At 49.0% G+C, this 71,360-nt stretch overlaps 1 protein-coding gene across 1 annotated transcript; it reads left to right on the forward strand.

Annotated features, from left to right (window-relative positions):
- Nucleotides 1-22,816: 22,816 nt before the first annotated feature.
- On the forward strand, nucleotides 22,817-34,598 carry Cops8 (COP9 signalosome subunit 8). Its single transcript, XM_047546497.1, has 8 exons — nucleotides 22,817-22,974; nucleotides 23,948-24,018; nucleotides 25,230-25,278; nucleotides 26,316-26,448; nucleotides 30,796-30,903; nucleotides 31,978-32,040; nucleotides 32,941-32,988; nucleotides 33,638-34,598. Exons 1-8 carry the CDS (start codon nucleotides 22,897-22,899, stop codon nucleotides 33,715-33,717), a joined length of 630 nt encoding a protein of 209 aa, XP_047402453.1. The 5' UTR covers nucleotides 22,817-22,896; the 3' UTR covers nucleotides 33,718-34,598.
- The last annotated feature ends 36,762 nt before the right edge of the window (nucleotides 34,599-71,360 follow it).

Genomic DNA, 71,360 nt, shown 5'->3' on the forward strand with positions numbered 1-71,360 from the left:
AATGCCCAGAAGAGGGGCAGGGGGGCAAAGGAGCCCTCCCCCAGCGCTGGCCTTCCCCCAGCTGAAGACACAAATGAGCCCACTACCGGGATGTTAGCCTGCCCCTCTGAGAGTGCAGGTGCCAGCCTGAGGGTCTGTGACCCTCTGAAGCACAGACCACGAGTGCCTATGTAAAACCGATAATCACCTGGAATCCCACCATGCAGACGAGGACTGGTAACTTTGTTTTACAAAACATGTTATAAAACAGGTATTCACTGTGTTCACTATTTTCATTTCAGAACAAGCCACCTCACTGGGCATTTCCCGATGGTGTCTTTTCCATTGATGCATAAGGCCCTTTTTCATATGCCCGTGACGTCATCTCTCCAATGTTTGGGTTTGCAGCATATTTCTTCCTGGACGTTAATTTGCCCCACATAGCAGAGTTTCTCCCTAGAATTCCTTTTACACTGTCCGTGTTTCTCCTCCCCGCCTTGCACGGGCCTTCCAGATCCAGCACATGGTTACATAGTATGACCATGTATTTCCTAAGCTCCGGCTTATTGCCCATTAAACAGCTTCTGGAGCTGGGTTTCCCTCAGGCCACTTCCAGCCCATGACCAAGCCAGGCAGGGCCCTGGGAGAGAGGACGGCCCCATCCCCTAACTCGCCCCCGCCCCCCGAGGATGCCCCAGGGCTTGCACGACCTTCCCTAGGTGCCTGGTGGCCTAGGCTCTTCCACCCAGCCTTCCTCCCTCTCCCCTTCACTGGGGCCAGACAGCCCGATGGCTCCCCCAGTCCTGCCCATCCCTCCCCATCTTCTCTCAGGGACATTTTCTCTAATGAAATTCTTGCATTCCCACCTCTAGGGGACCCCAGGTAAAGTCGCCGCAGACTCTGGTTCACCTCTGCTCTCAGGCCAGCGTCTCTGCTACCAGGGTTTCAGGTGCCTGTGCTGTAATTGCATTGAGCACATCATGATTCCAAGGTGGCGACTGCCAGGTGTCAAAGCTGAACGAAGAGGAGACCGATCTCCAAACAGAAAGGTGTCGTTTGGGAGTGACACAGAAGCGTCTGACTTGCCATCCACACACATCTGGAGACCAGGGCGACCTCCTGTGCATCCAGAGAACAAAGGAAAGGCTGGGGGTTATTCGGACAGAAGTCCACGCAGCTACTATGAGAGAAAGGCCCGGGCAGTCCGTGCGTGTGGGTGGTGTGGCCCCCAGGTCAGGAGGGTCCACAAGGCCGTGGTTGGCAGTTCTGATGTCAGTCGCTGAGAAGAGAATGGTTCTTCGAGATGAGGCGGCTGCTGGGCTGGCTGGCTGGGCTGGCCGGCTGGTTCCTCCACAGCCTGCCCGTTTCCTCCCCATGACCTGGAGGCTCCTTTTACCTGGGGTGGTGGAATGTCTCCATGGGCCTGCTTGACTCTGGAGGGACCCTCCCTCCCTCCTCACGGCCACTCCAGAGGAGGCCCTTTCCTGGGACACCCTCGCTGCCCGCCTTCCTGCCTCAGACCGGGCATCTTGACCAAGGCATGGAGGAAGGAGAGGTGTGGGCTGAGAGCTGCCACAGGAGAGCCGTGAAGCCCCGAGCCCGGAGGTGGAGGCCGCGTCCTCCTGCAGCAGGCACTGGGGGCTCAGCAGAGGGACAGGTGCACAATGAAGAAGGTCAAAAAACCACACTGGCACAGGGGTCTGAGGCTGTAAAGCGGGAGGCCCCGAGGGCCACACTGAGCAGATGTCCTGTGCGGGTCCACCTGGCCTCCCCCCGCGCCCCTGCTGCCCGGAACGCACCTGGGCTCACCTGGCCTGTCGTTTCCCCTTTGTGGCTTCAGGAGCTTCAGGGGGCATGGGGGGGTCCTGCACTGGCAGCTTTTCCAGGGGACATTGGAGCCAGCTGCAGTGGGCAATGCAATCCCTGAGTGACTCCTGGCTCTGTCCAGTGGTTAATATTTTGAAATGTCCCCTGAGGATCCACTGGCACGAAGGCCAGCTCAGTCCTGGGGAAGAGTGTCACAGGGCCACTCGGCACGGCATTCCCGATCCTTCCTGGAGAGGGACTTCGCCAGGCTGTGCCAGACTGGCAGGCTTCGGCGGGCAGCTGCCCCTTCCCCTTGCACGCTGTGCCCACAGAAAACACAAAGCTCATAATGACACAGAGAGTTCTGGGTTTCTCTTCATGCTCTGGAGTTCCGTGGGGCATGGGGCAGGAAGCCACATTTTGAGGCCAGCTCTGAGCCGAATTTGGAAGAAGATGGTCCTGAAACTTGGCGCAGCAGAGCCCAGCAGGCAGCGTGGGTCCGAGCGGTGACAGCCGCAGAAACGACCTGCAGCGCCCGTGGCCACCCACCGTCTCTGAGCTGTGAGACCTGGCCTGGGGCCAGTGGAGCCTCTGAGGTCCACCAGCCTCTGTTCCCACCAAGCCACCACGGCAGCACCAGAGACCCGCAGGAGCCACTGAGCGTGGTTTTCCCAGCCCTGCTGGTGAAGAAGGGAGAGGAAGGCGAACTCTCAGGCCACACCTCTGGTTGGCGTGTTCCATGTGCACACGCTGAGAGGAGCAAGCCGCGTGACCACAGAACGTGGGTCCAGGTCTTCAGAGCGAGTCCTTCCCACGTTCTGATGAAGCTCCAAGTGACCTCGAACCCAGGAGGCCAGACAGAGGTTGTGGCTGTGACAGAGGTGCTCGACTGGACAGCTCTGGAAGGCGCTCCCAGCAGCAGGGCAGGGCGGGCTGCCTGATCCTCCCAGGAAGTGCCAGGCAGGGCCCGGACCAGCCTGGCTGGGAGGCGGCACTTGACATTAGTGCTTGATTGATCCCTGTGCTCAGGCACCCGTGTGAGACGCCCAGCAAAGAATAGAGGGAAATGCTGAGATGATTCGCTGTTGGCACGGGTTTCCACAGGGAAACCGAACACGTTTGCGTCAAGATCAGGAGGTCTGGATTCCTTCCTTCTTTGTGACCAAGCCTCTTGTCACTCCTGGGTCCTGCCTCAGTCCTCATGCCGTGCCCTGGCCCCTGAGTCCCACGCTACTCCCGGCAGCAGAAGGGAGCTCGTCTAGGAGGGGCCCTGAGTGCTGGTCAAAGTGCAGGTGACTGTGCCCAGGAAGGTGGGGCCCCGGGAGGGGCCATGCAGGGTGTCCAGGGGGTAATTCTGCCTAAACCCAACCTCCGCCAGGTCCCTGAAATTTCAGGACTGCGACACAATCCTGGGTCACCTACTGGAGCTGCTGGCCTGACCCTCGGGCTTCATCCTCCTTCAGCTCCCTGGGGAGCTGGTGGCCATGCGGCAGTGTGTGTGAGGCCTGTGTGCGGTCACTCTGAGGACCGTATCAGCCACGTTCAGGAGCTGGACTGCATGAGCGCCTGGGACAAGGTTCACCAACCAAACAGGAATTCTAGTAGGGAGGGAAGGAGAGCGAGCCGGGAAGGCCCGACGTCTTTGTGTGCACTGTCCTCCTTGAGCCAGGTTGGGGAGAGATGGCATCCAGGGCCAGGGCCCGGGGATTCTCTGGTGCTGAGCGCCACCTCGTGGCGTCTCTGGGACTTCGCAAGAGTACAGAGCAACCTGTGCCGCTGGGTAAGGCTGGCTGTGGGAATCCTGGCGCCCTCTCCTCACCTGCCCTGACACCTGCAGGAGCACGCACCTCCCACCCGACCGCACCCTTCCCAGCCCAGAGCTGCGGCCAGGTTGGACCTGCCAGTGGGCACGCCCCACTTTCTGAATTAAGATGGAACCTTAAGGCACTGTCCTGAGCCCAAGGCCAGGTGTCTGCTTAGACTACTGTGTTGCCACCCGGACTCTCTGGGTCACCACACCGAGACGCTGCCCTACACGGCACCCACCCACTCTCCTCACTGCCCGTTCTGCCTCAGAACTCCTCCTCCCCACTCCTACATCCCTGTTGGTCCTTGGGTGGGCTGGTGGGGGTTTGGGTGTTGTTTCGTTTGTGTCTGTCGCTCCCCAGAGGCTGTCTTCCTGGCAGCCTGCTTCCCCTTGGACTCCAGTCAGCGTCTACACCCACGGACACTTAGAACAAAGGACCCATCGCCCGCCAGACACTCCCAGCCCTCCACGCTCAGACGTCCTGCACCTGGGCAGCCCAGGCCAGGGCCAGCTGACGCTGTGGCGGAGCGGTACGGTGCACATGCCGAAGCTTCATGAGGGTCTCTGGGTAAGTGGGCTTGAGCAGAGCCGCAGGGTCTTCTCAGAAGACAGCAGTCGGGACCTGCGGGAGGAGCGGGGAGGGAGGGACGGGCTGCGTGGCCAGGCAGGGTGGCTCCCTCCACTCCTCCAAGCCATCCCCCCAGAACCTTCTGGCTTCCATCTAAAGATGCCGATGCTGAGGCTGCAGGTTACACACACTTGCGGGTCTTCAGTTCCCCGGCTGTGGGAGGAATTCACTTTGCCACGGATAAATCAAATCCTACTGGCTTACAACTCAGTAGAGACCAGCAGCTGCTGCACCCCCAGCACCCCTCAGCCTTGTCTGCATCTCTGGGGTCCCCACCTGAGCTGTCCTCACTGCACCTGTGCAGATGGTGCCGTGCTGACCAGCCTCTTCCAACACTGCCCAGAAGTGCTCAGAGAGAGCGTCCAGGACAGAGGCTGACTTCTCTGTGGTCCTCACTGGAGGACCAGGCGAAAGGTCCTGGTGCCACTGGGCATTGCACCTGGTGAGCAGGTCACACTAGAACCCACTCCCTCGCGCTCCTCCTGCAGCCCGGTCCCCCCAGGATGTGCGCCCTGGCCACAGACCCACTTCACCCTTGACCCGTGCACTCCACCACTGGCTGCTATGGCCAATCACCACACTCCCGGTGTCCAGGCAGCGCCAACTCATGTCTGTCCTTCTGCAGGTCCGCAGCTTGGCTCAGAGCTCACAGGACTGAAGCCTCGGTCGCAGGCGGCCTTCCTTCCTGCTCATTCGGGTGGTTGGCAGGATTCCGGTCGTTGGTTGTGGGACTGCGGTCCCCTGGCTCAGTGGCTGTCTCTGAAGACCGTCCCAACCTCTGCACAACCTCTTTCTTGGCTCCTGGCCCCTCCCCTCCCTCTTCAAGGCAGACAGCTGAGGTCACATCCTTGCCCTGTGGCATCTCCCTGCAGCCCTCTTCGCCTCCTCGTCCACTTCTAAGGCGACTCAGAAAGCCCAGGGTAACTCTTCCTAAAGGCCTCCCCCGCTGCCTCACTCCCTTCTCATGAAAGGCAGCAGGACTGCAGGTTCTGAACAGTGGACATGCGCCTCTGGGGCCACAGTGCTGCCCACCACCCCCTGCCTCTGCCCCAGTCCCCGGGATAAAGTCCTCTCCTGCCTTCAGACACCTGCACCAGGTCAGGCCCAGCCCGGCAGCTCCGCACTGCATCAGGTCAGGCTGGAGTCCCCCAGAGTGTCCCCCAGAGGCCTCCTCAGGGAAGAGCGAGCGGGAGAGCGAGCGGGAGAGGCACGTGTCCTCCCGAGGACTGCGGCCCCGAGGCTGGGCACAGGGCCATCTCTGGTTCCTGGTCCTCTGTGAGTGTCCGGCAGTCCCCATGGTTCAGGAGGGCTTCTCCCACTCGGAAGGGGCTGCTGGAAGGTGCCCCTGTAAAAAGGGCAAGTCTGCTGGCAGCCAGGCGATGGTCAGGTCCCGATTACAGGGTGGGCAGGAGGGCCTCTGGCACGATGGAAGTCAGGGCGGGGTGGGGACGCTTGAGGAGTGGAGAGGCCCACGTCAGGTAGCCAGGGGACACAGAGCTGGGGAGTCAAGAGGGGGGCCAGCAGCAGGCGGGCCCTGGGTTCCCTGGGACAAGGGCCGCAGTCCACAGCAGGTGTCCCCAGGGCAGGAGGGAGGTGGTGCCGCCCAGTACCTCTTCCCGTGGGACTGGGAGGGGAGACATGTTTCCCACAGTGCACAGCGCACGTCTGGTCACCTCTCAGAGTCCCCGGTGACTGTGGTGCTCCCAGGAGGACTGTGTCCTGGACACGTCCTTGTGGGCTGTCCAGACACGAGGCAGATTCGCACCCGAACTGCTGGGAGAAAAAAACCCAAATCAGAGAAATGTCACAAAAGCATCATAGAAATGACCGGGTGGCCAAACGGGGCATGATTTTCACGGGATCCCTGGTACGGGGAAGGCTACGGTAGCAGTGAGGCAGGCAGACCCCGGTGGAGATCTGAGAGGGCTTCGTGCCGAGTGGGCATGTGCCAGGAGAAGGTGTGGCAGAGCCATGGGTGACTGGCACCACTAACCCTGGAGGGCACCGCTGGGCCAGGGCGTGTGGGCTGGCCGCTCCGCAGGGGCGTGGCAGCCTCCAGGCAAGAGCTAGCCTCAGGATGCCGCTGCTGCAGTGAAGGGCCCACCCCGGGTCCAGTACTTGAACTTAATCCAACAGATACTCTCACCCTGCAGAGTTAGAACCCCCAAACTGGGCACGTGAATCACTCGTTGTCACTGAGACATTGCAATGGGCAGTAGCCTCCTGTGAGCATCCTGCTCACATCTGACCAGTTGTCTGAGCTGGACAGAGGAGGACAGGGACTTGGCTGGTCATTGCTCAATGCACTGGTTTTGAAGGAATCCCCAGGACACGACCTACTGGACTCAACTCCCAGAGTGTCACCAGGATGTCTCTGAAATGCCAGGTGAAAATGGCAGGGCATCTGCTGACCCTCCCGAGCCCACAGTAGCCGGTTCCTTCGGTTTCTGTTTAGATGACGCCAGGGCTTGGTTTCGGTTTGTTCCCCAGGATTCATGCCAGAGACTTGATCCCCAGTGTCACGGTATTGACAGGTGGCGGACCTTTAAGGAGTGGGGTTTCATGGCAGATGATCAGGGTAATGGGACACTACCCCAAGAAGAGATCGATGTCATATCCTGCCTGAGCTCCGCCTTTTCAGCCTCTAAAACTGTGAGCCAAAATAAATCTCTTTTCCCAATAAAGTTTCTAGCCTTAGGTATTTTGTTTTAGCAACACAAAACAAGCCAAGATAGATGGGGGCAAGTTCATGCCCTTGCTGCTGGTTCCCTCTGGAAGCTGACGGGCCATGGCAGAGGACGGAAGAAACTGGCTGCTCATCACTGTCTTCACACACACTTAAGCCCAGTGTCCCGGGCCATCCACAAGCAAGAGCAGAGAGGGAGACTTCACAGAATTGCCCAGCATCCTCCAGATTGGCGTCATGGAAAACCACTGATGTTAAGCACCCAGCAAAGGGGTAAGCACCCAACTTGAGCTGGAGACACCGTACTTCCCCTTCGCTCTGTCTCCAGCGGAGGAGCACCTTCCTGCCTCGTCCACTCCATTCGTTTCCCTCGGGTCCTGCTGGCCTCCTCCTGAGAGCAGCCTTTTGTGATCTGCCCTGGATCACAGGCCTGTGACTCCAGGCACAAGACCACAGAAGAGAAAGACGTGATAAATAGTTAAAGCACCGCAGAGCCGGGTCTTCCCGTCTAAAGCTGCCTCTGCGGGGCCTGCTAAGTGTCGTTATTCTTCTGTTCATAAATCCTTATCATAACAACTTTACATGGGAATCGATCCAAGTTCCTGGTACTCCCCGAACGGCCCTTTCTCCACATGGTTCCTCCCACCTGAAGGGTAGTTCTGGAAGCTACATTAACTCTGTGGCTGATGAAAAGGCCGCTGATGCTTATGTTTCAGAATTACATCTCAAAAGTGTTAATGCAGCTTAACGGGGCTTCCGAATGAAAACCGGGTACCTTGGCTACTGAGAGAATCTGAGTGGACCCTTCTGGGATGCTTTAAGTCCACTTCTGCCTAGCCTCCTGCCCTTGGCTCTTGGCCACACGTAGGGAACAGGCATCCCTCTTGAAGCAGCGCTGTAGAGAGGGTGAGCACTAAACTCAGAGTCAAAGTAGCCTGGTTCGTGTCTCCACTGCATCTCTCGCGGGCCATGTGATCTCTGGCAAGTCACATGACCTCTCTGAGCCTTGTCTCCTCATTTGTCAAATGGAAAAACTACCATTTCGTGGTGCTGTTGCAGCTGAGCACCATCTTGGCAGGTGCGGGGCAGGTGCTGGCAGTGGCTGTTCTCAGTACTAATTGAAACTCCGCCCTCTGAGGTTCAACGTCATACTGCCATTTCAGGAAGTGACCACTCAGCAGGCGTGGGTCGTTTAGTGCTGATTTGATACCTAGCATCCTTCGCCTACTTCTGGTAACTCTAACTTTAGTTGGCAAGGGCTGTGGGCAGTGTTGGTCATGTGACCAGGTCTAAGCCAATCAGAGCTTCTTGCGGCACTGCCGGGTGATTAGCTCGTGGTTCACACGCGACTCCGTCAGATCTCTAGGAAGGAGAGCATCGCTCCTTCCTGCTGGACAAAGCTGGAAGGGCAGAGGCCGAGTGAGAGGACGAGGCCACCACCCATCCACGGAACTCGGGTCCTGCCCTCCTCTCCCCAGAGGCCAGGGGCATCCTGAGACTCAAAGCTCAACTCTCTCCCACCGTGGCCAATCCTTCTGCATGACCAGCTGGGTCATCTCATCAGCAGCGAATGTCCAGGACTCCTGTGAGTTGCCTCATTTGCATGAACCCAGGTGTGGCCCAAGGGGCCCACAGGCTCACAAAGCCTGTCCTACGCTCGGAGAACCCCAAAGACATAGGTCCCCCCAGGAACCAGGATGAACGCCAACTGGAGTCCCGCAGCACAGGCCACATGACCGGGTAGGGCTGCTTGCCTTTAAACTCTGCATCCAGATGGGGATTTAACCAAATGGCAAATCATCCCAACCCAGAATGGTGTGCAGGGGCCACATCCGCCTGCCCATGTCCGCCTGCCCTCCTGCTGTGGATAACGCCTTCCCCCATCCCATGGTCAGTGTCTGTGTCACGGTCCACTGAAGCCCGTCATTTCACTGGGGCCATGGCATAGGCACTTCTGGAATTCCAGACTTCACCCCAGTTTGTCCCCGGGGTCAGGGAAGTGGAGACTCTGCCAGTGGTCCTCACGGCGGGCACACACCAAGCCACGGGAAAGTCACCGACTGCAAGGGCTTCTGGGGACTTTAACATGAACCAAGGCAGCTCTCGCTCTGAAGGAGGTGATGTTTGTAGAAGTATGAACACTTTCCTCTTCTGATATGTGACGGTCAGGGCAACGTTTTGCTGTCCACCCCAGTGTCACCAGTGAGTGAAATCTACAAGAATCCGGATGGCATGGAATGTCCCCAGGCCTCCTGGAAGGCCGAGGGTGGTCTGAATGTTGGAGGCTGGAGGTGGCACATGGCGGGGCCAGAGGCCAGCAGAGGGGGCAGCTCAAGGCCAGGTCACAGCCATGTGGGGCATCTTTGCTAGAGCCCAGAATGACCAGACCAGGGCAGCAACATCCCCTAACCAAAGCCCCCAGAAAGCTGAAGTGTCTTCTAAAACACTAACTTTAAAAGTACAGCATCAAAACGTCCACTCCCGGAGGGGCCGCACCCTCCACCCGTCCACTCTGCCTGAGGGCGGCTCCGAGAGCCACATTTCACCACAAGGTCACCCTTGGAGGTAGAGTGGGAACACAGGCCTTAGTGACGCTCAAAGCCCCCACCACATCCTTGAGCCCCAGCCCAGAAAAGCAGGGTCTCGGTGTCTTCCCAGGGCTACACTTGATAGGGGACCCTGGTTCCAGCGTCCTCGCCATGACACCGACATTACCTATGCACTCACCGCACTGCTTGTCTGCCCTGACGGTTGCGTGCAGGAGAGGAGCTCCAAGTCCCCAGCCATCTTGGGGCCTGGCTCTCTCCAAGAACTGGACTTCACTGCTGCGTGGAGCAGAGCCAGGCCTGAGGCCAGCCCAGCCGCTGCCACCAACTCCACCGTCAGCCTCTAGAATGCTCCTCGTTCCGAGAGCTGGCGGACCCCACTGAGACCCCGGGCCGTTCACTCAGCTGCTCTTCCCGGCCCAGCACTCCGACCGCCTGGGCCTCGCCCGAGGGTCCTGAGCAAGGCTGCAGCGTTACCTTTCCACAAGAGGCCGTCGTCAAGGATAACTGGGTGCATCTGTTTTCTGAATTTTGGGCTTCAAAATAACAAATGGTTCTCCCACAGTCCTAGAAGCTGAAATTCCAAAACCCAGTGCCAGCAGTGTCCTGCTCTCTGGAGAGGCTCTGGAGAGGACGCCCTCCGTGGTCCCCATGGCTGGCAGGGGCTTCCCCCAGTATCTGCTTGCTGGCATGAAGCCCCTCCTGCGACTCTGCTTCCTCTTCTTAGGGGACACCAATTGTAATGGATTTGGGGTCCAGTCTATTGTCCCCTAGATTACATCTGCAGAGACTCTGCTTCCCAAGGAGGTCCCATTCACAACTCCAGGCGGACATGGATTTGGGGGAAGGCGCTTCAACCTCCAGCCTCATGCAGTAAGTATCTACACAGGGCGCGTGCATGGCGCGGCGTCCACACGGGGCGCGTGCGTGGTGTCAAGCTCCCCGCTGTGACGCTCTGAACTGCACGCTGATCCAGGAGCTGCAGCAGGACATGTGGTCTGGCTCTGAGTCTCCACCAGTTGGCTGTGCAGAAATCAGCACAGTCTCTCAGTCTTTAATTTTCACTGAAGACAAGAAGTTTTTTCTTTTGTTTCTGCACATCTGGGGGCCCTGATCGGGTCTTCGCCCATTTTTCTAGTGGGTATTTGGCCTCTTTTCCTTGATTTTTCATTTAGAACTTGCGAGGCGTCTGCCCTCAATCCTGCCCTAACCCTCATGGGACTCGGAGTTCCCTGGACCCCAACCCAGGGCAGCTCCTCCGGCTCCGCTGCTCCCTCTGCTGGGTGTTTTGCGAAGTGTTCCAACGGCTCGGCAGCTTGCCTTCAGGAATTCCCAGCATGCTTCCCTGCCCTGGAGTTTCTGGAAGTCCTTGCTGTTTCCCAGTCACCCCTTTCCTTCTGATGATTTATTCTGGCACTTTCTCCCGGGCTTGGGATCCCATACTGGAAGAAGCCCTGCTGGGTAATATTGAGAGTCAAGAGGACCCAAACCACCCCAACCCTTCCAGCTTAATCAGGGACAACTGCCGCGGCAGCCCCTGGGTTCCTGCGCTCTGCTCTGTGCTGTGACCACCCTCTGGGCTTCCTGGGGACCTGTGGCTCCCTGGGCTCCTCTCCTGGGCTCCAGCAGCTGCTGGGGGCTTCCCCCTGCTTCTTCCCACACAGACACACACTACGTCAGGCCGTTGATGGCTTTTTCCCTTCTGCTTGTATTTGAAGATCCTGGGAAGCCTACGGCCGGGTCTCAGTGTGGGTTCTGGCTCTCTGCTCCTCTGCCTTGTGGTCTGTCCACATGGAGGGACTCAGAGAAGCTCAGGCACCACTACCAACAGGCCACCTACGCCTGCCCTTCCTGGGCCTCCAAGAACTCTGTGTTGGTGAAATTAGCCCTGTGTCTCAGATGCATAGTACTGCTGATTTCTGCCAGGGTTTCCTAAAAAACAAAGCTATAAATATTTTGTACGCATAGATTTCTTTTCCCTTATTTGTTCACTTTTATCTTTCTTTCATGGCATCTGGATTTTTAAGTCACAATGAAAAAGTTTCTTCCTACAGAAGAATTCAGCCTCTTGCCCTCTAGAATGTGTATCACTTCATTTTCTGTTTACATTCCTAATTCATGTGGGATTTATCGGTGGCATGGGGTGCACTGTGATCATCTGCTTGTCTTGGTGCTGTTGATTAAAAAGCCGATTGTCTAGCCAGCCTTTGAAATGCCACTTTTATCAGGTACTAAATCTCCATATGGACTTGGGTTATTTCTGGACTTTCCATTCTGTTCCACTGACCTGTCTGTCTGGTCATGCAATACCAGACTTTTTTTAAAACACTGTTTTTAAAACACTTATAATGAAATCTTGAAAGGCACACAGAAGGTTCAAACAGCAGCACCAGACATTGCTGGGCTTAGGAGAGACTTGGTTACCTTGCCTGTGGAACCCGGCACACCAGCAAGCCTCTGCCAGCTGGGACCAAAAGGCACGGAGATGACAGGAAATGTGAGGAGCTGTTAGACCCAAAGGCAGCAAGTGGACGGGGCAGCACCAAGGGGCCCGGAGCCACCGCAGGCTGGGACACTGAGCCCGACTCTGTTCTGCCCCGCTGAACATCAGCACTGCTGTGCACCAGTGACCTCGGGGGCCTGCCTCTGCCCCTCGGCAGGTGTCCAGCACCACCCGTCCTTCCTGGGGGGACGGGACTACTGACGGAGGGAGCCGGCTTGCGGAGCCTCACTGGAGCTGACGTCCTTCAGACCCAGGCCTGACTTAGACGGCCAGGTCTGGAGCTGACACCGCGCAGGACGGGACTGGACCTGGGAGGAGAAGTGTGGACTGTGCACCTGAGAGATGTGGATCTGTGAGGGCCGCTCGGTTGGCCCTGGCACCCCAGCTCTGGCCTTCACGATGAGTCTGGTGTTCGCCGCTCTTCCACTCTGCGTGGACCGGCTCCAATGGCATGTTTCTAAAACCACAAAACAGCAAGTGACAGACGTCACCTCCAGTGCCCAGAGAGACTGCCTTTGCCACAGCCTCCTTGCTCGCTCCAGGTTCTGCCCGCTGACCTGCCCGGAGCTGCTCCAGGGACAGACTCACCTGGGGGCACCTGCAGGAGGTCCGGCCAGCAGCCTGAGGAGGACGGAGGGAGGGAGGCGGAGGGCTCCTTCCCCAGCCAGCCCTGAGGCCAGTGCCTTCCCGGGGCCTCACAAGAGACCTGGAAGGACAGCCCAGCCAGCTGTGCCAGGACCCTGAGCACAGAGAGTGAGATGGCGCCCGTCCGCTCAGCGGCTGCTGCGCTGAGGGCTCCTTGCCATGGACGGCCACTTGGCTCAGAAGGCCCCAGAGACCTAGAGCAACTCCGCCAGGGCACAGGGCAGCTGAGGTGGGGCGGGCCTATCGCCACCGTGTCCCCACACCACGTGCAGAGCTGGCACACAGCACGTGCTTAAAGATAAGGGCTCCAGAGGGAGAAGAGCTGAGTAGGGGGAGCAAACAGGTCTGGACAGGACGATGGACAGGACGACGGAAAGGACCCCAGGTGCAGAGGTGGCTGGAAGTGAGGGACGTATTGAAGGACAAGGACACACCAAGTGGCCTCAAAAATTCACCTGTGAGCTGGGCATACAGCGCTTCCAGGCTGCCTCCACCACCAAACTCCAGGACTTTGCAGTCAGTGCTCATTGGAATCACGGGGCCCTCGGGCTCTGTGCAGCGCTGCAGAGAAAGTGGGTCTTGGAGCAGACAACCCTGAGTTCAAATCCCTGACACTTGCTAGCTGTGTGACTTGCCCGTAGTTATTTGACTCTCTGAGCCTGGGTTGTTCATCTGATGGTTGTGAGAATTGCAGGAGATGAGGTAGCTGAATAAATGGTATTCAAATCCAGTTAACGCTGGTTTAAAACTTCCCCACACTCCATCAGAGAGGCACCTCCAAAGACGCTTCACACTGGCATTTCCAGCCACCACAGCTTCATGGCGGTCAGCTCCCCTCGGCCAAGGACTGAACATCCAAAGGCTCACGCACCCCGAGAAGCTTGGGAAAGTCCTGGAAGGTCAAGATGGACAAGAAGTCCTGTTTCCCAGGCAGCTACATAAGAGCCCCTCCTTGGGTGGTGGGTGTCTGGGGAGAAATGCGGCTCTCTTCCCTGGAGAATCCCCTCCAGCACAGGGACCGAGGAACCCCTTCCCTCTGCTCTCCCAGAAACTCCACCCGGTCTGCACACAGATGCCCAGGGCTGATGGGGACCTTTACCTGGACCCTCCCACCCACCCACATGGTCTTGACCAGGAAGAGGCCTGTGGGCCTGAGGGAGCCCAGGAAAAAGTAGAGATAAATATGGCCAATGGGAAGGGGCTTCTCAAAAGCAGGGGCCCAGATTTATACTTGAAAAGTAATTTGAGAGGAAACCGGCTGCCCCAAGCTGAGCAGTAAAGAGAGAGAGACACTGGGTTCCACCACGGCCTGCGGGCTCCTCCCGGGAAGGAGGTCACGCTCCTGGGTGCAGACGTGGCGCCTCCTGATGGCAGCACCTGGCATTGCTCCGAGTTCTCTGGATGCCAGCCAGTCAGCTCTGGAGGGGAGAAAACTGGCAACGCGCCCCCAGGACTGCACCATCTCTAGAAGTCAAGCACAGTGCGTGCCGGCCACCATCATGGCTCAGAAGATGTTCCTTAAAACACCAGGAATACCATGACGGCAGCCCAGGCTGGCATTCGCCTGCTGCTTCTGTAGCCTTAACATCTGCGGACCCAGATGGGGTAGCCTGGGCACGGGCTGATTCAGTAGAGAGCATCCTGGCCATTGCTGAGTTCCACGGGGCTGAAGGTCTCACCTGAGGCCAGGCGAGCAGTTCCAGGATTCTCCGGCTCCGCTGTGAGCTGCATGGAAAACACAAGATGGTTTCTGCGTCAGTTTCCCCAACACACCACGAACTCTGCTTGAGTCCCAAAATGGCTATGTTTCTTGCTGAATGTTGACCTTCCTCTTAGCCACTCCATGCCCCAGCTTATTTCTAGGCATGTGTGAGTCATCCCTTCAAGCAAGTGTGTTGGTCACGTACTACATGCAAGGGCACCAGGCTGGGCACTGGGAGGAGGCAGTTGGCAGGAGGCTCTTATGCACCCAAGGAGACTCTGGTGACATGACTGCAGGCTACACTGAGACACCCAGAGCCAAGGCGTCAAACAGAATCAGTGTGGACGCTGGGGTTAGGCCTGAGTCAGGCTCCAGGGTCACCATGACACACATGGTCAGGCACAAAGTGCGCTGGGAATCAGGGAGCCTGGAGCAGGAGAGAAGGAGGGAGGGAGAGAGCTGTGTCCACGGCAAGAGCCATCTTGCTTCTACCCTGGAAATGCCTGTGGAAGGTGGGGACACAGCAGCTCCGAGAAACCCGCAGCAACGGTGAGCTGGCGCTCGGCTTTGCTGGTCCAGGAGAAGCCACCTGCACACAGGACCTGTCCAAAGGCTGCGCTGATGCCAGGAGAGAAGACTCAGGAGCACAGATAGAGTGCCAGGGCCTCCACCAGAGGGAACAGACAGGCTCAGTGCCCCTGGAGGCCTGCGAGCACCACGAGGAAAGAGCTCAGCAACAGGACCAGGGAGGATGTGCCACAAGACACAGCCCAGGGCAGCACCGGCCAGTGGGAGCCCTGTCCCTCCCGGGAGCAGGAGGCTGTCCAGACGCCCTTGCCCTTAGAAACACCTCGTCCTCAGAATCGCCTCCGGAGCTGGAAGCACCGCACCTGCCACTGCTGGAGTCTAGGAGGGAGGCAAGAAAAGGCACAGCGAGGCCCGAGCCTCAGGCAAGGACTGGAAGCACATGTAGTCAGAGTTCCGTGGAGCCTGCAGAGCTCAAGCTGGACACGGAGCCCTGCTGAGGCGCTCTGTCCCCCTCGGGCCGCTGACCAGCAGCGCCAGGGCCTCCTCCCTGGAGTCCAGGAGTGTGGGAAGGGCACTGAGAGGCTCCTGTTCCCGCCTTCCTGCAGCCTTCGTTATTACCTGCACTCCACCTCTGCGGGGGCTGCCGCGGGTTTCTCCGTGGCACCAAGCTCTGCTGCACTCCTGTGTGCCCTTACTCCAGGGCCTTGAGCTCTCGTTTCTCACTGGCAAACACAGCTTTAGAGTAAAGGAGGAAAGCGCCAGTACCCTGTTCTTGAAGTCTGAAGTGCCCAGGTCGCCCGAGGTCACCACTGACTTTGCATCTTCAGAGACATTGTGTCAGAACTAATTTTCCACATAGTCCAGCCCCTCAAAGGGGTGGTGCTGGCCACCTCTGCATCCCTGCCGGCGTTTCTGCATAAATCTCATCTGGAATGTGGTAAAAACCAAAAGGTGTGCACGTTATTTTGCTGGCTGTTTGATTTTCCCCTCAAAGTTAGGTCAGAAAGGCTGCTTCTCGCTGGACATCACTCACCAACTCGCTTGCTCCGGAGTGGCTCCACGCAGTGCTTCGCCCTGGGCCTGGGCCATGAAGGTCGCTCTCAGGGCTGGCGCGTTCTTCCTGCCCCCCCCTGGCTCGGCGTCCTCAGGGTAACCTCCCTGGGACAGAAACCAAGCCCAGGTTGCCTGGACACGCACACCGTCAGTGAATGGACCTTCATTCAGCTGGTCCCCGCCCCTGGGCTGTCGTGAGCGAGGTGGCGTGACACTCACACCGTGTTCGAGTGGCGTGCTTTCACCTCCCCGCGGCACAGCTGGGAGCGGAAGTGCTACTTCGGTGGCAACCTGGATCTTCGGAGGAACTCCCGACTGTTCCACGGCAGCAGAACCAGGTGGTGTCCCCAAGGCCCCACCGCACTGCTTGTCTGTCCACTGTGTCACCAGCCCCCTGGAGGCTGTGAAGTTGTGTCTTCTTGCCTTCGATTTGCATTTGCCTGATGACTGACGCTGTCAAGGGTGCTTTCATGTACTTACTGGACATTTGTTTTTCTCTTTTTGGGAAACTTCTATTCAAAACCTTGAACCATTTTTCATTGTTTGACTTTCATTTTTGAATTTGAAGGGCCATTGGTGTATCCTAAATACAAGTCTGTTACGTGGCATTCAATCTGCAAAACGCTCCCCCGATTCTGTGGTTGTCTTTTCCTTTCTAGATGGTGTTCTTTTACAAGCAAAGATTTTTAATATTGATGACATCCAATTTATGTATTTTTTTCCTTTGTCCCATACACTTTTGTGTCCTATCTGAGAAACAGGCTCCCAATTCCTGGTCCTGAAGATGCACCATATGCTTTCTCCTTAGAGTACTACAGCTTTAATCTTCCATTTAGGTCTTTGACCTATTTTGAGCTAATTTTTGTATAATGTGAGATGAGACCCAACTTCACTGTTTGCATGAGGATATCCAGTTGGCCTAGTGTTGTTGAAAAGACTACAATTTCCCCATGAAAGGTCCTGGTGTCCTGGTAGAAAACCGTTTGACCATAAATGTAAGGCATACTCAACTCTGTTCACTAGTCTGTATGTTTCCTTATTATATGTTGAGCTAAGTATCTGCCCCCATGTTGATGATTGTAGCTGTGTATTATGTTCTGATCTCAGAAAACCTTAAGTCCTCCTTGTTCTTCGTCCTCAGTATTGTGTTCCCTGAATTTTTATATGAATTTTGGGATCAACTTTGTCAATTGCCACAGAGAAGCCAGGTATAAGGTTGATGAGGATTTCACTGATCTGTACAATTTATGTTGTACACTCATAATATGGTGTCTTCTGACCCATGAAAAAGGGGTGTCTTCCATCGATTTTGGTCTTCTTTCTTTCAACAGTGTTGTGCAGTTTTCCAAGTGTACATTTTACACTTCTTTCATTTTTATCAATTTCTGAAGTATTCTAGTCTTTTGGGCGTTAGTATAAGTGAATTTTTCATTTCACTTTTGGTTTGCGATTGCTACGGTATAGAAATAAAATTGCTATCTGCACACTGTTCTCAGTGTTCTGCGATCTTACTGAACTCATTATCAGTTCTACTTGCTTTTTAGTGGACATCTTAGCAATTTTTATATACGAGATCATGTCATCTTCAAATAGATATCACTTTACTTTGTCCTTCCCAATCGATCCTGTCTCCTTATTATCGACTGTATCTGTTTTTGCCTAAGTGCTCTGGCTAGAGCCTCCTGGACAACATGGAATAAAAATAGCAAAAGCACACACCCTGGTCCTGTTCCTGACCACGGAGAGCTAATGGCCCTTCTCCACTCAGAGTGGTGTTAGGTGCCCTTCATCAGTTTGAGGAAAGTCCCTGCTAGTCTCAGCTCACTGAGTTTTTTATTATGAAAGGAGGTTGAAATCTGTTATGTATTCTGTTCTGCTTATCCTGGGATAAACATGGTTTGGTCCTGCATTCTGCTGGTATTGGTAAACATCGGCCAGCCGATTTTGCCGGTATTGTTACACATCGGCTGATTCCTTGAAACTTGACCACTCTGTGGGCTGATGGATTCAGGGCGCCAGGTGTTTTCTCATATGCTTTTCATCCATGTTCATGTTGAACACTTGCCTACAGCCCTCTTGAGATACCTGTTTTGGAATGAGGGTAGCACCTGTCTCACAGAAGTAGTTAGGAAGAGTTTCCTTCTCTGTTTTTGAAAAGTTTTCAAAGAATTGAGGTGAATTTTTATTTAAACATTAGGGAGAATCCACCAATTAAGCCACTGACCTGGGACTTTCTTTCCGCATAGGTTCTCTTTTCTAATTCTAATTCAATCTACTTGTTATAGGTCTGTTCAGATTTTTTTCTCTCATCTTGACTCAGTTTAGGTACTTTTGCATCTTTCTAGAAATTTGTCTAGATTATCTAATTTGCTGATATAGTTTTCATAAACCACACCCCATACTCCTTGCTGCCTCCTAGGTGCGTGTTGATGCCCCTTTCACCTGAGTCTAGTCATTTGAAACTTCTCTTTTTTATTGTTCAGTCTACCTACAGCTATGCCAATTTCATTTCTCTTTTCCATGAAGCATGTTTAAATCTTTTTCTCTATCATTTTTAAAATTTATTTCATCAATTCAACTCAATTCCACATTCCTTCTACCTTCTTGCTCTTCTTTTTCTGCGACCTAAGGTGGAATGTTAGGTCAAAAATTGGAGTTTTAAAGCATTAAATGTGGCAACTTTGGGCTATGACTTCTCTCCCCAGCCCCAGGACTTGTTTTCCCTGTTTGCTCATTGGCTTGTTCGGTGGCTGTTACTAGTTCAGTGACGTCCACCTACCCAGGTGTGCAGCATCTGCTACAGCTCCTGGGAAGGCTCTGCCTGGTGTGTGCACTTTTACCCTGGACTCAAGGTGGTCTCAGCAGGGTCCCTCTGTCCCTCTCCCTAATCTCTCCATCAAGCTGTCTGCCTCTTTTGGTATTGTACCCAGCTCTTGGGTCCCACTAATTGCTGGCTGGTTGCTCTATTATTTTTGACAATGCCCTAGGTTATGAGTTTCTGTGGAATGTGATCCAATTAAATTCAGGTACGGGAAGTTTTTGAAAGGCGTGTTTGAGGTTTTTTCTGACCCCAATGGGGCTCTGCTTAGCTCTCTTTTTCTGGTTCTCCCCAGTAGACTGGTTGGCTTATCCTTTAGCTTGTTGTTCTTAATCAAAAGGGCTACTAACCTCTTATTATTTGCTTTCCGCCAACAGCTCCCCTTTGGGCTTGGTCTTCCCGCACTCTGTTTCAAATAAGCCCAGTTGCTCTAGGAGAAGCTTTGGATCTCTGTTCCTATAGACAGCCTTCCTGTCTCAAACTAAATGTCTGAGCCACTTCCCCAGCACAGAGAGCCTCTGGTCTTCTTGGCTTCCCTACTGAACATAGAACACCTGACCTGCAAGCGAGGGTGTGCAGTGAGCAGGGCCCCGGCCCCGGTATTCTTGGCAACGCTGCCTGGTCCACCCTGAGGGGGAGCTGGTGGAGGGCTCCGACTCTTGGCCATGCCAACTGGAGCAGAGCCTCCTCAGCCTGCTGTTGGCAAGGATGAGAAAGGCTTCCCCAGACAGATGCTGTATCCCTTGACTGACAGGGAGAGGGAGCCCTGCCTTCTTGACCACATACCCTCTGAGTGGCGCTTCTATCAAGCTGAGCTGGGGGAGGCGGGAAGAACAGGTTGAGGCTCCAACACCCAGCCTCTCCCCAGTCTTACCAAGTCTTAGCAAATTTTCTTGAATCTATTTCTGTTCAGTGTGGTGTGCCTTTCAGATAATTTCCAGAGACTAAGTTTTCTTAAAAATAGTTTTCACCAGTTATGACTGTTGGACTGAGGAGCGGGTCCACGGAGCTCCTCATGCCTGCATCTCAGAGGTGGAACCGCTTCCCGCGTGGTACGGAATTGGGGCTGGTTCTCCAGGCTGTGCTTTGCAATTTTCCACCATCTTGCCTGTATCTCTGGGTATAGTTCTTTCATCAGATTCTCTTCAGATTGTCCAGTCTGAGTGCTTTCTGTGCTTCTGGCTACACTCCAAACTGATGGAAGGGAGCATCTTGAAGGCAGAGAGGAGAGGGGCTCACCAGTCATCCCCTCCATCTGTCCCACAGTGGCCAGGGCACCCACCCAGCCCTCAGAGCGGGTTCAGGGGCAGGAACCCCTCAGGCAGAGGAGGGTGCCCTGCTCCCTCAGTGACTGCTCCTGTGGCTTCCTCTTTACGTGGGTCACACTGCTCCTGTGGCAGCAGATGCAGCTGTGGCAGCTGTGGTCATGAAGCAAAGGGCAGCTACCGTGGACTGGTGGAGGCCAGCCCTCCGTGCAAGGCTCTGTAAGGTCTTATTTGTTGTAAAGGACTCCAGTTCCCAGGAACAAATGGAGCAAAAGACCTTAAAGGGTGAGAAATAGAGAAGGAAGGGGGGGGGGAGAGCGAGAGAGCGAGAGAGAGAGAGCGAGAGAGAGCGAGAGAGAGCGAGAGAGAGCGAGAGAGAGCGAGAGAGAGAGAGAGACAGAGAGACAGAGAGACAGAGAGACAGGTAAGATTTCAGAGTTCTGAATTAGCCCCCCAGGGAGTTTCCAAGCTCCTCAGTGACTGCTGCTCCCCAGGAAAGTTGTGGAAGGCGGGCAGCTGTACAAGAGGGAGACCCAGGGGGTAATGGGTACAAAACCCACAAGCTCCAGCCTCGGGAGCCCCCGCCACACCCAAGGACACTGAAAAGCACAGCCTTGCCACCCAAAGCGGCACCTCCAGGGTGCAGAGGGCCCTTCCAGCTGCCTCTTCAGTCTTCCTGCTTCTGCGATTACTCCTCCTCCCAGGATCACTGCCAGTGTCACATCCCTTCACTTCCCACTTGTTATTGAAAGTCTGGAGTCAAAAAGTGGTTTCAGCTCAGGACCTTTCAATACAACTAAAGATGAACATCAGCCACCCCAGTCCCGGACACTCCCGGACTCTAATCAGCCCTTCACTGGCACTGGCCAGATCCCGCCTTGGGCCTCCACTAGTCCATCCCCCACCAGAGCCCTGTTTCCCTCTCTCCCAAGACTATCCTCTTCCTCCCCTCTTAACTACCAGTCTTCTGTACCTATATTTTAAAAGATGTCCTAGACTGTTTTCTGTTGCTATAACAAAATACCCAGAACTGGGTAATTTATAAAGAATTAAGTTCACTTGGCTCACAGTTTTGGAGACTGGGAAGTTCAGGAGCAGGTACTCAGCACTTGGTGAGAGCCTCAAGCTGTATCATAACATGGCAGAGGGCATCAGGTGGTGAGGCACAGCGAGCCTGTTATCTCAGGTCTCGCCTGCTCTTCTGATAAAGCCAAGAATGCCAGCGTGGGGGCTCGACCCTCACGATTTCATCTAATCTTAATCACCTCCCAGAGCCCAACTGACAAATAACATGAATTTGGGGGTTGTTTCCAACACACGAACTGTGGGGACACATTCAAACCACCACAAAGAACAGTTTGGCTCCCCAAATGTCATCCCAAACTCTGCTTCAAACCTGTAATCGTATATCCAAAGCCTCCCACTTTTTTATTCAACACATAGCTGTCTACTTAGGTCTCCACTTATAACATCCAGAGTCACCCAGAAAGCTTTGAAATTAGTTTTTTTTCTAAATGATCAAATTGCCAGGCAGGCTTCCGGTGAATGTATCAGAGCCTCAAACAGGTTGGGGTCCTTATTACGTGTTAAAACTTTAAATCCTGCTCCTCAAATTTATGTCAGATCGTCTTAAAATCATGTTTCCCCCAGTCCTTCTCTTCTGTGTAGGTACTGATGAAATCTGGATGAACTTTATTCATCCAAAATACCTTGTTATGTTATTTATGTACCTTTGCATTTTACTGGAGCCTATTACTAAGTTTTCCATTTAGTGCTAGAAAATACCTTAGGTAATCAACTTATAAAATGAAAATTTATTTTGGCTCACAGTCTTGGAAGTTTCAGCCCATAGTCAGGAGCCCAGTTGCTCTTGGGCCTGTGGTGGTACATCACTGCAGAAGCATGTGGCAGAGCAAAGCCAGGATGCAAAAAAGAAGAGGAAGGGCCTGGGTCCCAATATCCCCTTCAAGGACACCTTTCAATGACACATCCTCAGTGACCTACTTCATCCCACTTGCCCCACATCCTAAAAGTTCCCCCACCTTCCAACAGCACCATCAGCTGGGAACCACGTCTTCAACTCATTGCCTTTGGGGACACTCCAGATCCAACCCACAAGGGGCCCTGCATTTTAAGTCTGCCCTGAGCTCCCGGATTTGCAGCCCGTGGTGCAGCGGGAGATAGTCTCTTCCCCGGCGTTCTCTTGGGGGGGCAGGAAAAACAACGGGCGCCTACACAACGCACAGCACCATGCTGGCTCTAGGCAGGCTGGGAGCCCTGGGCATCGGATCGTGTGTTGGCAGCTGGGAAGGTCCACGAATTTTAGGGGTTTTAAGTAGTGAGCTCTGACTTGCTTCTGAAACCCGGAGGGAAGAGCGGGAGGGGTTGCAGACGCCCAAGGTCGGCACGTGGGGGTCCAGGAGTGAGCGGAGCGGGGCCGGGAGGCAGGGTCCCGGCGGGTCGGGGCCTCCTCCGCAGGAGAACTGCGTCAGCGTGCGCACTGCCAACCGGCGGCCGTCCGAAGCTCTGGACTCGACCGCCCTCGAGCACTCCAGAACCAGAAACCAGCGGCCGTCCTTCCGGAAAGCGTGCCTCGGCCACCGTCTCCCTCCGCCACCGTCTCCCTCCGCCGTGAGCCGCGGGACGCGCGGCCCGCACTCGCCAGCCCCGCCTTCCGCGGGCCGCGCCTTCCGGGAGCAGCTTCCGGCTCCGGCGGGTCCTCCAGGGCACCGAGAGCGCCGGCCAGAGCGCCGGCGCCCCCTTCCCGACCGCAGCGACGTCCGACGACGCGCCGGAACCGACAGCGCGCCTGCGCCTGGGCGCTCCGCGGCGACGGCGGCTTTGTGCGTACGTCATCGCGGGCGCGACGCCCCGAGGGACAGTCAGGGGTCTGGCGGTCGGGAGGTGCGGCTGCAAGACCGCTGGGGAAGATGCCAGTGGCGGTGATGGCGGAAGGCGCCTTCAGTTTCAAAAAGTTGCTGGATCAGTGCGAGAACCAAGAGCTCGAGGTCGCCATCTGCGCCGCGCGGGGAGGAACTTGGGGCGGCGCGGGTTTCCAGGGTAACGGGGCCGGGCCCGGCTCCGGGCGCGCGCCAGCTGGGGCCTGGGCCGCCGCGAGGGATGCGCTGCCAGCTTCTGGTCGTCTGTCTTTGGTTTTGAGCCCGAAACTTCTTTGCACCCTTTATCCAGAGCCCAGTGACACGCTTCTGGTGTTGGACCGCACACCTTTGCGGGCGGAGTCGGGGCAGGGGGCGGCGGCGCCGTGGGTTTCATCAGAGACCTTTGGGTGGAGACAACCACCACAGGACCAGAGCGGGCCTTTTCTCAGGGCCGAAAGCCCTTCTTAGTCTCGTGTTGTTGTAATCAAGTAAACTTGCCATTCGCCTTTGGTAAGACGGATGAAAGCGATGTCGTGCAGCTGTTAACAAGTTGAGACATTTCTTAGAAAGGCCCCAGACAAGCACCCATAACGTTGGCACAAAGTCACTTAATTGAAGGAGACCAGCCAGAAGCAGCTGCTCTGATAGACACTTCTTAGGTCTTTTCGAAAGAAACTGAGTTGAACCAGGAGAGCAATGCCTTTGTAACTCAGCTGCGGTGTTTATCTGTTCTTCGCTCACTTACATACCCAGCATATTCCTTATAAAGGATAGAATCATACTGCTAAGGAATTTTGAAAGCATTGTTTCCTATAAGAGTAAGAATACTTAAATAAAAATTCGAGAACTGGGTAAGGGATCATGCTAAACTATTCTTGTGTGTGTAAAAAATCTTAGACCCAAAAGAAGATAAATACCAGCTGATGACAGATATAAGCTTAGTACTGTGAATTTTAGTGCTTACTATTTTTCTAATCTGTTTCTGCATTTATAATAGTACCATAAGATAGGCTTTATTTTTAAATTAGTGTTAATAAAACTTTTTTCCCTTTATGAAGGCATTATTGTAAATGAGATTTTTCTCCTGTTTTTGACTTTTAAGGCCCCTGGAGGAATTGCTACACCTCCAGTGTATGGTCAGCTTCTAGCTTTATATTTGCTTCATAATGACATGTAAGTACCTTTCACCTAAAACTAAGAGCAGCTGCTTCTTCACCGTTATACATGAATTATTTTGCATTGAAGTAGACCACATAACATAGGCATAATGAGCTATATCTTGTATTACAGTACCTATTATATCTATTTCCTTTTGAATCATAACATAATGAATTATGTTTAGATGGTTGTTAAGATAGATTTGTTTCATAAATGCTTTCAAAAAGCATTTCAGTTTCTCATGAGAAACTACAATGTAGCAAATTCCTTTTCTTCCCTTGAATTTTTTATTTTTTGATCTTAGGATCTCTCCGTTCTTAAGTTCACATGTAATCAATAAATCAAAAGAAACTTAAAGGGAAGATTGAGAAAGCCAAGAAGAATTCATTATCAACATGTATGAGATTTCCTGGAATTTTTTTTTTTTTTTAATTTGTATTCAAGCATAGCTGTGCTAAGGAATAGCCGTCTTCTGTAGTTCTGACCCATCCTGATAAAATTTTACTTGAAATTCTTCCAAAGCCTTTTGATTTATTTATTTATTTATTTACTTATTTATTTATAGTTGAAGGTGGACACAATACCTTTATTTTATTTATTTATGTGGTGCTGAGGATTGAATCCAGTGCCCCATGCATAGAAGGCATTTACTCTACCACTGAGCCATGACCCCAGCCCCTTTTTGATATCTTTTTAAAAACTAAACTGAGGTTTTTATTACACATATGTAAATTATTTTCTTCATTTTTCATAGTCCCATTTTTGTATATTTGCTTCAATCCCTTAAAAACTCTTACTTTGAAATTTCAAAGACTTTGTCTCCACTAGTAGGAGGGGTCTTAATGAGAAAAGCATTGTGTACCTTATTGTCAGGGAGTGCCAGAGCTGTTGAAATATATTAATTGTTTATTTTTATATCTGAGAGAATTATATGGGCAGTTCTGTTTATCTCTGTAATTTTAGTGTGCTATTGCCTTGTTTTAGGATCTGGATCATTTAAAAATTGAGCAAAAATGACAAAGTATTTCTTTGATGAAAATATTTCATGTCTTTTTATCTGGAAAACCACTCTTATTTCCCCATGACAAATTCATCTAAAACTAAAAGTTACTCTGTGTTGTGTATAGTATTTCAAAGTGTACTTCTTTATGTTTGCATTGGAACCTAGTGATTTTAGGTATTTATTGAGCTGATGTTTTTAATCCATTGTTCTTTGTGTAACTTAGGAATAATGCAAGATATCTTTGGAAAAGGATACCGCCTGCTATAAAATCTGTAAGTATTCTTTTCAGTAATTTTATTGTTCTAATATAGTAGTGGCATTCACTTAAATGGCAGTCTCTTAAAACTTCTTTTTTTCATTCCCATGTCATAGAAATACTTAAACTAGCATTGAAGTTAAAAATAGATCTTCAGATTCCTCTGAGAAATTTAAATTTCCGTGGAATGGTGCAGAAATCAGTGTTCCCCTCCTGCTGATCAAACTTCACAAGATGTGGCTTGTGTTTTTCACCAGTTAATGGCCAAGCAACTTTGCATGCAGGAGGGTGATGGCAGTGGCCAAGGCAGTGATTATTTCCAGCTGATGTGTGTAGTTTTCTATAATGGTCCTCATACATTTTTGGAACTGTTAGAGTTTATAAGAATATTCAAAAAGTGAATATTCACAGCATTAAGATTAATTTTCATAGTTAGATTAAGTGAAATAACCTGTGAAGTTTCTTGCAGTGTGGAATAAAATAAATTTTAATTTCAAGTGATAACTCTCTTTCCCTGACATTCTTCTTTTTAGTAGATTGGAACATTCCTGGGCTTCTTTGGCTAAATAAATAAGAACTATAAATTATACACATAGTCTCCATGATATTAGTGGAAACTCTGAGGTTAGACTAAAGTGAATGGCATCTTTGATTGACACTCTGTTGCTAGCCAGTTTATTATTACTCTTTGTATTAAATTTATATGTATTTTCATAAATGTAAAATATTTATAGGAGAAAAATAAATGCAACATCTTTAAAAAAACAATGCTTAATTAGTCCCCAGGTTTAATTCTGAAATATTTTTAAACTACTTGCTTTAATTTGTCAGTGTATTAAACATGTGTATTAAATGTACAAATATTTTACTTTACTGCTCACAGTATATAAAACCTTGACAGTAGAAAAAATAATCGCATCTCTTAAAAGAAATGTTGAATTGTGTCTTTAATAATAAAAACTCACAAGTTTTATGTCATTTCCAGTATTTTAAGATACAGTAATAAGTAAATCGCAGAGCAAATACCTTCAAAGTCAATAATATGCGTTGCAGGCAAATTCTGAACTTGGGGGAATTTGGTCAGTAGGACAGAGAATCTGGCAGCGAGATTTCCCTGGGATCTATATGACCATCAGCGCTCACCAGTGGTCTGAGACAGTGCAGCCAATCATGGACGCACTTAGAGGTAATGTTTCTTTAAGAACTTACATTGAACTGAGTCCATCTCCCTAGGTGCTGCAGGGTAGTAGTAAATCAGTGTGTGTTTTAAAAGTAGATATTTTCTCATAGGCAAATGGGGCAGTTTCAAAATTCAGTGTTAAGATTTGTTCTACTGCTTTTTCATTGTATGTTCTAGATTTGTCAGCAGCTGAGGGCTTCATTGTCTTTTTTATTCTAGATGGAAACTGCTTTTGTCAGTAACAGGGTTTTTGCTATTAAAATGAAATCTGGTAATAACTCTAACTCATGGTATCAGTTGGTAAAGGTTTTTAAAATTCCTGTATTTGAAAATATTGACTGACCTTCAGATTTTGTTAGCCTCAATCTTTGATAAATGTTATCTCCAGTTTATGGATTTTTAATTATTAATCAATCAATTTAATGCATAGATGCTCTACTGTGTTTTTAATTGCTTCGAAAGGTTATAAGTCTAACCTGACATAGCAATGATTCCCCTGGCAAAAATCCCATCTCCTGCCTCTCTCTGTTCTCCCACCCCTAGCCTTTGTTTCTGGTCTTCCTGGCTCACTCTTTGATAAGCTCATACAGTGATTTCTTTACATTGTTGTCCTCTTTTCTCATTGTTACCTCGTTGCCATAGTTAGTACCTGCCTTTACTATGTAAAAGCTCTGCAGAAGTCAGCGAGCAGGAACTTCTGATGAAGTTTCACCATCACTGGTAGGGGACATCAGCTTTACAGGGTAGCGGATGGTAAAGATTGTTTTTAAGATGTACGCAATTACCTTGGAATGGTAAAACAGAACAATGTAACTTATAAAACTGGGCACATCTACTTTAAATGTGAATGAATATGAGCAGAATTTCAGGACAGCTGTGTGAGAAGAGAGCAGAGTAGAATAAAGTTGTACAGGTACAATGGACTCGTTTTGAAAACTGCCTTCTGAAGAGTTCAGGTAGGCCCCAAGGAATTAGTGTAGTAATGGACTTTCTTAGCTGGGGACTCATTCTGGTGGTGGCAGTATCGAGGATGAGACTTGGGACTCCTGATTCAGTCAGCCAAGTTAGTGCTCTGTGGTGTGCCTTTGGTCTCTAGTTCAGTTCCTTCCAAGCGCCTTCTCTTACCTCGGATTCTGTTAAATTTAAGAGTTGGAAGCAGATCACAGACCCTTGAAAAACTGAGTAGCACAACACGTGGGGCTTGGCTCTGGAGTCTGACTTCTGTTTTGATCACTTCTTGGGGATGACCTCTCAGTGCTTCATTTTTGTCATTTGTGAATTAGAAATAGTACTTTTGACAGATTGTAAGTGAATTAATTTGTGTTCTAAAGCATTCTCGTGTTCACCTACAATTTTCGTGAACATACTCTGAGACTTTTACAAATCCCCAGATTCATAAACAGTACCATGTTTTCCTCCGTAAATTGGAGCTGTTGAGAGCAGTGTCATCCCAGCCTGGGTTACTGCCAAGTTTAATAGTTTGCTTTTCAGTGCATTAACACGTTTGCTCTCTAGTTATGAACAATGGCTAAATTAATCAGTTTTCTGTTGTTACAACAAAATATCTGAGGTTGGGTACTAACAAAGAATATAAGTTTATTTAGCTCACAGATTGGGAGACCATAAGTCCAGGATTGGGCAGTCATGTCTGTGTCACCTCTGGTGAGAGCCTTATGATGGATGGCATCACAATGGCAAAATTATAGGTAGAAGAGATCACAGGTCAGGCGGGAAGCCAGAGAGGTTCAGGGGCCAGGCTTGCTCTGTCTGTAAAAACCTGTTCTTGTGTAATTAGCTAGGGTCCCACAGGAGCTATTAATCTCTTCCAAAGGCAGTGCACCGGTGATCTAACCACCTTCCCTTAGACCACGCCTCTTCAGGCTTCTACTACCTTGACATCATCACATGGAATACAAAGTTTTCAGCATATAACTCTTGGGCAACATGCTCAAACCACATCCAAACCACAAGTCACTTTCTTCAATCTCTTCCAGTTCTGTTCTAAATTAGTCGTAGTCCTGTGAGAGCAATCGAAGAAGGCTTAACTGAAAAGAGACCAAAGAAAACCGTTGCATTTGCCAGCAAGAGCTCTTGAAGTTCCCAGGGACTGAGGCCTGGAGGGACAGGGCAAGGGACTTGTAGCTGTGGAAATGGGCTGCCAACAGGAGCTGTGGGTTCAGATCAGTTGGAGAAAGGAAAGGAGGGAGCCGAGAAGTTCCCTGACCTTTGCCCCTGGCCTCTGACACCTGATGGAGCCCCCATTTGCCCAGCAAGGGAGCTCAGGTGCTAGTCGTTGGCAGCCAGTTCCTGTACACAGCAGGGTGGACAGGGAGAAGCAGATTGGGAGGGTGGCCCCCTGGCCAGCTCACCTGCCCTTCTGTCTCTAGCTCTGGCAGGGCAGGCCTTTAGAGTGACGGGCACTCCCGTGTTGGTTGAAGACTGAATGGGCCTTCTGTGAGGGCCTCTGCTTCCATCAAGAACGTGTCCCACGTGCAGCCGCCACGGTGTTAGCTGCTAGCTCAGTTTGGTCCCCAGGTGGCATGTCATTCAACTGCAAGCCTTCATGAGGTGACCAACTGCAGAGCTCTTGAGGGTCGCACTGTGACTAGTCAGAATGTGGGCGTGTCGGTCATTCATGCCAAGTGGTTAAAGCAGGCTGGACGCGGCACCTCTGACTGCTCCTGGACGTGCTAAGCCTGTTCTGCTTCCCTCACCAGCCTGCCTCTGCCCCCTGAATGTTCTTCCATTTTCCAGGTGCACCTCTTGCTGCTTCTCACCTCCCCTTCTGCTGCTCACTTCACACTCAGTTCCTGTTCTGCTCCCCACCCAGCAAAACTGATCAGAATATTTGAACAAGACTCAGTGTTTTTAAAACACAGTAGGCCTGCCAGACGAAAGCAGGTGTGTGGCACACGCTAGTGTTTCCTAAGGAGACAAAAGAATGTCCCTTTCCTTCGCTGCCTCAGTTCTCTCAGCTGAATGTCTGAAGCCTTCAAGAGAAAAAGTCCCTGTGTCTCTAAAATCTTTTCAAAGTCTGTTTCGCGGTCGTCTGTTGGAGGTTGGTAGAAGGAAGGAAGGAACCAAGTGTGGAGACCCTGGAGGAGGAGTGAGTGACATCTGTGAGAGCTGGAGAGGTGTCGTGCTCGGTCACCAGAGGAGGAGTGGCTGAGTGGCAGTGATTGCTGAGGAATTTCATCACATGCCCCACCTGGGCTTATTGGGGATATAAAGACAAAATTGAGAGCCTTTTTTGTCCATAATTTTAGAATATGATTGAGAAACTTGGGTGGCTAGTACAGTGTGTGCCATAGGTGGAAAGACATGCTTATTAAATTAGAAATGTAATGGTATGAATTTAGAGAGGGACAGAGATTGTATGCAATTTCAGTGCTCTGGGAGGATTTTATAAACAGATCTAGGACAGTTGTGGAGAGGAGGGTGCTGCAGGTCGGGGGCAGCATCACCCAAAGCCTGAGGGCGGGAAGGAGTAAGACTTGTCTGAGAGCCATGGGTCTCATTTGGAGCAAAGGATGTCTGAGGCAATCACTGTCATCATGTTCACAGTGGCTCAAGAATGGAGAGGGGACTTTCGGATTGTTACAGGTTTTATTTTATATGTGTCTTCTTATCTATCAAGTACGGAAAGTAAAATCCAAAATGTTTCCTAAGCCACGTAGAGGAGCCCTTGTGACACCAAAAGTACTGGACAGGAGGAAGGCAGGCCAACTGGATGGGACAACTCTCTCATTTATGTATTTAATCTGGACACGTAAGCCTGAGAAAAATTCCCAGGACCATCTGAAGAGTCGTGGTTGGTGTCTGGAGCCCCTTCTCTTTAGATTCACTCATTCAGTGTTGGAATTTAGAATTTTGAACCTAAATGAGTTAAGAATTTGATGTAGACTTGGAAGTTAGGACCCATGCTCCCTGACAAGGTTTATTCTGCAGCTCCCACATATGATCATATGTTAGGGACCCTCCTGAGGTTTTCTTATTTGTTCACTCCAGTGTTTGTAAGTAAAATACAAGAGAATAAGAGAAACTTAAATGTATACTTGAAGTACATCAATGTATTTAAGTTAAATTTTTATTGAAGTTTGTGTCTGTTAAGTGTTTTCCATCTTCATAACTCTCATTATCATCTGATCTAAGAGAAAACGTAGGAAATGTTTATTGTTTTATTAGCAGTATGTGAGTCCGTACATGTGCTTGGGACGTGTACCTGCTAAGTACAGGTATCTTTGGATTGCTCTGGTGTTGCTCATGAACACTGGGCAAGGGCAGTGTGTGATGTAACTGCTGTTAAAACGCCTGCTCCGTTGGTTCCCTCCACCCACCCCACTTCCACAATAGATGCCACAAGGAGACGCGCCTTCGCCCTGGTCTCTCAAGCATACACCTCAATAATCGCTGATGATTTTGCAGCCTTCGTTGGACTTCCTGTAGAAGAGGCTGTGAAAGGTACTTGGGTTTACTTTTTACTTACAAGCAAAATGGAAAATAAAGGTGTAAGTTATGGGTTCACAATCCCTTCTCTGGAACCCTCAGAACAGGATGTTTTGGAATTGAGGTGCTTGCTTTTTAGGAGGGCGGTGTGAAATGTATTGTACACCACCTCCACTCAGAGCTCTGGACAACAAGCGCCTGTAGTCAGCAAGCAAATGTGCAGACATCGGCACAGTTGGTTAATAAAGTGCTCCTGATGGACCTCCCTGCTCACACTTAGAAACCCGTATTTCCTCCGTCCTTGGTAAAGTTAGTCTCATCCTGCAGCCCTGTCAGCCCGTGTTTCTCCCACATTTCCCATCCGGACCCTGAGTGGCTGCTGCCTACTCTGCCCACTACGACAATATTGCATGCACTTCGTTGCATTCTTTTGTGATGATTGACATTTCTGCTCTCCAACTAAAGTAGGAAGTGCTGCATCTTTTCTTTTTCTTAAATTTCAAGGGCCTAGTACAGTTCTAGGATACATAAAGAACAAGATGATTTAAGTTCTTTTTTCTTTTTTTTTTCCCTCAGTACTGGGAATGGAACTCAGGGCCTTATGCATTCTAAGTACATGCTTTACCACTGAGCTACATCCCTAGCCCCAGAATTCCTATATTAAATCATGCTGTTGCTCTCTCTTACAAATCTGTATTTATGTCTCTTCTCTTAAAATTGAACTGTAATTTGTCTAATGTATATTATGTTCCAGAGCCTGTGCTCTCAACTGACAGCCTGGGCATGAATCTTGGTCCCCAATATGATTACCAAAGGCATCACAGATTTTCCTATGTGTGTCGTTAATTATGTGACACTTTATATAGAACTAACCATCTGTTAGTGATTGTAGCAGCCTGGTAGAGTAGCATGAAATGCTGTGTTTCAGAAATAATCTTACATGCTGTCTGTAGAATACCTTTCTAGTAAAACTACACAAGACAGGTTGGTTGAAACATGTCAGTTCTCCTGCACGAGTAGAGTTGTGGATGGGCATGGTCTGGTGGGTGTTGGGTTGTGTCCTCACCTGTGTGTGGAATGCATTTCTAGGTATACTAGAACAAGGATGGCAAGCCGACTCCACCACCAGAATGGTTCTGCCCAGAAAGCCAGGTAGGCGGAGCTCTGCACCCACTCCTACAGCACGGAACTCCAAGACCACCTCAGGTTTTCAGGCCTTGAGTTTGGGTAATTTGATAGAAATGGGTAACATGATGGAATTAATTCACATTCACATTCTAAATATAGATACAGAATGTTGGCATTAAGGCAGAAAGGATCTTAAAGGTCACCTCATCTTTTAATTTTTTAAAAATTTTTTTGTGTGAAAGACTTGCATGTGGGCATCTCATGGGTCATGCAGTTGGTTTTTGTTGACAGTTAATCTCCATTCTTTGATCTGTGAAGCCATTTCTAACTGCTTCTCCTCATATTATCTGAACTGTTGGCCTAGTAAGTTCCTCTCTCCTCCTTGCACTTGAGCCTTACAGATTCTTCTCCTGTGACTTTGGCTTTTACAGGACTAATTGTTCTTGCCTGCTTCCCAAGGCCTGAAATCCTGAAGCCCATCCCCTCAGTCTGAATCCCCAGCCCCTCCATGTCGCTCTGCAGTGAACCATGCTCCTTCCTGCCTGCTGACTTCTCTTCCTCCTGGTCGCCACAAGTGTTCTTTTCTGTCAGCTCTTAAGAGCCAGCTTAATGCCCACCTCCATCACCCTTTGATATCATCCCCAGTTTCCTTCACCTGCTCTGAACACCTGTTGCTTAGATACTGCCGACCACAGACGGGTGTACACCAGTGCCAGTATGCCAAGCCTGGTGAGGATGCACTGGCCAGCGGCAACCACATGACCCAGCCACTCTAGAGGCGAGGGAAGACTCGTAACTAAGACTAATGAAATCAAGGGCATCATTATGCCTGTCCGAGAACTAAATGACTCTAAATGTGTATTGTGTGAAAGGTCTTGACAGTGACTTCTGTAATTAGGGCTATAATTTTTTTTGTTTGTTTAGTTGCAGGGTCCCTGGATGTTTCCTTTAACAGGTTTATTCCTTTATCAGGTATGTGTTTTAATATGATCTTTTTAAAATGCTTCATTTGTAATGTGTATGCATTTTTCTTAGTTCTTAAGAAACAAACATTCAGTTCTATAAATTGGTAGAGATAATCTGATAGAAAAGTGAAACTGGGCTCCCACGCCGTCACCTGGTGCGGCGGTACCCTGTCGCCTGCGGTAGCGCCTGCTTACCACCTAGCGGGCCCAGCAGCTTCTCCCTGTTTATCCAGAGGCATTCTAAACGCTGAGTGCAGCGCCTCCAGGGTGGGCTCCTGTCGCTTTGTTCACTGACAGTGTGATGTTCTCCAGGAATGGTACCTAGCACGTGAGAGGCCCTCAGTAACTATTCCTGGATTAAACATCCCAGGGGTAGAGGCTTTCCACAAAGAGCTGTGGTCTCCTAAGAGATGCCAGACATTAAATGTGCTTTGAACCTTGGCTGTCAGTAACTGCTGCAGCTACAGTGCCAGCTGGGGAAACCATGCTCGTGAAAGTGTCCAGGGCCCTCGGAGACACAATCTTGTCTAAAAGCAGGTAGATCTAAGAAAGTTGCTTTCATGTTAAAATTAAAGCCATCAGTGGGTGGGTGGCAGAACCAGAGCTTTGTCACACCAGTATCTAACTTGAAGTGTGTTTCTCTCTTTAACATGCAGAGCCTGCCCCAGTTCCACCAATCCCCAATGAACAGCAGTTAGCCAGACTGACTGATTACGTGGCTTTTCTTGAAAATTGATGTACCTTTCTGAATTCAGCGTCCACTTCAGAATCCTGTTCACTGACAAATACAGAAATGTAAAATTTTTATTTTCAATTTACTGGATGGATTATAAGCACCTCAGCATTCCTGAGTATGTGATAAAATACATATATAATATAAAAATATTATATATATTTTGTCCTTAAACATTATGCTAAATAGTTGTTAAAGCAATTCTCATTTTGTGATATTTAACAGTCTGGTTGGAGCCCATCAGTATTACATGGTTAGCTTATGTTTCCTGGAGGTTTGTAACTCAAGCCCGCTGCTTGGGGTGGAGCAGAGTGGTCAGCCGCCTTCCCTGGCGCACACCTCCGCCTGCACCAGTGGTAGAGAGCTGCAGGGATGCCTGGGCTGCAGCAGGATCGGCCCGGGCAGCGCCTGAATGCCGGGGTTGTGATTCACCCTCTGGAGAAAATGTTCTCTTCTCTCCCCACCTCTGGAGAATCACTAAAGGTACAGAAATACAGCTAAGGAGCAAAGAGGCCATTTTCTGAGTAGATCTGTTTGTTAGCGTTAGTTTCTTCCCAGTAGCGTGAGTACATTCATTGCTGGAGTGGAGGGCTTACCGTGCCATGTGGCGCTTTCAGAGGGGATGGGGAGGTGCACAGTGCTCGCACGGCAAGGAAGTGTGACGAGATGCACTTGGTCCAACCTTGCGTCCACTCGGTCGCCCGCACTTACCCTGAGGTTCCAGCTCTGCCTTTTGAAGAAGTGCTGAACAAGTCTTCATTCTTTATGTGACAGCCCGCCACATATTTGAAGTTGTTTATTTGATCCTTGGGTTAAAATACCCTTTAGTTCATTTATTCTGCGTTTGTTCAATAAATATTTAATTGAATTCTAAAACTGTTTGATCCAAGCTAGTTTCTAGAGTTTTATCTATCTTGGTCTTTCTTTGGATACTTTCTAGTTTGTCATTGCCTCTCAAAATAAGAACATCTTAATTAAATGGAAATGACCTCTGTAGTGAATCTGTGTAGTAGTAATTACATCATTCATGATTTCGTTCATTGTATTGGGTATTTCAGTCTTTCTTAACATACATGGAAATGTCTTAATGGCAGTTATATTTAATCTGGGTAGGAACATCTATGTTAAAGCATGTTTTACACTTGAGGAAACGAAAATACAAGAAGTCAGAATCAGTAGCGAGGGTGGTGATGCCAGTGTTCTCTTCCAGATGTTAAGTACACATTGCGTCCACGAGCTTTGTTTTTCATGGCAGATGGGAATCGACCCAAAAGTTCGTCGATGGCATTGGTTGAGTAAACAGTGGTGTAGAGTGAACTGCTGCTGTAAAAGCCGAGAGCTGACCTCTGCTCACGTGGAGAGACCTCCCGGGGAAAACGGAGCAGGAGAGTGGTTCTAGGTGTGCCCACACACACGTGTGCTTGGATTTGGAAATGCAGCAGTGGAAGGATGAACCAGAAAGAAGTAAAGATGGTTCTTTAGAGCAGAAGAAGAGGACAGTGAGCCACTACATAGAGAAGAAATGTGATTATTTCAAGTGACATGTGTTCTGATTCTACATTGTCAGTGGATACACTAAGGACAAAAGAAGTCAGACTACTAGATGTGGTTTTGTGGTTCATTTTACAAAATAATCTTACATCATCATTATTCAAAGGATATTGTAGAATGAAAGTACTTAGGTCATATCGTTAGAGACCAGTAATCTTAAATTTGACTCGGAAACTTTATCATGTGACTTTTTCTTCTTTTTACACAGTAAATATTTCCTACCTCTGTCTAGCTGTAAAGTCCTAGCTAGGATAACCATTGCAGGGATACCCCGTACCACTGGTACCAGTTGTGTCAAAATTCCATTTTCATCTAAAAGGAGCAGAAAGTTATCTGCAAAGTAACTGATGCTGCAGGGCAACATTGAGAACAGGATGTCCCAGGTCAAGGAACTTTCAGAGACCCGGGATTCTTTTGTTGAAGCCAATTTGAAGTAACTCCCACTAGCCAAAAATGAGACGGTTTGAGTATGTCTTTGTATTTTTAACCCAGAGTTTATAGTTACATGAAAATAATCTCATCACTGTACAAGAAAGGCAGGATATGTGACTGATTCTATTTCCTTCTTATCAGTTTTCAAAATAACAAATTGATAACCCCTCAGACTCCAAAGCAACAGAGTGAACCTGAAGGCTGGTCAAATAGCTCATGATGGAAGATTCTGTAGGAGAACTCTACCTAATAAATGAAGATAGCATTAGAAAAGCAATACTGTGCAGCCCATCTTAAAAAAAAGTATCAGTGGCTACCAAGACTGCAGATGACAAAATGAGACAGCATAAAATGTGTGCAGCACACCCCAGCCCCCCTGTGCCCTGGCTGGTTTCGAGGCAGCTTGCTGCTTGCAGTCCATTGAGTGTCTCTGCCTTTTTGCTATGGTACTGCTACAGAATGCCCACGCCAGCCTGGGTGAGAGGGACTTAGGGCTGGGGGCATGACTCTTCCTTTCCTCTCTTGGGGGCAGACAATTCTGGGTTTGGTCCATAGTTGGTTCCTGAAAAATAGCCCCAACATGATTGGGCTGTGATCCCTGGGAACCAACTCCACTCTGCGACCTTGGCTTGTTCTTCCTTCCTTGCCAGGTCCTTTTTGTTCCCTGGAGTCCAGAGAAGTCATCGACGTGTTATTCTTGTTTTAGGTTCTGTGCTTGCATGGCAGATCCAAATCAAAGGTAGTTTGTAATTTATCTTTCATGCTGAAAATACCTGAGTCCACTCATTCTTGGGGTCACAGGGTAAGAAGCAAGCCTGGGCTATGGAAGCATACAGCATCAGCCATCAAGTTTTGTGCAGAGTGAATGTGTGCAAATACAATCAGAGCTTTGGATCTAACTGCTGATTTACCTGAAATCTGAGTATTTGTGAAATAAGTTAAACACCCTACTAAAAAGCAGTGAGCCAATTCTGAATGTGGGACATTTGGACAAATTAGTGAATTTCTTTCAAAAATCATTTTTAATCAGGGAGGTGGAGATGGTGGTAAGTCCATGAAGTTTTTGCACCTGGGCTGAAGTACTTTGAGGCCCATTTAGTTGTGCCGAGAACCACAGAAGGTGGGTCTGTGCCGAAATCTGTTTGGAGGCGTCAGCCCCTACAGCAGTGAGGAATGAGGGTGCTGAGGCTAAGAGGAAGTTGTCTGCAGAGCACACCAGGGACATCTGCCTGTCCTGGGCCCAGCAAGATGCAGTCCTTTCCTGCACAGACTTGTGCTGCTGGAGGACCTAGCTGCCTGTGGAATTGGGGTACCTCCCTGGGCCTGGGGGATAAAAATGGAGACTTGGCGCTCTAAACTGTGTTCTGTTCATCCTTCAAGACACTTGAGCTTTTAAGCTACTTGGGGTTTGAGGCCAGAAAATTGAGTTAAAAACTTGAGAAACAGTCCAGTTTTCTTGTCATTTTGCTGTGGCAGGGCTCCTTCAAAATACGTGAGGCCAGGAGTCAGGGTGCCCATAAACATGAAGCAGAGGTAGAATGTCAATAAAAACCTCCACTGGAAAGCAGGTCGGGATAAATACTCAAATGAAGCCCCGGAAGAAAACAGCAGCAAGAGCGCTAGAAACAAGGTATACAGTGCAGATCTGCCATGTGCACCACTGGACTCCAAGGAGAGAGAATGGAAAAGTGCTTGGCTGTACTGGCCCACAGTTTTCTAAAACCAGTGGGGTTGGGGATCAAACCGCGAATTCAGAAACCCCAGAAAACCCCACAGGAAAAACAAAGAAAATCACATGGAGCAAAACTACTGAAAGCCAAAGGCAAAGAGTTATTAAAAGCACAGGGCAGGGCATCGTTTTCAAGGAAGTAGAAATGGCCAGACATGAAATGGCGTATTTAGTGTTGAAAGAAAAAAATCCTAACTCATTTATTTCAAGAGAATTTTTTGGATCTTAAGTTTAAAAGGACACCAGAAAACTGGCGTGGCTTGCTAATCAAAGACTTCAAGACAAGATACAATTTTAGAGGTAGGAAAGGATTTTTAAAAAAAAAAAAAAAATTACATTCGTGTCTTAGTGCTGCTAAAACACAAACCCAACAACCCATCATGTCACAGCATCCCATATAGAGGACACCTGTAAGAAACCGAACAGCAATTAACAATGTATTGCTCAACTTAAGTTTATACAGGGTAACGTGAGGTGCCATCAATTCCAGCTTTTGTAGGTGTCCTATATGTGGGATGCCAGGATGTAATGAGTTAAAACAGTGTGGATGTAGTAGCTTCCATTTCTCAGTCAAGAACGGGTCTAATGTCGGTGTCAGCAGGGCTCTTCTCCCTTCAGGAGGCTTGGGGGTCAGCTGTTGTCTTGCCCTGTCCAAGTCCTGGAGGCCATGCATATTCCTGGGCCCACGCTCCTTCCTCCAACTCAAAGCCAGCAACAACCTTCTGAGCTCCTTTCACTACCATCTCTGGTTCCCATGCTTAAGGGCCTGTGATTGCATGTGGCCCACCTGTAATTCCAGGACCGTCACCTGGTTGTAAGGCAGGCCTGTGGGCAACCTAGTTTCACCTGCTGTCTTGATTCCCTTTCCCAAGGTTGCCTGGTGTTCACAGTTTTAGGGACAGGAAGTGAACACTGTTGGGAGCCCTTCCTGCCCCTGCAGGGGTCAGGCCGCCAGGCAACATGAATGAAAGCACACAGTTCTGAGTCTAACTAAGCAGAAGTTGGCAGAACTGAAAGGAGGTGAGCCATGACCAGTCCCTGCCAGGTGGGAATTGCTCAGTAGCTGATAGAATGATAGGACATCAGCAGGAGGTAGCCGAAGTGGTGAGCTTGGTCCTTGACCCACATAAAGGACCGTCCAGTGGGATCAAGATGTGTTCTTATTATGTCATGTAAACCATTTACCAAAATTGAACACATTGGTCTATGAAACCCTAACATTACAAAGGACAGAGAGAAAAATGCGTGCATTCTCTGCAAACGGTGAAATTAGTGGAATCAAAGATTTTTATTATTGCTAGGAAATTATGTGGTAATAATTATTGCTCAAAAAGAATTAGGAAATACTTTAATAGAAATAATATGTAACAGTGCTACGATTGAAGACAAACAGACTTAAAAAGCAATTATTAGGGGAAAAAAGACTGAAAATCAGTATCCTAGAGTATCTCAACAGCTAAAACACACATACACAAATAAACATAATAAAACCAAAAATCAATGAAATAGTAAAAATACAGTAGAAATTAACAAAACTAAAAGATGGGGCTTTGCAAAAATTAAAATTAATAAGTCCTCAGGCAGACTAAAAAGAGATTGCACAGATGATCCATGCCAGCGGTGAGAAAGCAAGTTGGCATAAGCTATCCTGAACAATTTCATGCCAGTAAATGTGAGACTTTTAATTTAATGGAGAAATTCTTTGAAGATGCACCTACCAAAATTAAAAATAAATCTGAATATTCCTCTTCAGTAGCAAGTAATGGTTATTAAAATCCTCCCCACAAAGACAACATCAAACCCATATCTATTCATTGGTAAGTTTATCCATGCATATAATAAGGGAATGACAACAGTTTACATGTCTCCAAATAAAAGTATATAGTAGAACAATTGTTAGCTCATATAATGAGGCCAGAATATTACAAGAAAATTATACAAACCAATGCACTCAAACATGGATGAAAAATCCAGAGCCAAATATTAGCAAATCAAATCCAGCAACATTTCAAAATGACCAAGTAGAATTTATTCTGGGGTTGAAAATGCAACCTAAATTAGAAAATCAGAATTGTTTACCACATTTACAGAACAAAGGAAAATCATATAAAGACATACAGGGAAAGTGATAAAATTCAACATCATTCATGATAAAAAGAAAAAAGTAAGAACCAAAAGAGAAAGTTAGTTTGATATGAGCCTTGGAAAACCTGCAGCAGACATCACACATGATGAGTAGTGGAAGCATCCACCCTGACACTGAGATCACGGAAAGATTCCTGCCTCACCGCCGGCGGTCAGCGTCCTGGAGATGCTAGTCAGTGCATTAAGGCAAGAAGACAGGGAAGGGGATGCTGGTCATAGAGGTTCATTTATGTGCATTGGGGATCTTTGGTTTAGCCCCAGTCTGCTGCTGTGTAGGGGGAAATCTCATGAAGTGAGCAAAATAAACCTCCACGGCAAGAACAGTTAACAGAGTGCTAGGATCATCCAAGATCCCTCCAGAGTGCACAGACTGAAGAAAAACTTTTTAGACAAACATCACTGAATAAAACAGGTAATCACTACCGGTTGCAAAAGGCATACCATAGTAGTAGGACTAATTTAAGTCCTGAAAACAAAGATAATTACAGATCCTTCATACAAGGACTTAAAAGAGCTTCGAAACAGAGTAATCTTGAAGTTCCATAACTGCCTGCCAGGAAAAGTGAAGCCATCTGTGAAGGTGTGATTCAAAACCCAGCACTCCCCAGCCTACTCAATACTCAACATGCAAAAAATAATGAGACGTAGAGTGAACGAGCAGAATGTTACCAATAACCGGGAGGAAAATCAGTTGCTGGAAGCAGACACAAAAATGAATGGTGGACAAAAAAATGGCAAAAGTAACTCTTCCATGTTTTTCCAAATGCCCATGATTGTGAAGGCAAACATGGACCCAAGGAGAAACAGCACACTAAAGACCAAGGCGTAACTTTCAGAGATGAAAAATACAAAATCTGAAATGAAAGTTTTCTCCGGATTATATTAATTTAAGAAAGATAATGCAGAAGAAAATATCCAAATGTATCCAAATTAAATTTAGAAGAGGAAAAGAACTAAAAATGAATAGTGCTTCAGGGACTTGTAGAATAATATCAGGAAGTCTAACAGAAGTGTGATCAAAATTCCCTCAAGAGGAGAATTAAGTCTTAATCTTTTTGAAAAATATGCAAAACTTTTTCAAATTTGATAAAAACTATACAAACTCACAGATTAATGAAACTAAACCAACTCTGACCAAGATAAACACATACATACACAATACAAAAGTATATCATAAAATTGCTGAATGAGTAAATGATAGAAAAATTAAAGCAGATGAGCATCATTTAGGGAAGGGGACAGACAAATATGAAAGGTAAGAATGCATAGATAACAGAAACTAGGCACAAAATAGACTTACACCTTTAACAGCCTGAAAAAAAAGAAGAAACTTTTCTTTCAGTCCTGTAAAACAGAAACTTTCAAACTATAATTCTAAATCCAGTCAAAATGTCCTTAAAAAGTCAGAAGGAAAACTTTTTAGATACAAGAAAGCTTGGAGTTCAACACCAGAAGAACTGCACTGGAATAAATGTTAAAGTTGTTTCAACTGAATAAAACGATATCAGGTATAAATTAGATCCACACAGAAGAATAAAGGTGTTAGAAATGATAAATATGTGGGTAAATATTTTAATTGCTTTGAAAGATATTTCTTTAAAGCAAAATAATGTATTGCAGAATTTTTTACATGTAAAAGTTTGGAAAATGGCAAAATAGCATAAAGAATTGGGAAACTAATGTGTACTTTCAACAGTCTTACATTACTGTTAACTTAAACCATGATAAGGAGACAACAGTATAGTCAAGTGTAGAGTTACCATACTCAGTACGGTAGCCACTGGCTGCAGTGGGCTGAATTTAAAGTATTAAAAATGAAATGAAATTTAAAATCAATTCCTCAGTTGCACTAAATCCATATCAAGTATTTCATCACCAGTGTGAGTACCATGTATGGAAGCACAAGTACAGAGTATTTCCAGCAGTATGGAAAGCCCCACAGGACCTTGCTGCTCTAGGACGACCACAGTAAGACGGGTGCAGCAAGTCAATAGTGGGCATGAGAGACAATAGTGATTTTGAAAATACTCTATTCCAGATATGGGAGGAAACAAGGAGAAAAGGAACCAAAAAAGATGTGGCAGACGGGAAACAAACACCATGAGGATAGACATAAGCCTACTTAACTTGAATCATTGTAAACACTCCAGTTTTAAAAGAGTTGTCAGTGAATAAAGATGAAAGATCCAGTTACACTGTATGTATGAGAAACCTATTAAAAAGTCAGCTTAAAAGTAAAAGAAGGCTCCGTAACTCCGGTTTCAAGCAGAGGATATCTGTTTCTTGATCACACACTGTCAGGCGCCTATCTTCCGCCATTTGCCTGCCTCTCGCCTGTCCATCGCCTGCCTTACACCTATCCATCACCCAACCCTTGAGATTCACCTCCCGATTGTCCGACAATAGTCAGCAAACTGATCGCCGACTGCCAGTGGAGTGCCAGCTGCCTGCTGTTGCCTGGAAGTTATCTGTCACAGTACCTGCAGGTTTGATTACACATGGCTGCTACCATTTTGAGACAACAGCCAGGCCCTGTCAGGACTCCTGGTCAGACTGACTGAGCCCTGTCTCCAGGATCCCTCAGCCTGACCAATCACTCTCTGCTTCTGGGGCCCTCACATCAACTGAATGCTCCCTGCTACCAGGACCCCAAGACTAACTGACTGCACCCTATCACCAGGACCCCAGACCGACTGATTGCACCCAGCCTCCAGGATCCCACAACCACACCAAACACACCCAACCTCCAGGACCACTGCCAGACCAACCACATCCCGCCTCCAGGACCTCCTGCTGACCACGGCCACACCCTGAGTTGCAGCTCTCCATTTGCCAACACATTTGGAAGCCAGAGCGGCCATCTTGGATAATCCTGGAAGCCATAGCTCTGATCTTTAGGTGGGGCAAATCCCATCCTGAGACGCCTGCTGGAGGCTTGAGCTCATTGTCAGGTACCTCTCATGCATCAGGCTACTGAACACTGGGAGGTTTCATTACTATATGACTGTTATACTGTAGATTTTCTTTTTTCTCCTTTTTAAAAATTTTAAGTTTTTATTTCTTTACTTTTCTTGCTCTCTTTTCCTTTTGTTTACCTGTTCCCTCAGAGTCTTTTTCTCCCTTTTTTGCATGCTAACATCTCATTTCTATTGATTACACTCTCACCCTTTCTATTATCTAGAACTTCTGTATATTCTTTTCTTATCACATTAACAGCCACATTCTGCATCCCTCTGCATCCTCTTTGTCCTCCATTTGAAACTGCAGACCTTATTGCAAATCTGTTTGTTTTACTGAAGATAATATTTGAACTCATTCTGTTTATTATGACAATTTTGTTATTGTCCCCATAGGGGCTATTTGGTCTAGGATTTCATAGAGTCTGAATTGGGCACTACTATATTGATCTCCCCTTAAAGAAAGGGTTTTGGAAACCTATAGGGCCACTATAAGCCTATAGGGGGAAATCTGCAATACCCCAGATCTGCACTGCTAGAGGGGAAGATTCATGAACAACATGAAAAAACAAGGGAAGAAAATGATCCAAACAAATCTAGATTCTATATTAATAGAATCCAGTGACAGTATGTGAGCAGAAATGTCAGAAAAGGAATTGAGATTATACATGATTAAGATGATTCGCAAAGAAAAGGATGAGATAAGAGAGCAAATGCAGGCAATGAATGATAATACCAATAAGCTGAAAGAGCAACTGCAGGAAGCAAAAATTCATTTCAACAAAGAGATAGAGATTCTAAAAAAAAAAAACAAACCAAACAGAAATCCTTGAAATGAAGGAAACAATAAACCAAATAAAAAACTCAATGGAAAGCATCACCAAAAGACTAGACCACTTGGAACACAGAACCTCAGACAATGAAGACAAAATATTTCATCTTGAAAATAAAGTTGCCCAAACAGAGAAGATGGTAAGAAATCATGAACAGAATCTCCAAGAACTATGGGACATCATGAGAAGACCAAATTTAAGAATTATTGGGATTGAGGAAGGCACAGAGATACAAACCAAAGGAATGAACAACCTATTCAATGAAATAATATCAGAAAATTTCCCAAACCTGAAGAATGAAATGGAAAATCAAATACAAGAGGCTTACAGAACACCAAATGCACAAAATCACAACAGATCCACACCAAGGCACATTATAATGAAAATGCCTAACATTCAAAATAAAGATAGGATTTTGAAGGCCACAAGAGAAAAGCATCAGATTACATATAGGGGGAGACCAATACAGATAGCAGCCGACTTCTCAACCCAGACTCTAAAAGCTAGAAGGGCCTGGAACAACATATTTCAAGCTCTGAAAGAACATGGTTGCCAAACAAGAATCCTATACCCAGCAAAACTAACCTTCAGATTTGAAGATGAAATAAAATCCTTCCATGATAAACAAAAGTTAAAAGAATTTACAAATAGAAAGCCTGCGCTACAGAATGTTCTCAACAAAATATTCCATGAGGAGGAAATGAAAAACAACAATGGAGGTCAGCAAAGGGAGGAACTACCTTGGAGAAACCAAGCCAAATTAAAAACCAAAAATAAGCCAAATGACTGGGAATACAAATCATATCTCAATAATAACCCTGAACGTTAATGGCCTAAACTCATCAGTCAAAAGGCATAGACTGGCAGAATGGATTAAAAAGAAAGACCCAACAATATGCTGCCTGCAAGAGACTCATAGAGAAAGACATCCACAGACTAAAGGTGAAAGGATGGGAAAAACCTACCACGCACATGGACTCAGTAAAAAAGTGGGGGTTTCCATCCTTATATCAGATAAAGTGGACTTCAAGCCAAAGTTAGTCAGAAGGGATAAAGAAGGACATTTCATACTGCTTAAGGGAATGATAAATCAGGAAGACATAACAATAGTAAATATTTTGCCCCCAAAAATGGTGTATCCTTGTACATCAAACAAATCCTTCTCAATTTCAGGAATCACATAGACCACAACACAATAATTCTGGGTGACTTTAATGCACCGCTGTCACCACTAGATAGATCTTCCAAACAAAAACCAACCAAAGAAACCATAGAACTCAATAACACAATCAATAACCTAGACTTAATAGACATATATAGAATATTCCATCCATCAATGAGCGGATTCACTTTCTTCTCAGCAGCATATGGAACCTTCTCGAAAATAGACCATATGCTATGCCACAAAGCAGCCCTTAGGAAATGCAAAAAAATTGAGGTACTGCCTTGTGTTCTATCAGATCATAATGGACTGAGAGTAGAAATCAACGACAAAATAAAAAACAGAAATTACTCCAACACCTGAAGACTAAATAATATGCTATTGAATGAAACATGGATAACAAAAAACATCAGGGAGGAGATTAAAAAATTCTTAGAGGTCAGTGAGAACAACGATACAACATATCAAAATCTCTGGGACACTATGAAAGCAGTACTAAGAGGAAAATTCATTGCATGGAGCGCATTCCAGAAAAGAATGAAAAGTCAACAACTAAATGACCTAACATTACAGCTCAAAGCCCTAGAAAAAGAAGAACAGAATAACAGCAAAAGTAGTAGAAGACAGGAAGTTAAAATCAGAGCCGAAATCAATGAAATTGAAACAAAAGAAACAATTCAAAAAATTGACAAACCAAAAGTTGTTTCTTTGAGAAAGTAAACAAAATAGACAAACCCTTAGCCACACTAACAAAGAGAAGGAGAGAGAAGACACAAATTACTAAAATACATGATACAAAAGGAAATATCAGGACAGACACCAATGAGATACAGAACAAAATGAGAAGCTACTTTGAAAATCTGTATTCCAACAAAATAGAAACTACCGAAGACATTGACAAATTTCTAGAGACATATGCTCCTCCCAAACTGAACCAGGAGGACATACACAATTTAAACAGATCAATATCAAGCAATGAAATAGAAGAAGTCATTAAAAATCTACCATCCAAGAAAAGCCCAGGACCAGACAGATTCTCAGCCACGTTCTATAAGACCTTCAAAGAAGAACTCATTCCAATACTTCTCAAAGTATTCCAGGAAATAGAAAAGGAGGGTACCCTGCTGAACTCATTCTATGAAGCTAATATCACCCTCATATCCAAACCAGGAAAAGACACATCAAGGAAAGAAAATTTTAGACCAACATCCTTGATGAATATAGATGCAAAGATCCTTAACAAAATATTGGCAAACCATATTCAAAAACATATTAAGAAAATCGTGCACCACGATCAAGTGGGGTTCATCCCTGGAATGCAAGGATGGTTTAACATCCGTAAATCAATAAAATTAATCCATCATGTCAATAGACTTAAGGATAAGAATCATATGGTTATTTCAATTGATGCAGAAAAAGCATTCGACAAAATACAACACCCCTTCATGCTCAAAACACTAGAAAAAATAGGGATAGTAGGAACATACCTGAACGTTGTAAAGGCTATTCATGCTAAGCCCATGGCCAACATCATTCTTAATGGAGAAAAACTAAAACCATTCCCTTTAAAAACGGAAACAAGACAGGGTTGTCCTCTTTCACCACTTCTATTCAACATTGTCTTCGAAACTCTAGCCAGAGCAATTAGGCAGACCAAAGAAATTAAAGGGATACGAATAGGAAAAGAGGAACTTAAGCTGTCACTATTTGCTGATGACATGATTCTATATTTAGAGGATCCAAAAACCTTCTCCAGAAAACTTCTAGACCTCATCAATGAATTCAGCAAAATAGCAGGCTATAAAATCAACACGCATAAATCTAAAGCATTTTTATACGCAAGCGATGAAACAGCTGAAAGGGAAATGAGGAAAACAACTCCATTTGCAATAGCCTCAAAAAAAATAAAATAGTTGGGTATCAATCTAACTGAAGAGGTAAAAGATCTCTACAATGAAAACTTTAAAACATTGAAGAAAGAAATTGAGGAAGACCTTAGAAGATGGACCCAAATATATACAATTTTCTAATACTAGACAAAGAGGCCAAAAATATGCAATGGAGAAAAGATAGCCTCTTCAACAATGGTGCTGGGAAAACTGGAAATCCATATGCAACAGAATGAAACTAAACCCCTATCTCTCACCCTGCACAAAAATCAAATCACAATGGATCAAGGACCTTGAAATCAGACCAGAGACCCTGCATCTTATAGAAGAAAAAGTAGGTCCAAACCTTCAACTTGTTGGCTTAGGATCAGACTTCCTTAACGGGACTCCCATAGCACAAGAAATAAAAGCAAGAGTAAATAACTTGGATAGATTCAAACTAAAAAGCTTTCTCTCAGCAAAGGAAACTATCAGCAATGTAAAGAGAGAGCCTACAGAGTGGGAGAATATCTTTGCCACTCATACTTCAGATAGAGCACTAATTTCCAGAACTTATAAAGAACTCAAAAAACTCTACACCAAGAATACAAATAACCCAATCAACAAATGGGTTAAGGATATGAACAGACACTTCACAGAAGAAGATCTACAAGCAATCAACAAACATATGAAAAATGTTCACCATCTTTAGTAATAAGAGAAATGCAAATCAAAACTACACTAAGATTCCATCTCACCCCAATTAGAATGGCGATTATCAAGAATACAAGCAACAATAAGTGTTGGAGAGGATGTGGGGAAAAAGGTACACCCATACATTGCTTCGAAAATACAGGAAGCCAAAACTGATAGAACTTAAAAGAGAAAAAAAATCCAAAATTACAGCTGGAGATTTCAATACCTGTTCCTTAGTAACTAATGCAACGTTAGAGGACTCGAACACCACCACCAGCAAGTGGACCTAAGTGATGTTCCAGTGGGACCCTCTAGCCACCAGCTGCAGGGTGAGTCCTCACAAGACAACTGTCCACAAAGCAAGTCTCATACCCGTAACAGGTCTGCACTCTGACCATAACAGGATCAAGTGAGAAACCAAAGCAGAAAATAGATGGAAAAGTGCCCCAAACGTAGTAATTTTAAAAATGTGCTTCTAAACAATCCATGAAGCAAAGAAGAAATTAGAAAAGAAACTGGTAAATATTTCAAAATGAATGAAATTCAGAATAGGCATAAAAAATTTGTAGGATTACATTAGAACCCTACTCAGAGGCATATTTATATTTTTAAGTGTTTATAAAAGTCTAAAATCAATTATTTAAGCTTTCTACCTTAAGAACTTAGAGAAAAAGGAGCAAATCAAGCCCTTGATAATAGAAAGGAGACAACAATGAAGACAACAAATGAAATATAAATCATAGAAATAATGGAAAAAAAATCAGTAAAACTGAAACCTATTTCTTCCAAAGGAATCCACTTCTTGGGGGAAGTAGTTGGTTCCAGTTTTAAAAGAAGAGAACGTCTTGGAACATCTTGGGGAGAAAGCAAAGAGACCAAGGAGTAGCAGACATGCCAAAGGACACGGGAGCCAGTTTGGGCATCAGAGTAAGTCATGATAGCTGAGGACCGTAGCTAGTCAATAAGAACCCACGGTTCCATAGTGACAAAGACAAACAGGAGTGAAGGGCAGGCCCAGCCGGCAGATGCAGAGTAAGTGATGGACTTAGAAAGTTGGAAGCTACTGTGCTTTGATTGTTCCGTGTCCCCCAAAAGCACATGCTGAATGCTCAACCCCACAGTGAGGCTCTTGGGAAGCTGGTGGAGCCTTTAGCATGCGAGGCCTAATGGGCGTTCATTGTGGGGGTGCCCTCAGGAGGACTTCGCAGGAGACCTCTTGGTGGTTCTCATGCGACCCCTTGAGTTCTCCTGAGAGGGCTGTTATAAAAGGACCAGCTGGGCCCCCTGCTGTCTTCTCTCTGCACCTGTTGGTGACAAGACTGTTTCTTTATGTGCTCCTGCCATGGTGTTCTGCCATTCACCACCGTCACCAGAAAGTAAAGCAGTTAGGCCACCCAGTGTTGGGCTTTGAACCTCCAAACTATGAGCTAAATAAATTTACTTTCTTTCTTTTTTTTTTTAAAGTTAACTGCCTCAAGTATTTAGTTGTTGTACCACAAAGCTGACTAATACAGAAATCATCATCATAGTTGACAATAGGTAAGGTTCGTAAGTGGATGTTCAACTGGTGGATAAAGCTTGGGAATTAAGATTATGTACAGACCCAAATGTCCTCGCCCCAGCATTCTCCAAAGGGAAGTATATGAGCCTTTTAGTGAATGAAACTGAGCACCATAACAAAGTTACCTTTATCAGTAGAGGGTCACATCAGCACCAGGGGCCTCTGGGTACAAATGCTGAGGATAGCACCTTAGTTCTGTGATGTCCAAACTGTAAATCCTTCATTAATAATGAAGAAGCATCACATTAACCCAAGATGAAGGACATTCTACAGAATAACTGGGTCTTCTTCAAAAATGTAAATTTCATTAAAACAAAAGTTGAAAACTTTTCCAGGTCAAAGGAAACTAAAGGCATAACAACCATAAATGCACATTATGGTGTTATAATGTGAACATTATTGTGAAGCACATTATTTGGAAGTTGGTGAAATCTGGATAAACTCTGTATATTGGATTGGATTAAGGGTTAGCAAATTACAACCCGGGGGTCAACACTGGGTTGCATATTTTTTTGCAAATAAGGTTTTATTGGAATCCAGTCACTTGCATTTATGTCTATATTGCCTGTGGCTGCTTCATACTGTGGTTGCAGAATTGAGTAGTTGTGACAGAGACTATATATCCTGTGAAGGCTAAAACCTTTATCTGAACTACAGAAAAATTTTCTGGACCCTTGGATTAGATTTATCTGGGCCCTTGGATTAGATCATTTTGTATCAAACATTAATCTTCCTGATTTTGTAGATATTACAGTGGTTATGGAAGAGAATAACCTTTTTAGAAAATAAACTTACTCTATGTGAATAATGAACTAATTTTATAAGATGATTCCATGAGTGAGAACATCAAATTCACAAGCTGTGGTGCTTCCAGATTGATAACAAGTGCAATATGCTCACGACATGCAGTAATACTTGGAAAGTCCCCTGGAGGTTTTGATAACCCTCACCCCAGACTTAACACTTAAGAAGAATGAAGTTCGAGTCATCTGAAAGCAAAATGCCTCATACTTCCAAACTACCATTGCCTGCTACGTTGAGCCTGAATCTTTGAGATATTCAGCAAGGGGAAAGACAAATTTTAGACTTCAAGTTCTATGTGCATGTGAAAATCCAGGGTTGGCGTCTGCTTCTACCAGTAGAGTTAACAGAATGGAAAACCCCTCAGTCTAGAACCACTGAAATGCTGCTTAAAGCGGTCTTTATTTATAATCTATATTGACAGAACGTCAGGATACCTTTGAAGACCAGCAACCACTCCTCCCCAGCACTGGAACCTGCATGTGTTCTGGCGGCACCTGCCCATCTTAATGACCTAGGACCTGAGTACTTTGGGCCACTGATGGGGAAGGAAGCAGAAGACAAACCCGAAGTTTGTCCAGGTAGGCAGGGTCAGTCAACTCAGAGTAGGACAACTTATAGATGACACTCTGCGAGGGGGAACGAGAGAAACCCCCAGCCCTCGCTGCCCCTGCCCCACAGAAGGAGCAGGCCTTACGGCTCAAGCCTGTTGTCAGCATTTCACACTCCCCCGAAGCTCGCAGAAGCAAAAGCACACACTTGGGGCAACGCACGTAGCTCTAGACCGGAATCAGTTGTCACAGACAGGGCCGCAAGAAAGAAGAGCTCCCGGTCAAACAGTGCACACCAAATGAGCCGTGAGGGGAGGATCCGCACAGACTGAGAGCCAGAGAAGAGAAGCCTCAGAGACTGTCAAAACCACAATGTTCAGTCCGTATCAGTGCCGGGTATCTTTAAACATTTGAATATATGCTTCTTTTACTAAACTTTATTATTTTTAAATATGTTTAAAGAAATTAAGTATTAAATATATGAGTAATGATCAAAGAGACTTCAAAAATATCTGAGACATCGAAAAGAACTAACTAGAATTTCTTAAAAAGAAAACGTTAGACTCCCAGTGGGTAAGCTGTGACTGGCTGCTGTCAGGTTATAGGTCTGTGGGTCCGCCTCAGCTCAGAGAAAATGAGCTTTTCAGTCAGTACAACACATAGATCATTTGCACAAACAGTGACCCAACATGCTAGTCAGCTTTTTGTCACTGTGACAGATACTGAGAAGTACAACTTAAAGAAGGAAAGATTCATTTTGGCTCAGGTTTCAGAAGTTTCAGTCCATGGTTGGCCAGCTCTGTTGCTTTGGGCCTGAGATGAGGCAGAACATGGTGGCAGAGGAAAGTGCTCAGTTCATGGCAGCCCGGAAGCAGAGCCGGGAGTAGGGAGGGGCCTGGGCCCACCCTCAGTGACCTCCTTCTCCAAGTAGGTCCTCCCCCAGAGCCTCCACCAGTTGTCAGTAGACCCTTCAGTTGTCAGTGGATTAATCCAGTGAGGTCAAAACCCTCATGATCCAGTCATTTCCCCAAAGTCCCAGCTCTGAACATTGAGGACCGTCACATCCACAGCCTGTTGTGCTAGGGCAATGGGATAGGTTGCTGAAAGGCCAAAGAAAGTACCCAGAGATAGAGTGGAGACATGTGACTCACAGGGGATAGCACTCGAGAGACCAGGGAGTGCTCCTGGAGTCCAGCGGTGGCAGGCTGGGCCAGTATCACCTCCATCCCCCATGGTGCTTCGCCAAGCAGTGCCTCCCGTTCATCACGGAGTTTGTCTCTCACAGCCTGCTGGATGAGTGACACGTCCTTCCCACAGTGCCCCTGGCTCCACACTGGTCCCTGTTCAGAGGGGTTTGTATGGATGTTAGGCTATAGAAGCACTGTCGTCAGCAGCGTTAACTTGCTTAGTTTGTACAATCGGCATCTCAAGGAGCAAAGAGAGAGGATGCAAAGAGCCAGGGACAATAGATAACCCCCAAGGGCGCTCCCCCCCCGCCCCCGTGACCTACTTCCTCCAGCCATGCCCCACATGCTTACAGTTACCACTGAGTGGTTCATTCAAATTATTAACCATCAAACGACTGCATGCACTGATTAGGTCGCAGCTGTGATGAGCTGATCATTTTGCTTCTGAACACTGCTCTGTGTTTCCAAAACATGAACTCGTCAGGGGCACTTTACATCCAAACCAGAACAGTAAGTCAGCTTTTGCATATCAGCCAAGCTCTTGTCAGTCACCTCAGTGCTGTCCTTCAAATAGAGTGACCTTGGCAGGGACAAGAAGGGACTTGTGTGTGGGCCAGACAGCTTGGTCTCCATCACCAAGGCTGGTGTCACAGCTTCCCCTTCTGACCTGCCATCTGCAGAACGCGATGTGGACACTCAGTATGGCAGCATCTGAGGGAAACCATGTAATCATTCAGCAGCAAGTGACGTTGGCTCTCTCCACCTTGGAAGGACCGTTGCATCCTTACTGGAGGGACATCTGCTGCAGGTGTGGCTTGCCCACCATGACTGTCTGAGGACACATAGAGTGTATGACTTATTGACACATAGAGTGTATGACTTATTGGCAGTAAACCCTATGGCACCACCTCAGTTCAAGGGACCAGTTTTATGATAAAGGGGACAGTGGGTGCATGACCACAGGGCCCCTCGATTCTAAGTTCCTCTTACCCAGGAGTCTCTGAACTAATAGAGCAGTGGAATGGACGGTTCAGAGCAAAGTGGGTTTGCCGGCGTGGGGACCGCTGCGGTGCTTCCCTTTAAGATGACAGGTACCCCTGGACAGCACTGTGTCCCCAGCAGCGAGAATGTGGGACGTGACAACAAAACCCAGCGTGCTGAACACCCTCACTGTAACCCCACTTAACTGTGTGAAGTCCTGCTTTTCCTCTCCGTTGTGAGAACATGACTTGTTCTCTGGCTTTTGCAAGTTGAACTTTTAACTGCCCACAGCTGATGAGGGGCCAGATGTTTTACAGCCTGTAAATTCCCTGAGCGCCCACTGAAAGTCAATTAGGCTATTAAACAAAGAGTCCGGCAGGACAGCAGTAATCATTCTTACATTTGCTACATCTTGGACAAATAATCTTAAACACATGTAAAAAGGCGCTTGTGAGAAGGGCGGCCTTTTCAGCACGAGAAGAAAGGGTGGGAAGGGATGCTGGTTGTTTTCAAATATTGGACTGCCTGTCATGTGCATGAACTTTGTTTATTCTTCAGAGGGCAAAATCGAGAAGGTCCAAAAAGGTGTTTCAGCTCAACACCAAGGAGAGCTTTTAACTGTCTAAAGCAGTGCTGTCCAATGAAAGAGAAGGCCAGCCTTGTCTAGAATTTTAATTTTCTAGTAGCCACAGTAAAAAAGTGAAAAAGAACAAATGAAATTAATTTTTTTTGCTAATGCTCAGATAATAGCACATTATGCCTGTTCTTTTTTTCTTTTTATTTATTTATTTTTTATTGTAAACAAATGGGATACATGTTGTTTCTGTTTGTACATGGAGTAACAGCATACTATTTGTGTAATCATAAATTTACATAGGGTAATGTTGTTTGATTCATTCTGTTATTTTCCCCTTTCTTCCACCCCTCCCACCCCTCTTTTCCCTGTATACAGTCCTTCCTTCCTCTATTCTTGCCCCCTTCCCACTCCCCATTATGTGTCATCATCCGCTTATTAGTGAGATCATTGGTCCTTTGGTTTTTTGAGATTGGCTTATCTCACTTAGCATGATATTCTCCAATTTCATCCATTTGCCTGCAAATGCCATAATTTTATCATTCTTTATGGCTGAGTAATATTCCATTGTATATATATATACCACAGTTTCTTTATCTATTCATCAATTGAAGGACATGTAGGTTGGTTCCACAATCTGGCTATTGTGAATTGAGCAGCTATGAACATTAATGTGGCTGTATCTCTGTAGTATGCTGATTTTAAGTCCTTTGGGTATAGGCCGAGGAGTGGGATAGCTGGGTCAAATGGTGGTTCCATTCCAAGCTTTCTGTGGAATCTCCACACTGCTTTCCAGAGTGGCTGTTCCAATTTGCAGCCCCACCAGCAATGTATGAGTGTACCTTTTTCCCCACATCCTCTCCAACACCTATTGTTGCTTGTATTCTTGATAATCACCATTCAAATTGGGGTGAGATGGAATCTTAGTGTAGTTTTGATTTGCATTTCTCTTGTTACTAGAGATGTTGAACATTTTTTCATATATGTGTTGATTGCTTGTAGATCTTCTTCTGTGAAGCATCTGTTCATATCCTTAGCCCATTTGTTGATTGGGTTGTTTGTATTCTTCATGTAGAGTTTTTTGAGTTCTTTATATATTCTGGAAATTAGTGGTCTATCTGAAGTATGAGTGGCAAAGATTTTCTCCCACTCTGTAGGCTCTCTCTTCACATTGCTGATAGTTTCCTTTGCTGAGAGAAAGCTATTTAGTTTGAATCTATCCCAGTTATTGATTCTTGCTTTTATTTCTTGTGCTATGGGAGTCCTATTAAGGAAGTCTGATCCTAAGCCAACAAGTTGAAGGTTTGGACCTACTTTTTCTTCTATAAGATGAAGGGTCTCTGGTCTGATTCTGAGGTCCTTGATCCATTGTGAGTTGATTTTTGTGCAGGTTGAGAGATAGGGGTTTAGTTTCATTCTGTTGCATATGGATTTCCAGTTTTCCCAGCACCATTTGTTGAAGAGGCTATCTTTTCTCCATTGCATATTTTTGGCCCCTTTGTCTAGTCTGAGAAATTAATTTTAACAACATATTTAGCCCAACCTAAAATAGTATTAGCCAACCTGTCATCAATATCAAAAATATTGACATACTCACATGCTTTATACTGTCTTTGAATCCGTGTCATCACACACTGACAGCACAGCCCGCTGGGATGGGCCACACCCAAGCCCTCGGGAACCACGGGTCGAGTACTCGATAACAGGAGTCTAGCTGTCCCCGATGTGGTGAGAGTCCCACCACCCAGCACACTGAAATCAAGGTACCCACCACCGAGGGGGATGCCTGGAGGGACGTGCACACCCTGATTATGTTCCAGGCAGTTTCCAGGTCCCCATCCCTTATCTTGATCTTCGGTTTCTGTAGCAAAAGTAGGAAGTGCAGTCCACTGAGGGCACCCTGCTCCTCTGCCACCACCCGAGGGGACACCTGCTGGAGGAGTCTTCTGGCTTTGAGTGTGTGTGCAGGGGGCACTTTCCCAAGCACCTGGCAGTAGACTCTGCCTAGCAAAGCAGGGACACAAAGACCCCTACTGGCTGCGGACTGCTGCGGCTCCTGAATTTTAGGACGAGCCCCTCCTTAGCCAGTCCTGTCCCTGCCTCTCCTTTCCCGTGAGCTCTCCTGGGGACGCTGCCGTGTGCACACGTGGGATTTTGCCTTTTGAGGGAGTTAGCAACCTTGGGTAATCTGATCACATTTTTGTGGTTAAGCAATAAATTTGCTCCTAATTTGTAGCATCTATAAGTAAAGGACACTTTCTAAATGTAGTGGAAAATAGTGTGCGACTTTACTTAAATACCTAAAGACAAGCTAAAACTCAGGTGACAGCGTTCTTGATTCAAAGATTCCTAACACTTGCTTTGATGGTGGAGACAGTGGGAGCCCAGGGTGTGGGTGTTCTTTGTTTCGTTTGACGTCTCTCTGAAGGAATGAGTGGACTTCGGTGATGCTGTGTGTGCGGCCACCTGTCAGAGCCCGTGCATCTTGAATTAAGTCCTGCTTTCTCTCCCGGGTGGAGCTGTAAGCGTCATCCTGCTCAAGAGCGGGGCCAGGCCAGCCCCTGTGTGTCTCGTGAGGAGCTGCCGCAGCGGTCTTGACTCCGCCATGTCCTGATGGTGCGCCTGCCCCACAGCTCTGGGAAGAGCACTCCAGGACAGGGACGAGCTCTGCTGCCTGATGACGCCTCGGGGACCAGACCCGATCACAGGCTCCCTGTGTGAGTGAAATGACTCGACTGATTTCAAAGCTGGAGTGGGTCGGAGGTAAATGACGTCAAAGGAGATGGTCCACGAACTCCCAGTCCGTCTGGCAGCCTTGACTGACTGGAAGCCGCCCCTCAGAACCCTGATTTCCGTCGGACTGGTGCACAGGACTTCCACCCCCTTTCACCAAGGACATGGATGGAAATATAGGAATGTGCCCTCTGTGGCTTTGGTTTTCCCCAAGGCCATGTAATATGGACCAATGTCAAAAGCTTAGGAGGGGCTGGTTTTCAGCATTCCTGAGTTTCTCTTGGCTAAGTTTTGGTGCTGTGCCTGATGTCCCTCATCTGAGCAGAGCAGCTGACCTCCACGTGGGAGTCTGTGCAGGGAGCTTTCCTGCATCCCCGCCTGAGCCCTCCTCCGCAGAGGAGGCATCAATAAGGAAAGCCAAACCCACCAGGCAGGCGCCAGGTCCAAGCCCCGGGCCGCGGAATCCGGGGCAGCAGCGTAGCAGAAACAGAGCGCTGCTTGATCCGGGCCCCTGTGCAGCCGAGCCATCGGGATTCACTCGGCCTTCCCGTCATTGCCATCGCTTCACCCTTGACTGCTGGCTGCGGCAGAGTCCCCACGGGAAAACGGGCCTTCTGGAGTCGGAGAGCTGCTCTGGAATTGTTCAGCATCTTTGAAGAGAGGTCTTACTTGCTTTTTGCTTTTTGGATTTTGCTGACTGACCCTCGAGACATGCTCCTTTTGTAAGCGTGGAATGGATGAGCTTGGAAGGCCTGGCAAGACAGACAGTCATGGGGAAGGCTCAGCGTCCAGCCAGGGTGTGATTTGGGGGCTGTGTCAGATGTTTGTAATTCACCAGTTTAGAAGAACAAATCGAAATGTATGCTGTTAAAAAAGTAAAACAGGAAAAACCTAACTGCTGTGGTGTGGATGCGAGGTCCTCCAGGACGGCTGGCTTGGTCCCCGAGCCACCGTGCTCAGCGGGCTGTCACCAAGCGGTTGAACCACGAGTGCTCTGACCTCGTCGTGGATCGACCCCTGGGCGGATCAATAACCTGATGGCCTGTGGGAGGTGAGGCCCTGTGGAGGAAGGAGGCCCTGGTCACTGGGGACACGCCATGGAAGAGTCTGTCTTGCCCTTGCCCCCCACCTCCCTCCCTCCCGTCCCTGGGCTCCAGGAGGTGGGCAGCCTCGCTGTGCCACCCGAACCCGGCCATGATGCTCTGCCTCAACTCAAGCCCAGTGTGATGGAGCCATGGACTGAAGTGCCTGAAACCATGATCCAGAATAAACGTTTTCTCCTGTAACCTGATTTTTCTCAGATATTTTGTCAATGACAAAAGGCTGACTAACTTGCTGACAAAATTATCCTGGACATTCGTCACTGGCATGAGGGATCTCTAGCTGGGGACAGATTAACGACACGCCCCTCCCTTGGAGAGGCCCAGTCCTGGTCTAGCCTGTCCACAACCTCAGGGACAGTCAAGGGGCCTGCACATTCAAAGGGAATGGCCTGCCTGTGATGTGACAGATCCTAGCTGCTCCCAGGAGATCAGCTCCGAGCACTCTACTCTCCAGACTTCGTGGAAGTTGGCAGAAACATTTTGGTGGAAAGCTCTCCGAAGTCCTGACTCTCACAGTGTGCTCACTGGACCACAGGTTGGGCCTCTCCCGGGAGCCTGCCCAATCAAAATCTGGCTTCACTAAGACCCAGGGGTCCTGGGCGCACCGAGGCCTAGGGAGGCCGCTCTAACGACCACAGTCCCTCCTCTCCAGCACCCTGCCTCGTGCTTGCTGCAGGGCCGGAGCCACAGAGGGGCAAGGATGAGAAGGAGCCTTAGGAAACCACGTCGTCCTGGAGAAGGCTGCGTCCCGGCCACCAGCTCAGGCTCCCCACGGAGCCCCACCGCGAGGCACTGCCGTCGGGTCTCGGCATGCGTGTCCTGTGGGCACCGGACACCTAATTACACGACCTAATGGTCGTGTCTGCCATTTTTCTCAAGCCAGCGTGGAGCCCAGCAGCTGTGGCGTCCATCTGCTTCGACACGCGGGCTCTTCTTTCCCTCTACACATCCCCTCACCCTCTGCCTTTGTGCTTAGTTCTCTTTATCCTGAATGTATTTCTATAAATACCCTCCAGATTTTTTCCTTGAACAAGAGGGGAAATAGATTAATAAATTCGTGCCTCCAATGAGACTAATACTCTTCTCTAATGTCAGTGAGTCCTTAAATAAAGGAAGCTTTTATGATATTTTTTCAAAGATTCACTTGCTAAATTTCTCATCCCACACCTTGCCCATTTGTCCACTGTGGCCGTGCTGCCGGGTATGAGTGCTCCGTGTGGTACCGCTGTGAACGTGCCCTGCGGAAGGTGAAATTCATCACGTGACACCTAGGATTGAGGCTCCAACTCTGAAGGTCAGTCTTCCCTGTGACCTCTCGCTGCTGCCACCTGGGCCTCAGCAGGAGGTTCTGGTCCACTGACCTCTTCCTTGAATCCTCGGGGACAGCAGGACAGTGATGGGAGCTCAGGGACGATGGTAGAACACCAGAGTAGACCTGGCCCTGCAGGAAGGCCCTGCCTCCAGGCCCTCTGAAGGCTGCCCGGCCTCCAGCACATGCGCCACTGTCCCAGATGTTCATTCCTCAGCATCCGCCATGTGGGAGCTGTGCCCTGTCCCTGCTGGTGTCCGCAGCCTCCTCCCCAGCCCCCCAGTGCCCCACAAGTCTTGGCCCAGTCATTTTATACCTTGAGAGGCCTGTGCAGAAACAGAAAGCCCTAGAACATTCTCTCTGCCCTCCTGCCATGCTGTCAGGAAACCTGGACCTTACAGAGCATGATGGGAAATCTACGGGCTGCCATAAGTCGCCCGCGTGCTTGCTAAGAGGCATGTCTGTGTGCTCCCACGCTTTCAGCTGAGAGGACATGCGGTGGGAATCCTGTTGTTCTGGAAGAGGCCCCAGGACGTCCTGCTGATGGTCACCAGCCTCCCAGAGCCAGTCCAGCACCCCTGCCCCCAGCAGTCATTTGCACTGAGCCTGTGGGCAGGACCTGGCTGCAGAGGCAGCGGGTCCAGGCTGCTCTCCAGGTGTCTGGCCACGTGCTCCCTCTGCTGGCTGCAGCCGAGCCAGGCCAGCTGGTCTTCCAGCTCTTCCCGGCAAGGCGGCCGGGACCGGCTGAAAGGCCTCGGCGCTTACACAGGCCTCGGTTGTGATGACGCATCTGTCCTTTCTTGGCTCTGCCGCCTCAGACCCATCTGAGGCCAGCGAGGCTGCAGCGGGTGCTTCCCTACCTGGAGGGGGACGTGTCATGATGCTGTATGTCCATGTTCCTGTGTGGACAGAGCTTTGCAAGATGGAGTCCAGGCCCTGCTCGGTTGATGAGGGGCCTGCCTCTGTCTCCAGGGTCCACCACTTCCAGAGGCTGGGCCAAGCCAACCTGAATGTGACCCACCACGTTGCAACGACAGCACCGCTGCTTTCTTCCCCTTGGTGTCCCAGAATGATGCGCTTTTATAAGAGAAGCAAGAACGAGGCAGCCACGAGAGCAGTGCCTACATGGGGACCCAGCTTCTGTCACGCCCCAGTGGCGGCCTTCCTCCTCGTCTACGCCTCTTCTCTGCCAGAGGAGCGAATGCTTTATTAGAGAAATTAATCTTTGAATTAAGTTCAAAATAAGTTTAGAAGGGCCTGCGATGTAGCTCAATGGCCAAAGCACTGGCTTAAATATGCAAGGTCCTACCATCCCAAAACCACACAAAAAAGTTTTAGGATCTTTGGTATTTACAACTCATCCTGTAATTGAAAACATAAATAACCGAAGGATTTTTTTTATTGTTCAGAAGCACTGTCCTAGACTAATTAAATTATTTTGTTACTCTTTTTTGTGTCTAGTTTGGTCTAGACAAAGATTGGAAGGGACACTAACTGTCTGTTTTCTAACATCACCATAGGACACGAGAACCATCCCAATGTAGATTTTAACACATGAGCATCCTCAATGTCAATGCCTGGAAGGAACTTGCAACACTTTGAACACTGAGAATCAAAAATGCTGAAGTCCAGAGGTGAATTTCCTAGCATTGTAAGAAGATAGAACTGGAACTTTTGTGTAATTGGCTAAATTTTTCTAAAACAAAGACTTGGTTTCCTTGAAACTTTAAGCATAAAATTTAAGCCATTCTGATATCATCAAAGTTGAAATTTTTTTCATACTCAGAATGAGTGAGAACATACACACAGACATGTACACACACACACACACACACACACACACACACTGACCCATCAAAAGCATGGCAGAAATAATGGGCCAAAACTCGCTTCTCTCACTTGTCTCCAGTCTCTGCTGACAGTCTTTGGGTCACTCTTGTTCTCTGCCATGAGCCCAGTGCCCGCTGCCTGCCTCACTCAGGCGGAACCCTCTGTGAAGGCGGGGAGCAGACGTGGAGAGCACGGGCCCTGGAGCAGCCGACGGCACCCCTCAGCTGCCACCTCCACCTCCTCTCCTGGGCCCGCCCAGGAGCCCTGGGCTCGGCTTCATTTGTGGGGCTGATAAATGACCCCCCTGTGGACTAGACCTTGACCAGGTCCGCCTGTGGGCTGCAGGGGCTGAAAAGACCCTGAAATTTTGGGCAATAATGGGGCCAGGACTCGTGACTTCTCTCCAAGTTTTAAGGGGACAGAGGTATAGAGCACCAGGCTCCTGGCTGGCCCCGGGCAGGGGCCAGCCCTCGGCCAGGTCCACCAGGTCCTTGGCCTTCTCAGGACCCAGGCTGGTCCAGGACTTTCTGGGATTCCCGCCACCCACCCCCACTCTCCGTCAGGCCCAACCTGGTCTGCAGGCCTCCCCGGTCTGAAATCAGAGCGGGGGCCGAGCGGGGACCGAGCGGGGGCTGGGTGCCACCTCCTTCCCCTGGTGGCACACGCTCTACACGCCCACACGTTGTGCCCGCCCCTTCTCTGATGCGCTGCTTGGTGACGGCCTCCCTGGACCGCTGTCTCTTCCTCTCCTCTCCCCCTTTCCTTTTGATCTGACACCCCGTGATATAGCCTTCAGTCTGAAGGCATTTTCTGGGAACCTTAGTCTCCTCTGGCTGTACCAGGCAAGGAACACAGGCTTCCCCATCACATCCACTGCTTCCTGAGCAGTGTGTCGTCCCTGCCAGGGACAGGGAGCATCCCTGTCCTCAGGAATTTGCGGATGGGGCTCAGCTGAGCAGGCTGGTACTTGGGCCTGACCCCCGCCCTGGTCTGCACCTCGAGCTGAGCCACATGGCCAAAGGCTGGGCAGTTCCTCCCAGTTCTCAGGAGAAAGTAAGACTGCTGGAGTCCAAGGCCTTCCTCCAGGACAGCCCTCTGGGACAGCCCCCTCCGCACTGGAGTGCTTCCCCGCTGGCCAGGGTCCAGTCTCCCGCCACGCTGCAAGGCCACATTTTTTAGTATCTCTAAAAGTAGGACACTGGTCTGGTAAGAAGTTTTCCAGTTAGTTGCCTCAGGGCCTCTGTCCAGCCAGGATTTAAACTCCTTTGAGAAACCGTGAAAACAAGTCTCCAATTTTGTGCTTTTCTGGCCATTAAAATGTCCTGCTTTCCCCTGAGCCTTAAAAAACATTAGCGAACAGCATGAGGAACAAGCCCAGAGAGCACTGTTCATTCTGACCTCTCCTCTGGGTCTATCGACGGCTCTTGGACACAGGCTCTCCCAAAGGCTCCGGGCAGTGGCTTCGAGTCCTGCCCTCTTAGTTCCTGGGACTCCGTGAGCGCCACAGCAGCCCAACAGTGCCAAGTGCCGCCAGGACGCGCAGCCTGCGTCCTGAGCGCGGCCCTGCAGGCTCTTGTTTCCTTTGGGGCAGGACACCCTCCCAGGACTATGTGTGGGCGGCAGTGGGCTCCTGGGGTGTGGCCTGACCTCCTGTCCAGTTTGGAGCCCCCGCTTTGGACCTACTACGGCTGGCCTTCAGGGGACGTGTACTGGCCTTCAGCCATGGCCCCGGCCCTCCCTTCTAAATGGTTCATCTAGAATTCCCCTGCTTTTCCTTCCCACCCCTTCCCACGGCATGTCCTCTGCTGCCAAGAAAGCACCTGGAACAAGTCCAGCTTCTTGAAGTGGCTGAACAAACAAGAGGCTGTGACTCATGGCAGGATGAGGTGGCGGGAAATGGCAGAGCCCGCCAGGGCCGTCATGGGCTGCCTCTTCCTTCTGGGCCTGAGTCATGGAGGGCAGAGGGTGCACTCCTGGGGGACGGAAAGCAGAGTGGGTGCATGAGGGAGTGTGTGTGTGTGTGTGTGTGAGAGGGTGTGAGCGCCAGGCTAGTGTGTGTGAGAATCTGTCCATGCACAGTGTGAGGGTGGGGGTCGTGTGCACGTGTGTGAACATGAATGATGGGGGGGGTCAGTCCGCACACAGGCGTGGTGAGAGCCTGTGCGCCAGCCTTCACACACACGCTTCCCTCGGGTCCCTGCTCCCCAGTTCCTTCCCCAAATCACCTTCTCAGGGAGAAACTTTGAAACACGTCCCCTCCTCCTCCAGCGGGGTGGGTGGGCCGCAGGGCCTCCTGCGCAGGTCACGCCCATTTGCTTACTGGGGCTCCTGTTAATTCAGGAGCCAGGTCTGAAGCCTCACTCAGGTCCTCTTTTCAGTGGGCAAGGTCATCGGCTCTGTCCAGTTCATGAGGACAAGCGGGAGCGCAGGGAGTGACTGGGAGACCCTGCGCCACGGTCAGCATGTGGAGACCAGGGCGCCAAGAGCAGAGGGAGGGAAGGCCACCACTGGAAGTGGGAGGAGGGCCGGGCAGGAGGCTGCAGTCTTCACAAGTGTGGGGCGCCCACGAGGTGGTCAGACTGCTCTCCACCTGAGGACACTGCCCGCCCCAGGGTCGGGGACTTGACCTCACAGCTGGAGGCATGGCCAGGACTCTTTCCTCAATACCAAGTACTCTCAAAGATTTTTAAAGGTATTAAGACAACGGAACTCAACATTTTTCATACATTTTACAGGAAAACGTATCTTTAGTGCTGGGGCGAGGCCTTCAGGTGATCTGAAGTGGCCTTGGACAATGGAAGCAGCCGTGACCCACCGTCCAGCCTTGCTGGCTTCGCAGGAAAGCAGCCCTCAGGGTAGAGCAGACCCACTCACGCGTAACGGCAGAACTAAAGGCGTTTGTCCTGTCTTCCCATGGCTCCCAAGTCACTGCTCTTCACTGACCATTTTGTCCTCTGAAGGACGTTTGATAATGTAGGGGCACTTTCACATTGTCCCAGTTGGTGGCCGGGGAGCCGGTGGCATCTAAAGGGCAGAGCCAATAATGAACTTCCCACAGCGCACAGGACAGTCCCACAAGAAATTAGCTAACTCGGAGGAGCAGCTCCTGTCTTGGCCTGTGGGAGTTCCGGCCTGAGGAGCCCCAAGCAGGGCCTCAGTCCCAGGAGCCAACACTGCGACTCTCCTCAGATGGGCAGTGCAGCCCTGGGGATGGCCATGGCGAGGGGCGCGGTGAGGACACAGCACCCATCTCTGCTGGGTCTGGCCCACAGGTCAGGCCTGCGTGTCCCGTGCTTTCTGCTGGGACCCCGAGGGACACTATGCCCAGTCTTCTCACAGAGCGGCTCCCAATGCGTGGAGCCCCAGAAGACATTGCTGGCTCACAGGCAGCTCCAGAGCTGGGAGTTCCCCAAGGTGGTGCGAACCACTCACGCTCGGCGAGCTGTGAGGAGGTTACCCTGGCGTGTGGGGTTAGTCTTGCTCATGGGTGTGCAGTGTGCGTCACGGTGGTTTGAATTTGCACTGCCCTGGTAACTCAGGGCGTCGAGCATCTGTCCAAATGCCTGCTGGTCCTTAGAGACTTTCTTTTGCAGACTCTTGGCCCACTTTGCTGGTGGACTGGTTACTGCCTCGGTTGTAATAGGTTTGGGGAGCTCCCTGTGCTCTGGAGGTGATGCTTTTCTCAGAAACATGGAGTGCACGTGTCTGGTTCATTTCCATTGATTCAAGAATGCTTTCCTTTTCCTTAGATTCTTCTCCTATTTTGTGGGGTTTCTTTTCCCAGAACAGATACGCAGGACGCGGTGTTCTTACTTCTCCTGCGTTGACAGTCTTCACTCTGCATTCGTGTGTGATGCCTGGAGGTTTAGGTGGGAATATCGTGCTTTAAGAATTCTCCCCTCCTCCCTGTCCCAAATTGCCTCTGTGAAGCAGCCATAAGAAAAGAATATCTCCTCATCCCATTTAGAATACGCATTTCAGATTCCTAAACCTTGATTTATTTTTAAAAAAGCTTTTTGTTTGTTGAAACACCTGTTTCACAGCAGTTCCCCTTCCTTAAATGGATCCCTTGTGGGCCATCTTTTCCATCTTTGGAAACTTGTGAGTTTTCAATGTTATGTTTAGCCTCACAGGGAAAATCCAATCCCAAATGGGCGCATCCTCAACCTTTCCTCTGTGTACACCTGATGTGCTGGGTGGGAACCTCCCCAGGAGCTTAGGAAGCCCCGAGCCAGACCACTTCCTGTTTGCCACCTGCTATGGCCATCTATGGCCAGCTGAGGGCGCTGAGCCTCCACCTCCCATTACTCAGCAGGCACCACAACAGATTCCCCCTCTGTCCAGTGTTGCCCTCCCTGCCTCCCTCCGTAGACTGAGGCTGCTGCACAGCCAGCCACAGCAGAGCAAAGCGCGCTCCCCACCAAATGAGCCATTTTAATCTGCAGCGCTCACTGGAAGATGTAAATGGCAGGATGGTCTGTCTTTCTCTCATGACCCAATCTGTTTTCTGGCACCATGTCTTAACTGCAAATCATCAAGGATATAGGAATTTTGATGCTTCCTTTTCTCTGTTTTCTGTGGTCATGGGGAATTTCCCTTATTATTCTGTTAGGTCATTTTAGTGGGGATTTGGAGGTGCAAGGGATATAAAAACTACAGAAGGTTAGGCTGACACCTTGGACGAGAAGCTTTAACAGCCACTCTGTGATGGGAAGCGTCTGTAGCTGTAAGCACATGCCAAGCCGTAAATTTGATCACATGATTAGAATTCAGCTTGACACCCAGGCTCTTGCCTCTCGTCTCACTTGGTGATAAAGCCCGTGGCCGACTGAGCCCCTCCCTTATTAGCTCATTCTCACGTTGTCAGGGATGTAAATTGTGCTCAAGCGTCCCAAGGGCGCTGGCCTGATGGTCCACGGAAGGGAAGCTGGCCTTCAGCTGCGGAGTTGCCTGGCTCAGCAACCTCTGGAAGGTGTCTGGATGCACCGTGACTTTGTGGGACTCGAAGCCCGTCTCTGCTCAGCACTCCTATGCACGCCAGCTTGAGTTCCTTTCACAACCGAGACTGTGAAACCCCAGGGACCTGTGCCACTAGTTGGCCCTCACCTGCATCTTGGTACCAGTCAGGGTAACAGCCATCATTTGGTTAAAGTGGTGTCCACCAAGCTCAGTCACAGTGAAGTCATCGTAATGTTTCTCTTCACTCTGAAGCTCGCTGATTTTAGCCTCCATCTAATGATCTGCCTGCCGCAATTACCACCTTGGTGTTTGCTAAAAAGTAGTTTCCCATCTCCCTCACTCCCCGACCGTATTAGCTGGGATTCTGCGGTAAGAAGAGCTGACCTTTCCCTCCGATTGTTTATTCGTGCTGCACGGCTGCATGGGTATATGTTCTGTCCTAGGGGTCACGACCCATTTACATATTTATATCTATATAGTTGGTTGTTCAACTCGATCCCAATTGAGTCACTGGGAGATCCTTCAAGTTGGCTCCTGTTTGGCATGACCCCCCAATTTTTGGGTCACTCTCTCACTTTCTGGCACCACAAACCATTCCTGGTGGATTCTGAGTGTTCCCTGAGTCAGCCCGTGTCAGCTCGCCAGGGCCCGTCACCGGAGACTCATTTAGGACCCGCTCTGGGAGAGTGCGTCCTCGCTGCGGGCGTCGCTGCTTCTCGACCATCTCATTGGTCACTGCTCGCGTCCCATTTTGAGTTCTCCAGCTCTCTGTGTGGGGGAGGCTGGAATGGCCTCAGGCCTCTGTAGAGGTTCTGTCTCCTTTGCCCACAGGAAGTCAGAGCTCGGCGCTCCCCCGGCCTCCCAGCGCTCTGTCCCTGTGTGCACCACGCTTTCATGGCAAGGGTGGGGACAGATCAGTCAAGGCAGCCAACTGGGGTCGGGCCTGGAGCCGCTGACTGGCACCTCAGCTGGCTGTGGTGTCAAGCAGGAGCCCAACACATGGCCCGTCTGCCCTGCTACGCGCACTTCAGCCCTGTCCCTCAGACAGGCCCCCGTGGAGGGAGGACTGACCCCGCCACAGGACTTCATGTAGTCCGGTGCCTGTTCAAGCTTAGATTTTCTTTTTTTTCTATTTGCTTCATTTCACCTGATTGAAAAGAGCTGGTTAAACATTTCTCATCTGAAAATCCAAAATCAGAAATGCTCCCAAATCCAAAACCTGTGAGCATAGACTTCACACCACAAGGGCAAATTCCACATCCAACGTCACGTGATGGCACTCTACGCAGATCACTCAGCGTGGACAACGTGACCTTCAGGCCACGCATGAGGTAAAGCCCGGGTGGCTCCATGTCTAGGCCCGAATCCACCCCAGGATCAAGACAGCCCCTGTGTGGGCTGAGACTCCGCCATCTGAAATGGCCGGTCCTAAATTTTCCCAGCAAGGAATCGCCACTGCACTGTGACCCTGCGGCCAGGGAAGGAGGTTTCCTTTTGAAGTATGCAGATGAATATTCCCATCACAAGGGACATCTTACTGCAGGGTGACTTGTTTTCCCTTTTTATTCTTTTGTCCCATACTTAAGTGAGATTTCTTAAAGCTAAAGAGGGTACGTAAGAACAGGCACCTTAACACGCTGCTAGAGTGTGCAAACCAACCAAAATATGGAAAACAATCAAACGAAATATGAAAAACATAAAATGGGTGAAGAGTTATTTCAGCATGTTTGTAACAATAAACTTAAGAGGGAAAAGGCCCCTGAAACAGCCAATCATAGAAAAAGTGGGAAAAAAATCATAGTAACTACACTGACACAATGTCATAGCATCAGGGAAGAGTTTTCCCGGTGGGTTATGTTAGTACTGTGGAAAACACTCACGCTGATGTGGGAGACAGACGGAAACAGACAGGTGAGAAGCAGCGCACACACACGCACACACGAGCACACACAAGCACACACACACACATATACACGCATACACGCACACACACACGCACACACACATACACGCATACATGCACCCACGCACGCACACACGCACGCACACACGCGCACACACATACACGCATACACGCACACACGCACGCACATACACATACACATGCGCGCGTGCACACACACACACACATACACATACACACACACGCACACACGTGCACACGCACGCACACACACATACACACGCACACGGTTTGGAGGAGAACTCCAAACTTTATTTGAGGCCAGTGAGCCCAGAGGAGATTAACGTTTTCCATTTCTGGTGAGAATAACCACTGTGAAGGCTGAACAGTAGTTTTAGTACTAGTGGGGTTAACGATTAGGTTTAATGGAGAAATTTTTTTTTTTTTTAAATAATGGTTCTCAATTAGAATGAGGTCTGATTGGCAGAGCTATCTAGAAAAAAAAAAAAAAAAAAAAAAAAAAACCTCTCCAAAATACATATGCACCTATCTGGTTCCCATCCCCTTCTACACACAAACACCCGTGTGCACCCCACACATGCCATCTTAGTCTGTTCTCTGTTGCTATAACAGAATACCTGAGACTGGGTAATTTGTAAAGGAAAGAGGTTTCCTTTAGCTGATGGTTCTGGAGGCTGAGAAGTCAAGTTCAGGCAGCCGCCTCTGGTGAGGGTCTCTTGCTCTTCAGCTCATGGCAGAAGGCAGAAGGGCAAGTGTGTGGTGTGAGGAAGGCAGCAAACAGCCTTCTCTTGAGGTACTCAATGCAGTGCCTGGGCAGTGAGGTCTCACTTGCACCAGAAAGGACTGTCCCTCTTAACACCCACACCCTTTCAAAGGCCCCACAATGCTGCCGACATGGCAGGTTCCAGCGTGAGTCTAGGAGGGGCCCACATCAGACCGTGGCCCTCACGTGCGCATGGACACCGTCACGGGGACTGGGACCCACCTTGCTTGTCCTCCCCCGTGAGGCTGCCCCACCAAGGCTTGGGACACCTGCAGCGAGGGTGGCTCTTCCTCCCAGGGGCACAGGGCTGGACGGGCCCATGCAGTCCTACCAGCTGAAGTTCTAAAATGTAAAGGAACATTTGGAAACCAAAGAAAGAGGTTACAACCCTGTCTCCTCTGAGGGGCTGTTTGAATTACTGTATTTCGTACTGGGGCTTTTGGGAAATACATTTTAACTTCAAGATGAAATCCCTCCCTTCCTGTGCCCACAGGGTGGTGCAGGGGGCTTGGACTGCCAGCTGGCTCCTGCCTGGCACTTCCTGGGTTCGGGACCTTCGACACATTCCTCAACCTTCCTGAGGCTCTGTCTTGAGTTTTCTGAATCAGCTGTGAGGATGATAATAGTTTCTTCCAAACTCATAGCGTCATAGTGAAACCGAAAAGAGATGCCCATGAAAGACACTTAGCACAGAGCTCAGCTGAAGGTGAGCACTCGGGACTTTCAGTATTGCCACCACATCATCACTTACCATGCTGCTTCTGCCCATCGCCGAGGTGCCCACAGTGGTCCATGGGAACGTTGTGGTCTGCGGGTGTGCCTTGGTTGGACCTCACAGTCTTTTAAAACATGAGCTAAGTATATCAAGGAAGCGTGGGATCTTACAGAGTTCCAGGTTTCTCACTTCTTTTGGGACAAACTGAGGCCCTGGAGGCCCTGGGCCCACCTTCCTGCTGAGTGGAAACTGAAGGAGCAGGTCGCTTCCTCCCCTCCTGAGACCCGTGGCCCTTCAGTTCAGGGCCCGTTTCACTCATTCTTGTCAAAGTCCCTGTCCCTGTCCTGTGGGCACCGGGGCTGGTGATCTATTTATAAGTGCTTACCATCTTCTCTCTACCAAAGGCTGCTGCTTGTAAAAGCCAGAGGAGGTCCTGAGCCAAGACCAGGCAGACACAGTGTTGAGTCAGTGGTGAGTGTGGACGGTCCCGGGTGCCATGAACTCATGGGCAGAGAGAGACACTGGTTGAAAGCGGGTCTCAAATGGGACATGGTTATAAGGAAGCAGAGCTGGGCAAAGGCACAGGCCAAGGTCAGAGTAGGTCCATGACTTGGCACCAACCGGGTAGACCTGACATGCAAGGGCTCAGCACCCAACAGAGTCCTGCAAGGACCACTGCCCTCCAGGATCCCTTACATGGGCTCTGGAATTCCACGTTCTAGATAAGGGCCAGGGAGTGCCTGCAGTCACCAAATTGGCCATTTCTCCAAAATGATCAGGGAAGACATGCTCAGGTTGGGTGGCCCAAACTCCTTGCTGAACCAGAGAGCCCGCCAGGGTTGAGAGAGTGTGGGGCGGAAGGAGCAGCAGGTGATTCGGTCAGCAGGGCATGGCCTTCAGAGCCTCAGTCACAGCGGGGGCACGCAGGTTGACCAGAGCAGGTTGACCAGGCTCAGCCGAGCTGAGACCGGCCTCCTTCACCCTGGGACTTCACAAACGAGCCTTTGGCTCCCAAAGTGTCGCCTGGTTCAGCACGGGCCTGGAGACCTGCTCCTTGTTCCACAGAAGCTCAGCTGGGTGGCCTTCTGACGCAGCGGGTTCAGGTGGGAGTGAGGACAGGCTGAGGGACTTTGCTGGAACCGTGGGGGCTGCTGCCCGCCCTGAACCCAAGGCCACTGACTCATGTTCCCACAGCCTGGGCACCTTTCCCTTGGTTTGAGGGAGCTGTGCCTGGCCAGTAGCCCGCAGCCGTGGGTGGGAAAGTTCCATCTTCAGGATGTAGAAGACAGTCCTCTTCGTAACCAGCCCTTCCTAACCACAGAAAAAGGGCAGAGTCTTCTAGAGATCTAGATTTTCCATCTGTGGACACACAACCCACCCCTCTGCCAGGAGGCCCTGGTGTTCCCTGGGAGAATTCCCTGCATGCCGAGAGCTGTCGGGTAAGCAGGGCCAGGCCGGGACTGCGCCCTCCGCCTCTGTCCTCTGCCTGCCTGGCCACCAGTCCCTGCTGCCACCACAAATAAACTCACTCAGCAAAGGAGAAATCTTTGCCATAAAAATCTCTAACCCATGGCTCAAGATGGCAGGGCATGCGTCAGACTTTCTCTCTCCAAACTACCATGGAACTGGACAGGTGTGAGAACAGAGCTGGGACGTGAGCTGGCGCGGGAGGCAGGGATGGCCACCATCCAAAGGCAAGAAACTTCAGGCAGTGTCTCCAGGCACCGAGCTGACGAGGTGACATGGAGGGAGGCGGCCGGTTGGTGCACACTGGACCGTCTCTTGGGGAGAAAGTTGAAGGTGGGGGGACCCTGGCAGAGGCCCCAAAGATCCTCACACTCAGAATAGCAGGGTCCAGAGGGCGTGCAGTGGGGAGCAGTTCTGGGGAGTGACGCAGAGGTCAGCGTGGAAACAGGCGGAGATCGGCAGGTGCTGCGGGTGGCCCCACTACGTGGCCTAAGACAAAGGTCAAGGACAGAGACAGGTGGTGTCGGGTTTCCACTGCACCACGGTCTCCAGCAGAACTGTTTCCTTCACCCACCGCCAGGCCTGAAGCAAACCCAACATATCCACAGGTGGGGCAGCAGCGGGCAGCTGATGAGAGTGGGCAGGGGAACTAGGTGGGGATCGGCAAGGTAGCCAGAAGCTCCTGGGGTGACCTCCCCTCCGTGTGACTTGGCTGTCCTTTGCCTGTCACATAGGAGGGCCAGATTGCTGGTGAGGGACCTGAAGCCATTGCACCTGTCCTGAAGATATCTCCGTGTGGCCTCAGAGACAGATTTGGTCCAAACCCCCGACCTGCGGTGGCCTGGGGCTGTTTCCTCCTTGGTTCACAGGCTTGATCACCTCCCAGGAGATTTTGGCGAAGATTCTCATGGAGTTACGTGCCGAGCACCCTTCACAGGGATTTTAGGCTGGCCGCTCTGAACCATTCCCCTAGACTCCGTGCCCTGCGTGGAAAACTCAGGCAGAAGAAGGCTGATCTGCCAAGAGTATTTATTGGCTTTCCTATTGCCATTTGTTTCAGTTGTCTGATGCTCAAGACAAATGGCTCCCAAAACTTAGTGACTAAAAACAACCGTAACTAGTGGTCTCGCGTGTGGGCCAGGAATCCAGGAACAGCACGGCTGGGCGGTTCTGGCTGGACATGCTCCTGACGGGGCGGCCTCTGCCAGCCAGGGTCGCAGGCCCTGGAAGCTGGACTGGGCCTGGAGGGCTCACCTCCATGATGGCTCATCCCCACTGTTAGCAAGTGGTGCTGGCAGAAAGTTGCGTCCCTCACCATGTGGCTCCTCCGGTGGCTCCAGCTGTTTGGCTTCCTCACGCCTCGACCTCCGCAGTGGTCCCAAAGGTGAGCACACTCACCTCCAGGGAGCGTCCACTGCACTCCTGCCATGTTGGGTGGGTCGAGCACTCACAAGCCCCTGCCCAGGTGTGAGCGGAGGGGACGAGGCCCGACTCTCAGGGCGAGCGTCTCGCCACACCGTCAGAAGAGCGTGTGGAACAAAATACATTCCGTCCGAATCACTGTGTGCCTTTGGAACATAAAGCCAGACATACTTTTCTTATTATAATTTGAGAGAAAAGCTTCAAAAATTGTCAAAAGCTGCTGGCGGGCAGATGCTGGTCCTGTCTGTGGGTGAACAGTGGTGGACTTTCCTGCCAAGCTCCTGGTTTGATAAAGACAGTCTGGAAAAAATCGGCTGGATCTAGTGAGGCAGCAGGAAAAGCAAGGCTAAGAGCAACTCGGGAATGCCTGCTTTTTATCCCGCTGAGAATTCT

Source organism: Sciurus carolinensis, chromosome 3 (assembly GCF_902686445.1).
Source record: "Sciurus carolinensis chromosome 3, mSciCar1.2, whole genome shotgun sequence".
Lineage (NCBI taxonomy): Eukaryota > Metazoa > Chordata > Mammalia > Rodentia > Sciuridae > Sciurus > Sciurus carolinensis.

Excerpts from the sequence above, each read along its gene's own strand:
- Cops8 (XM_047546497.1), top strand. The coding sequence starts at position 22,897 with ATGCCAGTGGCGGTGATGGCGGAAGGCGCCTTCAGTTTCAAAAAGTTG. Across the intron at positions 30,904-31,977 it reads TGTAGAAGAGGCTGTGAAAG|GTATACTAGAACAAGGATGG; the intron begins GTACTTGGGTTT and ends ATGCATTTCTAG. Across the intron at positions 32,041-32,940 it reads GGTTCTGCCCAGAAAGCCAG|TTGCAGGGTCCCTGGATGTT; the intron begins GTAGGCGGAGCT and ends TTGTTTGTTTAG.